Source organism: Salvia splendens, chromosome 17 (genome assembly GCF_004379255.2).
Source record: "Salvia splendens isolate huo1 chromosome 17, SspV2, whole genome shotgun sequence".
Lineage (NCBI taxonomy): Eukaryota > Viridiplantae > Streptophyta > Magnoliopsida > Lamiales > Lamiaceae > Salvia > Salvia splendens.
In genome coordinates this window covers 5,402,630-5,474,718 of record NC_056048.1, presented here as the reverse complement: position 1 = coordinate 5,474,718, position 72,089 = coordinate 5,402,630, and the positions used below count along the sequence as shown (strand labels likewise).

The 72,089-nt window shown below is 36.8% G+C and overlaps 3 protein-coding genes, 1 non-coding gene and 1 pseudogene across 4 annotated transcripts; 2 read left to right on the top strand and 3 right to left on the bottom strand.

Moving 5' to 3' along the window:
* Positions 1-2,035: 2,035 nt before the first annotated feature.
* LOC121775594 (myb-related protein 340-like) lies at positions 2,036-4,958 on the bottom strand. The gene is made up of 3 exons (XM_042172698.1): positions 4,725-4,958; positions 4,490-4,619; positions 2,036-2,602 (listed from the first exon to the last, which is right to left on the bottom strand). Exons 1-3 carry the CDS (start codon positions 4,858-4,860, stop codon positions 2,311-2,313), a joined length of 558 nt encoding a protein of 185 aa, XP_042028632.1. The 5' UTR covers positions 4,861-4,958; the 3' UTR covers positions 2,036-2,310.
* A 42,199-nt stretch (positions 4,959-47,157) lies between these two features.
* Positions 47,158-48,685, bottom strand: LOC121774209 (secreted RxLR effector protein 161-like). The gene is made up of 3 exons (XM_042171121.1): positions 48,316-48,685; positions 47,702-47,764; positions 47,158-47,207 (listed from the first exon to the last, which is right to left on the bottom strand). Exons 1-3 carry the CDS (start codon positions 48,683-48,685, stop codon positions 47,158-47,160), a joined length of 483 nt encoding a protein of 160 aa, XP_042027055.1.
* Positions 48,686-56,675: 7,990 nt separating this feature from the next.
* On the bottom strand, positions 56,676-57,814 carry LOC121774208. Its single transcript, XM_042171120.1, has 2 exons — positions 57,643-57,814; positions 56,676-57,544 (listed from the first exon to the last, which is right to left on the bottom strand). Exons 1-2 carry the CDS (start codon positions 57,812-57,814, stop codon positions 56,676-56,678), a joined length of 1,041 nt encoding a protein of 346 aa, XP_042027054.1.
* Positions 57,815-58,421: 607 nt separating this feature from the next.
* LOC121775629 lies at positions 58,422-58,528 on the top strand. Its single transcript, XR_006045176.1, has one exon. It is a non-coding gene; the product is annotated as a small nucleolar RNA R71 (small nucleolar RNA).
* An 11,040-nt stretch (positions 58,529-69,568) lies between these two features.
* The window catches only part of LOC121775015, a 5,064-nt pseudogene continuing 2,543 nt past the window's right edge, over positions 69,569-72,089 (top strand).

The window sequence follows — 72,089 nt, the reverse complement described above, 5'->3', positions numbered from 1 at the left end:
GCTGGCAAATTAAATGGTCTTTGTTACTCTATTTTAACTATATAGTATCATGCATAAAATGGACATTCAATACCTCCAAGTTGGATTATAGGAGTACTTTGATATGGCATTTTTAGGGGAAAATGGGTGGAAAAATCATTAATTTTGGTCAAGTTCTGTTTAGTTGTAAAATTACTATATTTTGCTAAGTTTTTTTCGTGATAAAATATTCTAATTTCCTATATGTTATATTGTTGATTTGGTATACGTGGGTTTTTAAATTGATGACATGATTGAATTATTTATTAAATTTGTTAAAACAAATGATAAAATTTATGGGCGTTCTCGACCTTGTAAAAATGAAAAAGTTAAAATTTATGTATTTTAAGGCTGATTTTCCAAATTGTGGATGAAATCAAAATTTGTTCAAAATTTTAGATTTTTCAAGTAAGTTTTCATTTTTATTAACGTACTATATTCTCGTAAAACTTCATACATATTCTCCTCTCGTACACCTTTTTCATCTTTTCATACAAATCATCATTCAACTACCAACATAAGAGTTCAGCACGTATTTTAATTTGAATCTCTCTTTTTTTAATAAACAAACGAATAGAAATTTAAAAACTATGTCACAATTAATTCGAATCTAAAACCTTTGACAGGAGCCATAAATCACTCAACCCCTATGCCAAGTTACATGCATAATTTGATTCTCTTTATATTTAACATTGTATCACGCTTGTGTCTATATAACTTTCACCCATTTGTAGATTTATTCCCTTCGAAATATTCAATATGGTGACTACACTAATTGGTGAGTATAATTTTTTTTCCATGAAGTTATAGCCGATCCCCCATATGACAGTTACTTATCCTTCACGTGCTGCCTTAAACTTTCTTTCAATTTCACACTATAAACATGTGCGCTAAAAGAATGCTAGTGGCTCAAATTTCATTTCTTATTTACTCTATTTTTTATTGAGAATATTAAATACTTCGGAAAATAAGAATCACATTGCATTTCATCATACCAAACATGACTTCAAGATTAAATCCGGAGGTCTTTAAAAGTTCAACTTTCAGCAAATCTCGTGGGTGAGAGGAGCAACCGACTTCTCCAAGTCGCAAAAAGACCCTAATTTTTCCTCGTAGGCGAAAACGCTATGGACGAGCCCTTAAATTTTCATTAAAACTGGTGAAGGGGAAATCATGTGCGTGGTAATGGTGACTTGCTTAGAGAGAAAAAGAATTAAGAGAGAAAGATGCATGCAAGTAAGGATAAATCCTAGAGATTAAGCTCATTTCTTTATTTTATATTTGGGCCGCCTGGAAATTGGAACTTTATAAATTAAATTATTGGACTTGGTGTTATATTATAAACAATGACTATGGGTTTGTATTTAATATAACTATGGCTCTAGATTAAATTCAAAATTGACGATTTAATTTAATTTCATAAATTGAACCTATATAATTTTTTTATTTGATTCTATAAAATAAATTGCCAAATTATAATTATAGTAAAAAGGGGGGACCACATTCCGAAAATGAGGTAGAGAATTGGGTAGCAGTCATATTTCGAAGTGGGATGGCAATGAACAAATATAGACATATATAGAAAGTAGATATTCAATTTTGCCATATATAGCTTCATTACCTTTCCACGTGGCTATTTCTCCTCATTTCAGTTTGGTATTTGTTTCCCGCATGATTCATTTCAACCATAATTTCACAAATGCATTTCATTAGCATTCCACTTTATGAAGGATAAGATCGACAACAAAAGGTCAGCTTTCAAATTTGATTAAGACAGCACGTTAAGATGGGGGAGTTCATAATTAAAGTATATTCTTAAGTGTAAAGCTAATTCCAAAAGAGACATACTACATAGTTACAAAGAATTAAACCAAAGAAAGAAACAATCAGCCCTCAATCATTATAATAGTAGGATTAATCATTGTTTGAAGAAGACTAAGTAGTACCAAAAGTACTAATTGTCCTAATCTCAACACTTGTTTATAATAGTATGTGTATATTTAAATGTGAGAAAAAATTAAAAAGAAAAGGAAAACCCTTTACTCATCAAAGCTCATCATACTTTAATGTACAATATATGTAACCGTTCCTCATCCTTTAGTATATTATATTTATATAGTATTATTATAAATGCGCCTAACTTCATATTTCATCACATCATATTTAAATTACACGTCGCCCCTTAATTCAAGAACTATATAAAATGGAAGAAGGAAGTAGTACTAGGGAGGAAATTTAACTACTTTATATACGAAGGTGATAGCGGGGCCCATTGAGTCAACGAGGTCTGACTCAGTACCCGTTGAGTAACTGCAAGGACCATAGATCTTCCACACTCCAGAGGTTTTCGTTTTGTTCGGTCGGAAAATGACCTTGTGGTGGTTCCACATTATTGCCATTAAAAGAAGGTGGCGAGTAGGATTCAACTGTATGGTCCGGAGGGCATGAGCTCGAGACATGGCTAGTGCTAGCTTGATCGTTGGAGTTCTCCGCTTGCTTGATATGCTTCTGAATCCGAGTCCTCCAATAATTCTTTATCTCGTTGTCTGTTCTTCCGGGTAAATGCTTTGCAATCTTTGACCACCTATATTCACAAAAATATTTAATCACTACCCAAATTAGCTACCACTTGATAATATTTCATCGTTTTCAAGTATTGTATAATGGAGTATATAAAGTACAAAGCCACGTGAAATATCACAAATTTCTTACCGTGAAACTAGAGTAGTAAATAAGTATTAAGATTGGTCAAATTGATATCAATCGTGGGCCACTTTTGGTCTTTTTTTTCTACTTGCAATTTTCTTTTCTAAGATCACGCATATGTATGTGTATAGATATAGCTATATAGCCATAGAATCATGCACAAAAATATAGTTTTTCTTGTTATATCTTATGATATATGGTTTTTATAAAGTTGATGGGACAGCTACCACTTCCATAGATTACACCTTTGAACATTTTATTGTATGAAAACATAGTAACACGTGTAAAACGAGATAAAATAGTTTCCACCATGGGCCACTATATTAATAGGAAATATTTCAAAAAAAATGCATCAACACATGAATTTTTTTTATCGGCAAGCCATGTTCTACGGCTGAAATCGAAGTTTGTTGGCATCCCTATTTATTTAAAGTAATTGTTGAAGGGAAGTCTCTCCAAATTGAAAAACATTTGTAAGAAAAAACTAATACTACTACCAAGTATTACGAGTGCATGTGTATCAACACCCCTCGAAAATATTCCTTTTCTTTCTTTTCTTTTTTAAAAATGTGTTTTATTTTTTCAATCAAACAAAAAACGTAGAAAGTGTGGCATCTCATCTTTGATTCTCTCCTCACAGGTTAGTAAATCTTTGCATTCACTCACCATCTCTAAATTGGAAACTTTTTACATAAAAAACTACAATTATTTAAAGCGGCTCGAAAATTCTTTTTTCCCTCAATGAAAACACTTTAAGAAATTCCCATTTTCAAATATTACAAACCTTCTCAAAAAGCTTCCTTTATGGAAAATATTGCAAAACTTCTCATTGAGGGCTAAATAACCCCTCTCTCTCTCTCTCTCTCTCTCTCTCTCTCTCTCTCTCTCTCTCTCTCTCTCTCTCTCTCTCTCTCTCTCTCTCTCTCTCTCTCTCTCTCTCTCTCTCTCTCTCTCTCTCTCTCTCTCTCTCGGTTCACCTTATTATCAAATGGATATTAAAAAGTAGGAAGTACCCGTTTCACCTAAGATGCAATTTTTACAATAAAAAAGGTTAAAATGAAAATTAATGTTAAAATTTTTGAGGGGGGCTTTTGTTGAAAAAGGGCAAAACATTATGTGCAGATGTCAATTTCAAGATAATAAAGAAGCAAATGGGAGCATCTCATCCAATTGGTTGAAGGTGTAAACATGTGATTTATTAAAAATGGTTCTCCTATAAATGAAAAAACTTCCATACCCCAATCTCTTTCGCTTCTCCTCTCACAACCTTCCTTTTCAGCACTAACTTACCAAATATTATCTTCTTCTTTTTTCAAATTAAGGCACTATATAAAAATTAAAATAAAAAAGAATGATAACCAAGAAAATGAATTGCTAAAAATAACTAAAATAAATCATATTTTAACCTCTATAATTATCGGACTAACAAGGCTATTCAAACCTATTGGACAATAATTGTTCAAGAAAGGTATGGGTTGGATTGCCATAAACTACAAATTAAATCGCATGTTTCTTAAAAAAAAATTTGCGGCCGAGTACTTAAATTCCTCACGTTTAGAACTTGGTGATTTCGTCCTCTCTCTCTAAAATCTAATTATAATAAGCCCAAATTGTAACACAATAAAGTGATAAAAAAAAGTAGACGGTTGATGATCAAATTCGTAGACGAAAAAACTACTAACAACCTACCATTTTTTTTCCATTTCAAATTTAAACACTGCCATTTTAAAATAAAAACCCTACCGAAAAAATAAATAGGACATACCTATTTCCCCACTTAGCATGCAGCTCCATAATCAGAAGCTGCTCCTCCGGTGTGATGTTTCCACGTCGAACATCCGGCCTGAGGTAGTTAAGCCACCGGAGACGACAGCTTTTTCCAGTCCGCTTTAGCCCTTCAAATATAAAACACCAAAAAAAACCATTAGGGTTTTGTTTGTATAAAAATATTTGCAACTCTTGAAAAATACACATTATATACATATATGTGTTTAATTTACCTGCGGATCGAGCTAGAGAGTTCCAAACGCCTTCGCCGTGATTCGCAATGTAGTTCATGAGAATGAGATCCTCTTCCATAGTCCATGGCCCTTTCCTCACTTCAACATCTATAGATTTGCATGCTTTCTTATCCATCTTTAGAGAGATATAGTGAGAAAAGGAGAGAAGAAGGTATGGAGAGAGAGAGAAGGATTATGAATTGTAGATATGGCTGGATAAAATTAATAATGGAGGCGGTGCTCAATTTATAGATGGTGTTTAAGAAAAAAATTTCCAGTTAAATGAGCTATTAATTGACAACATAGTGGACATCTTTTAACCTAACTTTGTTTCGCCATTCGTACTGCTAATTAGGGTCTAAAACGTATTATAAAAATGTATATTAATAGTAGATTAATTTTTTAAAAAATTTCTCATAATTCGCACTTCTATTTTTAAATTTTTAACCTTTTCTTTCATATTAAATATGTTTCCATGTGTACGTTGAAAAGTTCCTTTATTTATTATTTTCTTTCCAAATAGTAGTTAGTAGCAACTGTGACAAGAAATGTACTCCATTAATTATAGTATACTATTTTGGTGACCATCATGAGAAATATTACTGTTTTAGTTTTGTTTGTGTTATAAAAAATAAGGCTCTCACATATATACATATGACTATATTGAGATGGTATTTAATATAATTTAATCCCTATAACATAATTGAGTGGTCGATTAAACTATGAGATCATTCATTATAGTGTGTGAGGTCGGATTCCATTTAAGGATTCAATATTCATAATAACACATGATTGCATATTATGAAATTTTGATATTGTATGGTGTGATTTACATCATTGGTGAAATCTCATTTCTATATTAAAAAGTGAACACTACCCTCTCCAAAACTTATTTACATGGTGCAATCAATTAAATGGTACGAGGATACGTTCTCGCATATGCACGTGTGACAATTGACATATACAAATCAAATAATTTATTATATGCAAGTTAATAGGTTGAAGTCTAGCTACCAAGTAAAATATCTCGAGCGTTCAATCATAGAACTAATGTAGCCCTTTCGAAAATACTATAAATACCCTTTCATTTCTAAATTTATGTTTATATCTTGTTTTATATATCGGAATAATTGAGTGAACAATTACATAAAGCTCTCTATGATGATTAACCAAGAACGACGAAGAAGAAGCATAAACTGTTAAGCGGAAGCGTACCTTGATCCATAACGAATTGAACAGCGGAATTGTTTTGCAGCGGCTATGGATCTTCCAAACGATCAGAGACGTCCTTCACAATAGTCTGCCGAGAGAATACATAGATATTGAACGTTCTTCTTACGTCTGGGGACCATAACTGTAATATCCGAAAATGTTGTTTTTTTTAAGGAATGAAATTTTTGTGTATATCTTGTTTAAGATATGGTGTGGTATGTTTTATTTGTTTTATATTATTTATGGGTGTGAATATTTAGTTTTATGGTTATTTGAAAAGCAAATTAATATCTTAATTAATAAATTAAACCCCCCCCTCTCTCTCGGTTTTTCTCTCCCTCTCCCTCTCTCTTTTTCGAAAACCCTCCCTCTCTCCCCACTAATTTCTCAACCTCCCCCACTCCCTCTTAACCGATTCATTCCCCTTTTTCCAATCTTTTTCTCTCTTCGGTCTCTCTCAATCTCTCATCTCTCTCTTTCGCGAAGTTGCTCTCTCACCGGTAAGTTCTCTCGCCCTCCTCCCTCTTGGTTTACCTTTCCCCTTTCACTCCCTCTCATCATCGTCTTGGATTCCTCAAGGTGATACCCCCCTTCGTCGTGAATCGGAGTCGTAAGAGGAAGTAAAGCTTTTTCACTACGTTGAACTATCCGGGAAAGGTAACACAAGGCCTCAACTCTCGTTTAATTCGAATTCATGCATGTAGGACGTTTTGGAGGGGTTAGATGCTGAATAAGTTGTGGGATTATGTGTTTGTGTGAAGCATGTTTTTTATGGTAACTGACAGTGGGTTCCGACCCCTTTTTGACTGATCAAACGATCTCCTTTTGGTACGAAATTTTAACTGTATGAACTTGGATGTGTCTTCGGTGTGGCGTGTAAATTTCAGCTGCATTGGATGTCGTATGATTTTATTATGATTTTTGCAAGTAAACTGCGCAGATTCACGAATTGTATGTTTTTGGGTGATGTTTTCATGTGCAATGGTTGGGTTTCTGAGTGTTGTGCTTTTGTGATGTATGTGGGTGTGTTTGGCCAAGAGATGGCTCGGAGGAATCAGTGTTTGGTTCGAGAGTTTTCGTGTGTGTTGGCCGAGAGTTGTAGGGTTCAGCCTAGGGCAGATTTGTGGAGAGTCTGGAAGGGATGATCCTAGGTGTTTGGGTGTGTTTTGGGATGTAGAATGCGTGGTGTGTTTGTCGTATAGGGTTTGAGAATCGGGGGTCAGAGGAAAAGGGGTGTAAACTAGGTGCCGAGCAGACGGCCGAGATGGTCGGCCGAGGTGCCGAGCAGGCGGCCGAGATGGTCGGCCGAGGTGCCGAGCAGGCGGCCGAGATGGTCGGCCGAGGTGCCGAGCAGGCGGCCGAGACGGTCGGTCGAGGTGCCGAGCCGGACGGCCGAGATGGTCGGCCGAGGTGCCGAGACGGCCGAGACGGTCGGCCGAGGTGCCGAGCAGGCGGCCGAGATGGTCGGCCGAGGTGCCGAGACACAGGCGGCCGAGACAGCCGGCCGAGGTACCGAGCCAGGCCGAGACGCCGAGCCTTTTTCCCGAACCTGTTCCGAGCCAGGTGAGCCGTTTGTGCAGTGTGGGTGTTCCGGGAGTTTGAGTGTTGTGTTTGTGTCGTGTGCGCGTCTTGGGTACGTGGTATGCGTGTCGGGTGCGTGCGTGGTGTGTTTCGGACGTGTTTTTTTTTGTGTGTTGTTATAACATGTTGTTAAGTGTGTGTACGTGTAACGTGCTAGATGTTGAAGTCGTCCACGTAGGAATCATGCATTGTCGTTTAAACATCGTCTACCCTGACTCTAATCATGATTTATTTATCTGTCAAAAGGGTGACTGTTTCGAGGGAAGTGTGGTTGAAGGGAACTGTTTTAAAAGCTAAGCAATCGAGGTGGGCTTTTCTACCCTACTTTTATGTGGGTTATCTTTAAATACGGACTTTGTTCCGGAAATGTTTATGGAGGTGAACTGTTTGTCTTGCCAATTGTTTTGATTTGAAACCTATCTGAAGTGGTTTACCACATATGTTTAATCGAATTCGGGTCTGTTGGGCTGCGAACCCTCAGGCTAGTGTACACGAGACTGGGAGCCATCTGAGAGCAAGTTGGCCGGTCTAGTTGACCTGGGGTGTGGCCACGCCCCTTGTCACCGTTGGATCAGATAGTGTATGATGGTGGGAATAAGGGTGGCAATATCTGAAAATGACTGCGCAGTCGAATTTATGAAATATATTTTGTGTACTTGGGTTATTTTCTTACACTTAAAACCCCAAGGTTACACTGATGTGGCATGACAAACTATGATTTTGGCGTGTGTCCACTGAGTGCAACAAGTACTCAGCCCTGCATGTTGTTTTCTTAATGTGCAGGTTGAGCGGCGATGGGGATGACGGATGTTGAGCAGTGGAAGCCAAATGAGTGTTTTACTTGGTCTTTTGGATGGTGTCGTGTCGTCATACCCGGCATCATCTGTCTTTTGGTCTTTTCCGCTGCTTTGTAATCCGATACATTGTTTTTATTTAACTCTGTTTACATTAACTTTAGTAATGTCTTCTTAGTACAATGTTTGAAGTGAACTTCTTTTTAATAAATGTTTTTGGGTCAAATATTCCTGTTCTCCCCTTTCTTCCCCGCTTCTTTATTCCTCCCCTAGTCGCGGTCCACCGTACTTCCTATCCTTAGGAAATGCGGGCGTGACAATAACCCTAGCTTATATTTATATCAAATATAAACCCCTTTATTTTCTATTCGGTCCCTCATCAAATAGAAAATCCCATATGGTATCTACACTTATTTCCATAATAAATAAATACACTTTAGCCCAAACTTTAATCTTTAATAGATCACTTTAATTGGGCAACTGTAAGATAACCATACACATTAAATTAGTCATGTGGAAGCCCAAAATTCTAACAATCTCCCACTTGGGAAACACATGCCACCAAATAAATGTGTACTAACCGAATGAGCACTCAAAAGTGCTATCACATAGTGTATTTCCGAACAATCTTATTATCAACCATACCGGCATAGGACTAAAGAGGCAGTCACCATATTTTTTCATGATTAAACCCATCAATAATCACATATGCAAATATAATCAACAACAGATCAATTATGGAGTGTAGCATGGAAATTTCATGCAAGGTGATCATACATGTCTATTTCCAACTGGTCCTCCCAAATCCTTAGTGAGATCAAACTAAAACCAAATTACAAAAGTAATGGACAATACACGATACTTTATTTCTGCAGAGAATAACATGAGTTTATAACTTCATGTTCAGAACACAATATAGAGCAATAACCAAAATTACTCCCACTGAACGGAAGTACCCTTAAACAACATAACACCTATTTGGGCTACATGCCCATGAATGACCTTGAGTGTTAGTCCTTTAGTGAACGAATTTTCTATCAAATGCGTTCCCTTATGCTCTATAGGTATTTGTCCATTCTGAACTTTAATTTACAACCAAGAAACTATGACATAGCAGAGCTCTTGTCGTTTGGAATTCAATACTGCAAGGTTATTGTCACAACATAACTTTAGTGGTCTTTCAATACCTTTAACAATATGCAGCTTAGTGACAAAATTTCACAGTCATATTCAATAATTAGATGCCCAAAACAAGTTACGAATTCTGTTGTCATGGCAGAAGTAGCTACAAGTGTTTGCTCAGCACTTCTCCACGAAATGGCTCCACAGCCAACAGACACACGTAACCTAAAATGGATCATTTACTGTATTGGAATCTAACAAAATCAGAATCAAAATGCCTAAAGATCTCTCCAAATGATCTGATTTTCTGTATGCGAGCATGTAATGCTTAGTTCTCTGTAAATATCTCATAACCCGTTTTGTTGCTTCCTAATGATTCATGTCGGGTTATTGAGATATCTGCCCAACATATAAACAATTAAAACCAAATTAGGTCTAATACATACTTGAGCACACATTAGGCTCCCAATCGCCGAAGCATATGGAACCTTCTGCATTTTCTAAGTCTCAAGATTTATCTTATGGCATTGAATGAGACTAGGTTTGTCTCCCTTAGTCATAGAGGTATTTCTTTACTTGCGATTATGCATCTCAAATACTTTAGGCACTTTTCAATATATCCCTTTTTGTGACAACCGAAGAATATCTCGAGAGCTATCTCAATTTATTTCGATTCTAAATACAAAAGAGGTTCTCCCAAGATCTTTCACCTCAAATTTCTTCGAGAGTGATTCTTGGTGTTGTGCAATATTCCCCAAGAAGATGCATTTGCTCCCACTGAACTTGTGATACACACAACCATCCATAGCATTCTTTCTGAATCCAAATGAAAGAACTACTTTATAGAATTTGTGGTACCATTTATGAGAATCTTAATTGAGGTTGTTGAGATTGACTTTAAATGACATCATCCACATGAGATTGAATGTTTACAACATTATCATCTTGAGGTTCTTAATCTGTTTCTTCTTCAATGATAGTAATTGATACCTGAACAATGCCAGAAGCAGTAGTAAGTGTCTATACAGACTCCTCCTCAAAAGTAATGTTCCTTAATACATTCTTCCCCCCAAACTCAACATCCTCAAAGAATACTATATATCTCGTCCCAAATTAGTTCCTTTTGTGGGATCATAAAATTTAAAAAATCCCTAATTTTTTCTGGATGACCAAATGAGAATATATATGTTATAGTCTTTAATGCCTCTTCCCAAAGCGAATGTGACAAAGAAGAATGATAAATCACACTCCTTCACATATCTTTAAAAGCTCAATTTCGTCTTTCAGCTACAATACTCATTCTGTGTGATCCCGACATGGTGTACTAAGGGACGATCACTCTTCCGAATAGAGGACAAAAGGTCTTTGACATTGTTCACCTGAGCAGTCATTTCTATAGTAGTATTCGCCACCACGGGCCAGATTTGACTCTCTTAATGCCTTTGTCGAGTTGGAGCTCAACATCAGCCCTGAATATTTTGAACTTGTCTAGAACCTCAAACTTTTCATTGGTTAAATATATGTACCCATAATAAGAACAGTCGTCTATACTTGATATAAAATATTGTTGACCATTCCATGAAACCAAAGGGAATGAACCACAAATGTCCGTATATATCAATTCTTGGACGTCTGTACCTCTGTCGGCACCTAATTTCTTATGTTTGGTATGTTTTTGACTCAACATGTAAAGCTTCTTAATATGAAGTAACATAATTGAGCATACAAAGATTGTTATATGCACTTCAGGAAACAGTGCCCACAATATTAAAATTATTTGAAGGAAGAACTTTACTATTTCTGAATGAACAAGAGAAACCAAATTTGTCCAAAGCAGAAATAGAAACCAAATTATGTCTAAAGACAGTACAATAGAGTCCTTCAAAAACCAGAAAAAAATTCCAGTCTTTAATAACAATCTACAATGCCCAATAGTCTATACTTCCACCGATTTGTCATATCACACATAGATGTATCTTTCGCCATCAATTGACTTTCGGTAGCTCAGATAGTCTTACATTGATAACCTTATGTGAGCAGTAGCACCAGAATCTACCCACTAAATATCATTAGGGATTAAATCCAAATTAACTTCAAAACAGACCAAAACAAGAATTGTAACTTCCTTTGCATGCCATGCGTGATATTTACAATTCTTCTTTATATATCCTTGTTTACCACAAACGAAACAACTATCAGTATCCTTATTTTGTTTCTTTTGTGATGAACCTTTATCCCTAGCAGCATTCTCAATAAACTTTTCTTAATGCCCTTTACTTTATTTCTTGAGATACTGACCAGATGTGCAACACCAAATGCACAAGCAAGTCTTTAGAATTCAAGCTTAAGTAAAGAAACATAAGACATTTTCATAATGTGCTCCCTTATGTTGCCCTTGCTCTTATACTTTATTGAGATCAAGCACGCTTGTCTCAGCCTTAATGTTTTTCGCAAAACGTTCCTTAATTTTGGGAAGGTATTCACTGACCTTAGTAATATTCTCAGATGTAGTGCCTCGAAAGGCTTCTAGGATGCTATACTTAATGATCATTAGACTTACGCGATTCAAGCATTTTCATTTCTCATAGTTTCTCCTTTGATCAAGAGTACTATTATCCATACGAGAAACAAATTGCTCGGTCCTTAGCACGTAATCCAGATCCATGCAACCCAGAGTAATTAGAATATTATCTTTCCAATCCTTAAAATTTGACCCATTCAACACTAACATATTATTCATGTTGGAAGAAACCGCAGAAGCAGACATCATAAATGAACAGAGAACAAAACCGAAATAATTGTCATGCTCATATAATAAAATTCAAATAAGAATGTAACATCTCGAGGTACCGGCACAACATCCATATCAAGTCTTTTGAGAGTAATATGAATTTGTAATTGATAACCTCATCGTAGTGATCAAACACTGACAATAAGATCGGTCAAGAAGTGTCCACCTTTTGGCATCACACTACTCACATGAACACTGAATAATTATCACGTATTTATCACCACAGGTATGTATGTATTCCGTGCCAAACATTAATCTTCCTTTTGGCCGACTAACATCCGCATTAAAATACAAACACAGATACCGTCCTAACATTCGCAATAAAGAAGTCTAGACAAGATAGGTTACTTTTGCAACGTCTAGCTTCGACTAATCTACTTTGAACATTAGTAAAACATTACGAGGTTCCGAGCACAACATCCACATCAAGTCTTTTGAAAGTAATATGAACTTGTAAATGGCAACCTCCTTACAGTGGTTAAACACTGACAATAAGATCCTGTTAAGTAGCGTCCACCTTTTAGCATCACACCACTCACAAGAAAACTGAATAATTGTCACGTATTTATTACCACAAGTATATGTGTATTTCGTGCCAGGTATTAATCTTCCTTTTGGTCGACTAATATCCGCATTAAAATACACACTCATTAGTAGAAAATAAGGAACATGAGATGTACCCAAAAAAATTTAAATTTATTATTTTAAAACTGAATACAAACGCTTGCAAGCAAGTCCTTGATAACTTTCTAGAATACAGTGGCTAGCCAACGAGTCACTGGGTTCGCATATCTCACGAACTCAGAAAGTCGTTGAATCCTGACGGCCAGTCCAATGAATCCCCAGCAAATCGCAAATTGCCCTAATGGGATTCCGTATAATTTTTCCAAATTCAATTTTCATTAAAATCGATAAAATCCAAATTTTGATGTTCCCCAAGATCATAACCAACTAACCTAACAACCAAAAATAACATCAAAATCAACCAAATAAATCCATTAATCATAACACCAGATTCTCAATCACAAGATTTCACGCATGCATCACACATACGAATTGAATAATCAATTCCTAAACCAAAGAAATCCATACTCAACAACAAAAAATCACAACATGCGTATAAATCATTCGACATGCTTGATAAATATAAAACCAAACAGAATTCAATATCTAGTCAGTAGATTTAAATTTTGCAAATCCAAACAACAATTTGGAATCCACGGCATCTCCTCAATCAATTTGGAAACAAATATCTTTCAATTAGGAACCCATCAACACATCCATGATCAATTCCAATATTCAAGCTCAATTCAAATTTCCTTAAGCAAAAACAACGGCGGCCATATATGCAAATACTTTTTCCAAAACTCAAATTTGGGAATTGATTCCGAAACGGCAGTCATATATGCATAATAAACGACAGTCATATATGCATAATTATAAAATGAATCGCAAAACCCTAATATCAAGAAATTTAATTTCTTGATCCAAAAAAAAAAAGAAACGCAAACATAAAACCTTAATTCTCCTTTTCTAATTCTCAGAGAATCATCAATAGAGTGGCTCTGATACAACTTGTTGGAATAATTGAGTGAACAATTACATAAAGCTCTCTATGATGATTAACCAAGAACGACGAATAAGGAGCATAAACTGTAAAGCGGAAGCGTACCTTGATCCATAACGAATTAAACAGCGGAATTGCTTTGCAGCGACTATGGATCTTCCAAACGATCAGAGACGTCCTTCATAATAGTCTGCCGAAAGAATACAGAGATATTGAACGTTCTTCTGACATCTGGGGACCATAACCCTAGCTTATATTTATATTAAATATAAACCCCTTTATTTTCTATTCGGTCCCTCATCAAATAGAAAATCTCATATGGTATCTACACTTATTTCCATAATAAATAAATACACTTTAGCTCAAACTTTAATCTTTAATAGATCACTTTAATTGGGTAACTGTAAGATAGTCATACACATTAAATTAGTCACGTGGAAGCCTAAAATTCTAACATTCAATATTCATAATAACACATGATTGCATATTATGAAATTTTGATATTGTATGGTGTGATTTACATCATTGGTGAAATCTCATTTCTATATTAGAAAGTGAACACTACCCTCTCCAAAACTTATTTACATGGTGCAATCAATTAAATGGTACGAGGATACGTTCTCGCATATGCACGTGTGACAATTGACATATACAAATCAAATAATTTATTATATGCAAGTTAATAGGTTGAAGTCTAGCTACCAAGTAAAATATCTCGAGCGTCCAATCATAGAACTAATGTAGCCCTTTCGAAAATACTATAAATACCCTTTCATTTCTAAATTTATGTTTATGTCTTGTTTTATATATCATCCCTATTTTCTATTTTTTAAAATTTTAAATACCATTGCAATTTATTGCAAACCTGTGGCAATGGCGGCAATGGCACGTACACTAGTTTTGGCAGTATTGAAGAAGTCAATAATATTCTGGATAAGTTCAACTACTTCTTAGTAAAATTTTAACACTGGGTTAATTTAGACTTATTAATTGTGTTATGTGTTTTGTCATTGCTTGCGCGCGCACCACCGGTATAAATTCCCTTACTCCATCCACACACATACACATAAGAAATGATCAAATTTAATTTTGGAGGGACAGAGTTGTAAAAAGAAATGATCAAATAAGATTTTCTCTCTTTTAAAAGTTAGAAGAAAAACTCTTCTCCGAATAGCGGCTAAAAGAAAGTATTCTGCGTTGTAGGATAAATGATGATCGTGTCACGACTGTAGTATTTCTTACCCAATTTCTTACAGAAATAAAATAGTACTCCCTCCGTCCCCTTGTAGTAGGGGCATTAGTTTTCGGCACGGAGATTAAGAAATGAGTATTTAGTAGTTAAGTGGGATTAGTAATAAAGTAGATAAAGTGATGTGATGTTGTTCTTTTTCTCTTCTTGTAATAATTTGATTCCAATTAACTGTCATTTATTTAACTTGATTTCTTTAGGACTTAATTAAATTATTAATACGATCTAATTCATGTTTTTTTATATATTCTGGTAAAGTCTATGTAATAAAGGAATAATTACAATCTGATTTAACACAACAAAATTAAAAAATCCGAAAAGAGTAACTGAAATTAAATGCAATAAATTTAATGGACAATCTATAAAATTTAACATGTTGTATTCAACTAAAATTAATTGCAATAAATACAGTGGAGAACTCTTGTTTAGTTACATTACCATCTACCGCTAGAAATTTAAAGTGACGCCTGCCGCTAAAAATATAAAGTGGCGGCAAATGAAATTCTACCAAAAGATATATCTGCCGCCAATACAAAATGCATTAACTAAGTCTATAAATATCGATTCATAGTCTCATTTCTTCAACTCCAGTCCAGCATTAAAAATATGGGAAAACATATTGAATATCCACCAGAGAAGAAAAACTTGATAGTTCAATTCATCCTCCAAGAGTGCGTGAATGGGAAACCTACTCATGGCTAGACGTGCCCACGGTTCGAAACCGCCGGTTCCGGTTTTGGGAAATACGGAACCGGAACCGAACCGTGAGGCTATTTCACGGTTTCGGTTTCGGTTTCGCAGTTTCACGATTTTTTTCCTTGTTTTTTTTGCATGTAGTTTGAAATTATAAAATAAATTGGAACAAGGAAATGGATAATTTAAATTGAATAAAGATGAGTAAGGTGATAATGATATCAAATTTACAATTTACATATACAAATTATAATATGATAAAATTTACAAACAAATTACAATATGATATAATTTACAAACAAATTACAAAGTGATGTAAATAGGGGGAAATGGGTACAATTTGAATTTAAAATTAGCATTTAAAAAAATAAAGATAAATGAATAAATAAAAATAAAAGAAATGGTGTTTTGTGCAATCAATTTTGAATAGTGCAGCCATCACCCACCGCCACCCAATCTGTTTTGAAGACTCAACTAATCAATTTTGAAGAATACAAATTCATTAACCAATGTTAATTAGAGTATTATGCTTTATTTAAAGTAATCAATTCTTCTAAGTTTTATTAAATAATGTTCGATAAATATTTATTAATAATGATCCATGCTCCATAGACTCCATGCATAAAAGACTGTGTTAATTAATAAAATCGAAAATAGTATTATAAAGTTATTACCATAATCAATGGTCCATACTCCAAGACTCCATCTTGTAATTTAGTTTATTTTTATTTTATTATCTTTTCTCTTGTGTTTTCTAAATTACCATCCAATTTTACCAAATAGTATTATAAAGTTATTTTTGCTGCAAAATTTTGTCCCACATTATTGTTTCCATGGATATTACCAAATCCAAAAATGAAAGTTACTTATAAAAGTATAAAACTCAAAAATCGGATCATTCAACAATGTTTTATTTAATGGAGTATAGTTTTAATATAAGGATTAACTATGTTTAAATTTATCATTGAATTGACGGTTCGGAACAGTGAAACTGTCGGTTAACCGACAGTTCGGTCGTTGTTTCGGTTCGAAAAGTTTGGAACCTGAACCGAACCACGGTTCTAAAATTCATGATTTCAGTTTGAGATATTTCTCGCGGTTTCGGTTCGGAACCGTAACCGCCGGTTACGGTTTCGGTTTTAACCGCAGGTTCGGTAAATCTTGGGCAGCTGTACTCGTGGCACTCTCAAAGAAGCTCAACAGAAATTCGGCGTGTCGAGACAAACAACAAAAAGGTGAATCCATAAGGTTAGTAAATTCTAAAAAGTCTAGATACCACAAAAAAATTATTCAGCTAGATATGACTGTTCTTCTAGGTTTGCATTTCTCTCAAAGATGCAATATTAGAAGTTTAGTTGTTGCATTAGGATGTGCCACAGTTTGGAGATGGGTGAATGTTGGGCTAATTAGGTCACATACTTCAGCAATACGGCCTGACTTAACAGACCCGAATAAGCTTCTACGCTTGACATTCACTCTACAAGCCATAGAACTAGACAGAATCTTAAACAAGATTTTGTTTAAGAATAGGCACAATACCATCCACATAGATGAGAAGTGGTTCTACATCACTCAAGGTTCCCAACGTGTATATTTGGCACCAGGAGAAAGTGAGCCACATCGAACATGTAAAAACAAAAAATACATCTCCAAGATCATGTTTATGTGTGCAGTTAAAAGGCCAATATTTGGGGACAATGGGCAGGTTTGGTTTGATGGAAAAATTGGAATTTTCCCCTTCACAAAACAGGTCCCAGCTCAAAGAAACACCAAAAATAGACCGGCAGTTACAAGGCCAATATTTGGGGACAATGCATGTGTTTTCAATGTATACATTTAATAACTGCATTATGTTTATGCACAATTTATATGCTTTCAATTATTCAATAATTTGATGAATCACTAAAAAAGTTTGCATATTTGTGCAATAAATTCTGGAATGTATGCAATATACATGCATTTTATATATGCACAAACTTGTATGCATTTCAATATTCCAACATTTTATGAAACACTGAAAACACATGCATATTAGTACAAGTATTGTTTTAATGCATATTTTTGTATATTTTCAGATCATTCCTGCCATAATAGAAAAATGGCCTGAGGGGGCAAGTAAGTTTATCAACATTCAACAAGATAATGCAAAGCCATCAACATTCAACAAGATAATGCAAAGCCTCACTTAGCAAATCATGACGCGGTTTTAGGGCCGCTGCCACTCAAAATGGTTTCAATATTAAGTTAGTGCAGTAACCAGTAAACTCGCCTGATACTAATGTGAACGATTTAGGTTGGTTTAGAGCAATACAATCATTGCAGTTTCAGACTCCATGCAAAACCTTAGATGAGTTAGTTAAGACAGTGGAGAAGTCTTTCAATGACTTAAGTCCTGTTACTTTAGACAATGTATTTCACACATTACAAGGATGTATGGTAGAGATAATGAAGATGAAGGGACATAATCGCTACAAAATTCCCCACATAGGGAAAGCAGCATTAAGAAGAAGTGCACAACTTGCGGACAGCTTAGAAATCCCACAAGAGCTGGTCAATGAATGCATTTCTTATCTGGTGGAAGAAGGTTGTGGTGAAGGAATGGATAGGATTGTTCGTGGTATAGGTATTTGAAGACAGGAGTTGATGTATGCATTGTGTTTTTGTAAATGGTTTTTGTAAAGTATAAGTTAGCTGCAAAATCAGTTTTTGTACTGCATAAGTAGATGCAAAAGCTGCATATGCAAATGGTTTTTGTAATGCATAGGTAAATGCTATAACAACTTTTGTACTAATGCATAAGTAGATGCAATCAACCTTTAGTAATGCATAAATATATGCAATATCAGCCTTTTTAATGCATAAGTAGATGCAAAAACATTTTTTGTTAATGGTTTTTGTAATGCACAAAATTAGTCTAAACAATGAACAAAATTAGCAACAAACATTGAACAAAATCAGCCATAAACATATGCTAGATCCACACAACAAATCAAGTCATCCATATATGCAAAATCATTTTTTTAAAGGTTTTGGTAACACACAATCTTAGTCACAAATAATGCACAAAACCAGCAACAAACATTGCACAAAATCAGACATAAACATATGCTAGATCCACACAACAGATAAAGTCACTCACATATGCAAAATCATTTTTTGTAATGCGCAAAATCATTTTTTGTAATGCACAAAATCAGCCTCAAACAATGCATAAATTCAACCAACAACATCTGCTAGGTCCACACAACAACAGATCAAGTCACACATTCATTATCCACATAACCCATCTGTCAGACAACTTGTCACCTTCCTCTCCAAGCTTTACAGCACGGATGCCTCCAATTTACCCACCGCTCCTCTTTGTCATCGCGGTGGGGGTGAAATCGCCGGAAGTGTGAGATCGGGGTGGGGGTGGTGTTGCGGTAAGCTCCGGGTTGGCTTGGCGTAACGGTATTTTTAGCGACATCTTATGGGTCAGATCAGGGTGGGGTGGCGTCGGTGTGAGGAGGCGGCGAGGCTCAACCCGACTTTCCTCATTAAGGTCGTTCTCGAGCCAATTAAAAACAGAGCGTTGCGTTGTGAGAATCAATACATAAGATGAACCAAAGTGGAAGGAGAGAAGGGGTAAACGTTGGGGGCAGAGGAGATGGAGAGGCGGCGGAAGATTGAAAGTGAGAACTAGGGATTTTCAATTCTCCTTCAATGCCGAGAAAAGCGATAGAGAGACATGGTAAAGATGAGAGAGAAAGACGTTTAGTTGAAATGATTTGTTTTTGGATGGGGTAGGTGGGCGGTTGACTCATTTAATTAAAATGGGATTAATTAGATTTAAATGGTAATAAGGGGATCATTAATTAAGTAGTTAAAATCCCTAATTTTTATCCTAAATGGAAATGACTCAGCTATAGTGGGACAATAAAAAAGGAATACGACTCAGCTACAGAGGGACAGATTGAGTAGTATTCACTTTCACTGACACTAGTTTGGTTACGACATTGAGATAAATCTTTATTGCTAATTACTTAGAGATGGGATCTAAGAAATTATTATTTCTAATTAATATATAATATAACATTGAGAATACATATTTGTTTATTTTGTCAATGAGTTCCATTATTCACAAATCCTCTCTTAAAGACCGAACCACCGAACCATACCAAATTAGGGTTTTTAGATCTAGTTTTTTATGGATGAGAGACACAAATTTATCAATTATTTTTGCCTTCATCACGAGCCTATTTTAATTCATCCGAAGGTAAATAAGTCATACTAACATGTTACGAAGATTTAACTTCATTCCAGTAGGTTTTTACTTCATTCAAGTAGGTTTTTACTTCATTCCAGTAGGATTATTACTTCATTCTAGTACGTAAATGCGGTTTCGCCGTCGCGTGCCGTTCTTTCTCTCTACAATTTCTATCACCTCCGCCACAACGCTGATATGGTGTAATAAACACATGGGATGATGTAATAAATTATTGGAATGAAGTATGTGTAGAAGCATTGAAAGTCCTACTGGAATGAAGTAAAAACCTTATCCAATGAAGTAATAACGTTTCTGAATGAAGTAATCAACGCACTTGAATAAATTACATTTTTTAATGTAAATAAAGTAAAAACTCAGATCAATGAATTCAAATGAAACATATGTTGAATCATTTCAAAACCTACTGGAAGAAAGTAAAAACATGTTGTAGTGTCAAGGTATTACGTACGGAATGAAGTAATAAACCTATACAATGAAGTAAAATGCGCTTGTAATGAAGACCGAAAAATTTACACAGCAGCACATCTTATCAAAAAAACTAGATCTAATGGCCCAGATTTGGTCTCTAGTTCGGTCTTTAAAATTGGTTCGACATTGATCACAACTCTTTTGTCAATAGTTCAATTACCGCATATTATTAATTTAATTCCTATATATTAATAGGAAATATTTCAATATGCGCATCAACATAAGGATTTTTTATTAGTATTAGTCTAAGTTTCAATTAGTTTAATGACTGTATATTATTAATTTAATGACGATAACCTTGAGATAATAAATGATAGTTTAGGATAGCACTAAAAGGGCTACATCGAGATTAATCTTTATTGCTAATTAGAAAGATGAGATCTACAAAATTGTTCTTTCTAAATAGGGGATCTAAGAAATTATTATTTCTAATTAATATATAATATAACATTGAGAATACATATTTGTTTATTTTGTCAATATTTCAATTACCGCATATTATTAATTTAATTCCTATATATTAATAGGCAATATTTCAATATGTGCATCAACATAAGGATTTTTTATTAGTATTATTCTAAGTTTCAATTAGTTTAATGACTGTATATTATTAATTTAATGACGATAACCTTGAGATAATAAATGATAGTTTAGCATAGCACTAAAAGGGCTACATCGAGATTAATCTTTATTGCTAATTAGAAAGATGAGATCTACAAAATTGTTCTTTCTAAATACGGGATCTAAGAAATTATTATTTCTAATTAATATATAATATAACATTGAGAATACATATTTGTTTATTTTGTCAATAGTTCAATTACCGCATATTATTAATTTAATTCCTATATATTAATAGGAAATATTTCAATATGCGCATCAACATAAGGATTTTTTATTAGTATTAGTCTAAGTTTCAATTAGTTTAATGACTGTATATTATTAATTTAATGACGATAACCTTGAGATAATAAATGATAGTTTAGCATAGCACTAAAAGGGCTACATCGAGATTAATCTTTATTGCTAATTAGAAAGATGAGATCTACAAAATTGTTCTTTCTAAATTACTCATGTATAAAATTCGTATTGTTCCAAATATTTCTACTTTTATCGAACGGAGCTAGGGAGTATAATGGACTAGACACACACATGACACACCACATGTCCCTAGCTACTCCTAGTAGCTAAATTATGCAATGAAATATTTAAGCTCTAAACCGCCATTTATGATAACTAGACAAGAAAGAGATAGTAAAAAAATAGAGTATTTAATTAATATATTAAAGTTAATTAAGTGTTTCTCTATTAATTGACTTCTCATTATATTTTAAATATTAATTTAATTATATTAAAAAAATTAACTACCTAAAAAGTATGAGTAACATGGGATGGAGCCAATAACCAAAAATTATTAATTACTTGTATAAGAAATTTGGAAGGCTAAATTATGGATGTCAAATCGAGTGATTTGACTAACTTATATGTATAATTATAGCAACCTATCTTACCTTAATCCCACTTGCGACGCCATTCATATATAGTGATTTTCCAAACATATTAAGAAATTAAATAGTACTACTAGTAATTAATATAGTGGTCACGAGAGGCTTTCCATTCACCTAGTATATTTATTTTACTATGTATATCAATATTAATTCAAGATGCATGATACAAGTATACAACGATTGGTAGCCCTATTAAAAGTTTTTATTTAAATGTTATATATATATAGGGATGTATTCATTTCCTTTTTGCATATTTCCTTCTTTTTCCTTCTTGATCTCAGCCCCACGATTTTGTCATCCGACAGTTAGATTAGTGCCACGTGTCATTTAATAATGCAGATTTTCCGTTGAATAATGCACACCGACTAATAATGCAGATTTTCAGTTGAATAATGCACACCGACTAATAATGCACCATTATAGTGTAATAATGCAGATCATCTGGATCGTTGATGAATGAGATCTAACGGCTCATATTAAGAAGAATAAAGGATCTAAGGGATGAATAGGAGAATAACACTCTCATATATATATATATATATATATATATATATATATATATATATATATATAGGCATTTGATCAAAACAAAAATGGCCTTAAACTAAGAATTGCAGACGGTTTTATGTCCGTTGGATTAGACAATCTAATCTTTAGATTAGATTAATTAACCGCCAGATTTTAATGGGAACATATTATTATTTTAATTATTTATAATCTAAAAAGGTTAATTAAGTAAATTGTAGTATGTCGTTAGTTATAGTATTTCCTATAATTTTGCTCTGTCATCTCTCCACTAACTGCTCTTTATCGTAGTTTATTAGCCCATAATTTCTTCTCCTTCAATCTTTCGTCGAATTTGCATACCCTATTCCAATTAATGTAGTTCTGCTTAGTTTGGTCATACTAAGCATTTAATACGTCATATGATTATAATATAATCATTTAAATGAACACTTCAGGGTCAAAATATGCGCTAATCAAAGTCATAATAACATATACATAAGTTTGGTCATAATAAGCATTTAATTCGTCTTACGCTTATAATATAAATATTTAATTGATCACTGTTGGGTCATAATACTGCTACAACCGAAGTCATAATAACATATAGCTAAGTTTGGTCATAACAAGCATTTAATTAGTAATACGTTTATAATATACATAATTTAACCATTAAATACATACCAACTATACGCTAATCAACGTTATAATAACATATAGATATGTTTGGTCATAATAAGTATTTAATACGTCATATGTTTATAATATAAATATTTATATGCACAATTCAGGGTCAAAATATGCGCTAATCTAAGTCATAATAACATATAGATAAGTTTGGTCATAATAAGCATTTAATTCGTCTTACGCGTATAATATAAATATTTAAATGATCATTGTTGGGTCATAATATGCGCCAACCGAAGTCATAATAACATAGGTGAAGTATCTGACGAATCTTCGCTCGAACAAAGAGTGGTTGGAGTTTTTAATTGTTGTGCCTATTCAGAATTTCCAGAAGAGTTGTGTGATTTAGTGATTAGGATTTTTTGGGGTGAGGTAGATATGTTGGGGGAGAGACGAATTGAATAGGCGGGAACCGAACAATCAGGCTACTGGCGTGTGGAGTAATGCTCCCATGATTTCCGCGAAGAAAAAACGAAACGTTTGTTTTTATTTTTTTGGTGCCCATTTTACCCTTTTATGCCTCAATTCATTCTTATTATGACCTAACAATATGGTTGTCAAGACTAAATCGTGGCCGCCCATAATCAGATCCTACGTTTCAGATTTGGTCTGTATTTTTGTACTTAAGGGCGTTTTTTGATAGATGAATACCCTATATAGTATATAAAGATAGAACCATTCTTAAACGTAGAACCTAGAACTCTACATATTTTATTCATTGGATGAGGAAAAAATGACGGTCAAGATTAAAAATCATACATATTAGACTATGTTTTCACGACATTCCGGACTCAACATGTGAAAAAACTCACATGTTGATGGAAGAATGAATTAAACGAAGAAGAGTCCATGCATGCTTTATTTTTTCACTTCTCTGCATTCACCCATTAATAATAGTTTTGGTTGTAATGGGAAGTTACTGTGCAAATCAACACCATTGGATTAAAAGATCTAACGACCTTCGTTTGGCATTTGTTCTACGTTTAAGAATGGTTCTACGTTTAAGAATGGTTCTATCTTGATCACAATCCTATATATATATATATATATATATATATATATATATATAGGGTTGCGTTAAAGATAGAACCATTCTTAAGTGTAGAACCTAGAACTCTACATATTTTATTCATTGGATGAGGAAAAAATGACGGTCAAGATTAAAAATCATACATATTAGACTATGTTTTCACGACATTCCGGACTCAACATGTGAAAAAACTCACATGTTGATGGAAGAATGAATGAAACGAAGAAGAGTCCATGCATGCTTTATTTTTTCACTTCTCTGCATTCACCCATTAATAATAGTTTTGGTTGTAATGGGAAGTTGCTGTGCAAATCAACACCATTGGATTAAAAGATCTAACGACCTCCGTTTGGCATTTGTTCTACGTTTAAGAATGGTTCTACGTTTAAGAATGGTTCTATCTTGATCACAATCCTTATATATAGGGTAAATTACTTCTACAAATTAAGAGGAAAACTGTTAAGAAATTAAATTAGTAAATGATCACATTAAAGCATACCTAATATAATTATATACACGCTTTCTCACTCTGACCATATTTGGAATCGAAAGATTAATGCAAAACCGCGTGACGAAAAAGCCACATAATAACTTAGAAATACAAGGAAAAAAGATTGAATTGAGTGCACGCTAGAAAGACTTGACAATAAGAATAACATAATTATCTTTCGAAAACCACTTTAATTATCCCTAATAATCAGTTACTATGCCCTATTCGTTTAAATCAATCATCAATCCAGTTCAATTGCTACAAATAATACAACGGTTATCTTAAATTGCATTTTCACACTATTTTTACAATTAAAAAGTAAAAGATTAAGTTAATTTATTCTTAACTGAGGAGCACTCTCTTTTGCGTCTTAAATTATTATTATTTTTAGAAATTACCAACGCAAGTATTTGCGTCTCGATTTTTTTGTCCCAAAAAGATAAGTTTTTATAGTGATATTACTAACTGAATTGTATTTCGTTCTCATAAATATGTCTTTCAGAATTTACAATGCATTAACATTATATTTATAATATACAATTAGCATAATATATATAATCTAAATCATATAGAGATACACTCTTTCTTTCCCGTTAAAAGTAAAAAGTTTTCTTTTTTGAATTGTCCCATCAAAAATGAAACATTTTAAAAAATGGAAACAATATAATCTCTACTTTTTCATCTCTTACATTATTCTCTCCTCATTAACTCACAAAACAATACTATACAAAATCTTGTGCCGAAAAGCAAATGTTTTATTTTTTATACGACGAAGGGACTACTACAAAAAGGAAATTGTTTTATTTTTCATTAAATATCTCTATTACAAGTTAATTAAGTCACAAATTATTATTTTGTGATTAATTCGTGCATTGCATAGGTGTAACATTATGAATAAGTTTTCCCTATATACCGTATCTTCTAATTAGGTAGATATTCTCTGAGTAGTGGATTAGCGCGATGGACTAGCGGCTCGCTAGTCGCTAATCTGCGCGCTAGTCCACTATTGTGGATGCGTGTGGATGCTCTGCATTTGTTGTTTGAACTCAACTTAATTTATGTTTTATGTTTAGATACAGCGTATTTTGACTAAATAAAACAATTTAGTGATATAATTAATTTCAAACTAGATTTAATTTTCAGTAATACTAAAGAAAGTTAAGAGGTTTGACTCCAGGACAAACAAGTTGGCAAATTAATTTTACTCGAACTCGACAAATTGGTGGGCAAAGAGAGTTTTGACAACTGATCAGTATCTGTACAGGGAAAGTGATAGCCAGTTAAATATTTTATTTTTGTGACGTGGATATGTCTTTTTTTTAAAAATTAACTTCATATATCTATATGAAGGAGGAAATTATAAATAAACTTTTATAGTAAGGAGTAAATTACAACTGATGTCAAGAGGTTTCGAACTCAGCACCTCATACAATAATGTCTATGCTCCTTGCCGTTAGAACAAAGGCTAAGGACTTCGTGACGTGGATATGTCAACTAGTCGACAAATGCTGAGTCGTGTGTTTCCATATTTATAAAGTGGAAGCCAGTTAAATTAATGCGATGGGCCCACTGTACGGATATGTATACAAAATTTCAGTATCTAAGTTCCAAAAATTGTTTTATTATAGTATAAATGTACACATATTCTAAAACCATCTAGTATGCTAATTAATAATAGTCTCATGTAGTTTAAATTATGATAATTGATTTTAATGCTTGCATTGATACATATGTCGATTTTATATAATAATATAATATCCAGTATTTTTTAGAAGTTACTCCCTCCGTTCACCAATAAACTTCGTATTTTGTAATTTTACAATTTTTTGTATTTAATCACACATTTCACCAATAAACGTCCTTATAAAATTAATATATAAAAATAGGATTCACTTTCCACTAACTTTTAATTTTAGCCAACTATCTACTACTTCATCTGTTCCAACTAAGTTGAGTCAAAACTTTTGGATGTGAGGATTAAAAAATATTGTGATGAAAAATAGGATAGATAAATAAAGTAGGAAAGATAAAGAGAGAGTAAAGTAGGTTATTGAATAAAGTAAGAGTAATTGGATGTTTTGTTTTTTTATCAAAAAACGAAATGACTGAACTTAGCTGGGACATCCCAAAAAGGAATACGACTCAACTTAGTTAAGACAGAGGGAGTATATTTCTAAAAATTCGTGTCTGATTAAATGTGTTCTTATCACTACTAGAAAAATGAGCTATTCTTACACTTACAATATGGCACTTCATAAAAGATGTCAACATATATATCCAATAATCACATCAATGTTTCATGGCATTTATAATATCTATTATTGTTGCATTTTAAATAAATGTCAAAAGAGGATTCACTTAGGCCACCCGCAACGCGTTACGCGGGTGGCCCGTATTTCGTTCCTCCGTGATGGAACGGTGGCGGGACGCTTTGCAGCGTCTCATCCCGTCACCATCCAGCCAGATCGCCCGTCCCTTCGAGACCCGTTGCGAGACGTCTCGCCATGCGCTCCCACGACGTGGCGAGCTCCCAGGCCATGCGTGAAGCCCACTCGCCGGCCCGCGAGTGGGATTCGTTACGCTGACGCAATAAATCATTTTTTTAAAATTCGAATTTAAAAAAAAATTAATTAAAAATTGGCAAACGGTAATATTACCGTTTTATAGCCGTTTTCCTTTTTTTACTCTATAAATACTCCTAATTCATCCTTATTTCACACACAACTACACATCTATTCTTCCCAAATCATCTCCATTTCCTCTCCAGTTTTCATCTCAAATCATCTCTCTTTTATTCTTCCCCCAAATTTAATCGATCTCTTGGATCTGTATGATCAAATGCGTCGAATAATGGAAGAATCACTTGAAGAAGATCGACGCCGGGAGGCGGAGGAAGCCGCGCCGCCCCAAAGACGCTCCTAGACTTACATCCATCGTAACCGGGAGGAAGCCGCCGCAATGTTAGTCCGCGACTACTTCTACGATAACCCGGTGTGGGAAGATACCTACTTCCGTCGCCGTTTTCGCATGCGGGACCGCTATTTCTCCACATCGCAAATACATTAAGAGTTCTTCCAAGAAAGTTTCGACGCCGTCGGCCGTCCCAGCCACACGACGCTGCAGAAATGTACTGCAGCAATCCGTCAGCTTGCGACTGGACAAACGGCGGATGTGTTCGACGAATACCTCCACATTGGAGACAACACTGGGAGAATGTGCCTGATCCAATTCTGTAAAGGCGCCCGGGCAGCCTTCACCTACGAATTTCTCCGGAAGCCAAGCACGATAGATTGCCATTTCCTGCTCCGCCTTCACGATGAAGTGCACGGATTCCCCGGGATGCTTGGCAGCGTCGATTGCATGCACTGGCAATGGAAGAATTGCCCGGTGGCGTGGAGGAGGTCGTACACGAGCGGCCACAAAGGCACCCACCCCACCGTTATACTCGAGGCCGTCTCCGACTACCAGTTATGGATCTGGCATGCGTACTTCGGGGTCCCCGGCTCGAACAACGACATAAACGTGCTCCACCAATCCGACCTCTTCGTCGAAGTTTTGGATGGTAAAGCGTTGGCCATCAACTTCACCGCTAACAACCGGTGCTATAAAATGGGGTACTATCTTGCCGACGGCATCTACCCGATGTGGCCAAACTTCGTGAAGACGTGCACTAGGCCTGTGAACGCAAAGCAGGCACTTTTTTCGCAGAAGTAGGAGGCTGCTCGGAAGGATGTGGAGCGGGCGTTCGGGTTCTCCAAGCGCGCTTCAACATTATCAAAGCCCCGGCTCGTACGTGGTTCATGGAGAGCATGGTCGACATCATGTATATGTGCATAATCTTGCACAACATGATTGTCTATGACAAAGGACCCGAGGCGGGAAATTGGTTCGATCCTGAAGCCCCCGGAAGCTCAACCGCAACTAGTCCGCCTCGAAGTGGTGTGCATCCGTCTATACAAGAACGGTTGTCTATTCGGGCAAGGACACGTGACTCTACCGCCCACGCCCAACTCCAAGATGATCTAATGGAGCACATTTGGGCAAACTTTGGCGGAGAAAATTAAATTATGTATTTTTAATTTTTTTTAGATTTTTAATTATGTTTTTTAAATTTTTTTCGAATTTTATGTTGTAATGTTATTTTATTTTTAATGAAGTGCGTTTTTTATTAATTTAATATGTTGGAAAAAAAAATAAAAAAATGAAATTGAATGAATAGTAATTTAAGGGACGGATAAGTGACGGAGGGTTGTAGGTTCCGTCCCTTAGTTAAGGGATGGAGTAAGAAAGTACAGTGGGGCCCACGAATAGTAATTTAAGGGACGATTTAGTGACAACGTTGTGGATGGCCTTAATAGCATTTCCTTTACGTGTCTTATGCTAAATATTAAACCTAAATTTAGATATAAATTTAAATAGAAAATGTTAATCAGTATTGAGAATAAATATGCTCTTTTTTAGATTAAATAGAATATATTAAAAATATATTCTATTAATGATTAAATTTTGTTTAAAATTACTTTATTCATTATTAAAATATTAGAAGCACGTTCATATATTAGGATAAGATTGCCCTTTTCAATAAATAAACAAATCATACATGTATTGTTTTTACTTTTGTTTTAATACGAATTGCAAATAAAAATATAAAATCAATTAACCAAGCTAGGATATGAGTTTCACGGATCCAATATATCAACAATTCGTGAAGCAAAAAAAAAAAAGAACAATATTTTGGAATGAAGTGAAAGAGGGCAAGCTAGCGTACAAATCACCTTCCTCTTCTCCTCAAATGGTGAGTGGTGGTTAATGACGACCCAAAAAATATCCAATCAGTTACTTCTTCACTTATTGTACACGAATATTAATCTAAGTTTTAGCACATTAATCTATTAATGTATAATTATAAATTTGCAATTTACTCCTTTTCTTCTCCTGTACTCCACTTGTATTTAAAGTAAATATAATGGGCTTCATTGCAAACATTATTCTATTATTTTATCATTATTACAAACTGATGGGGTGCGTACTAAACAAGCCCAACAGCAATGACGGCCCATCAGCCCAAAGCCCAAGGAAGAGTATGAGTTCGGCATTACCAAAGAGTTCGGCCTCAGCCTACAGCTCGGTAAAAGCCAACCTATCAAGCTCTGCTCTCAGGTCGGCATCAAGCTCTACTCTCAGATCGGCAACCAAAGCAGGAGTATGAGTTCGGCATTACCAAAGAGTTCGGCCTCAGCCTACAGCTCGGTAAAAGCCAACCAATCAAGCTCTGCTCTCAGGTCGGCATCAAGCTCTACTCTCAGATCGGCAACCAAAGCAGTTCGGTCTCAGTATTCGACCGAACAAGGAGTTAGTGGACCCATACAGGATGTCCAACACACCCACTACCACGTGGTGTCAACTCAGGCCACGATCGTAGGCCATGACCTACGCTACATCCACGATCTTAGGCCATGACCTACACGACATCCACGACTTAGGGTGGTGATGCAAGCCACGATCTTAGTCCAAGATATAAATGGAACTTAGATCTGATATGAGGGGGTTAAGCTCTCTAGAGATAAAACACCATATAGCAAATAGCAAGTTTGTATTTGTAAGCTGTAGAAAACAGATCAAGCAATACAATCTTGCCCTCCCTTTTTCCCGTGGACGTAGATTTACTTCAGTAAATCGAACCACGTAAATTCTTTGTGTCTGTATTTTCATTCTCTACCAGCATTTGCTAACATCAAAAATTCGCGGATCCATCACTGGCGCCGTCTGTGGGAAGCAGAGAACAAAATTTGTGATAAAGCGAATTTTTGATCCATTTTTTTCCACCCAAAAAATGCATACCAGATCGCAGAGTACCCGTATTCCTGCCCGTGAGAACCAGGAGGAAGCCAATCCATCCCATAGGTCTGGAAAACAGCCTAGGGATAAATCCACCACCAGTTCTCATGGCGAAGGAACAGGCCGCTCCAAAAATCGTCCCACTGAGTCTTCCCAGCAGCCTGATTTGAATGAGGCTGTCAAGCTGTTCTTGGCTGAGAAGCAGGATGAGTTCTTAGCCTTCCTGCAAAAGAGCCAAGAGCCGAAGACGAAAGCGGAGGATTCTCCTTCCTCATCCAGACATGAAAGTCACTACCGCAGTAGTGCCGTGTCTTCCAGGAAGAAGAATCCTCAACCCCGACATATTCCTGCTCTTCCTCGGTACCGGAATCACAGGAGAACTCAATCTCCTCCATACCGACGAGATATCGGATTCGCCGTGTACGGAGCACTGAAGACTCCGTTCTCGGACGACATCACCCGAACTCCCCTACCGCAGAACTACCGAACTCCGTCGATGACTTACGACGGGCTCGTGGACCCTCACGATTTCTTGGGGCGCTATCAGTATAACATGGCGAACCAGGGTCTCAACGAGGTCCACATGTGCAAGCTGTTTCCCGAGCTGCTCATCGGGAACGCGAGAAGGTGGTTCGATAGCCTCCCCCAGGGCAGCATCAGATCTTACCGAGATCTAATGGATGCCTTCCACAGGAGGTTCTTTCAGAAAGCGGAAGCCCGAATCACTTCGGCTCAGCTGCTTTCCATTCGTCAAGGTCGCGACGAAAAAATCAGCGACTTTATGACAAGATTCCACAAGGAATGCCTGCAAGTAGACGATCTCAACGATCTGCTTGTCATCTCGGCATTCCAAAATGGAATCCTGCCCGGAGCTCTCTACAGGAAGCTCGTTGAGTGCGGTCCGCAGACAGCTCAGGAAATGTGGGACATTGCGGACCAGTACTCCCGGGCCGATGAGGCAGACCGTCGCAAACGGTCGTTAGACAGCTCATCGTCCCGAGGAGACAGGAGGAAGCCCGATCATAGCGATCAGGGACATCCTCGCCGAACTCCTTTTGGCGATCAGGGACATCCTCGCCGAACTCCTTTTGAAAGGATTCAAAGGACTCCGGTGCAAGACAGATTGGGACCCCGTCTCAATCCCGAGAAGCCGCCCGCTCAGTTCGTACCGCTGAACAAGCCGAGAGCGGAAATTTTCGAACTACACTCCGACCTGTTCGAAAAGCCAAAGCGGATGACGAAATCTGCCGCGCGCCGACCCCAGGATAACTACTGCTCCTACCATCAAGACCACGGTCACGATACCGAGGAGTGCAGAAACTTGGCTGCAGGTATCGATGTTCTTGTGAGGGCAGGGACATTGAAAAAATACCAAAGCAAGCAGTCAAAGAAGAATAAGAAGCAGAGAGGTGCGAACTGCGCTCCTCAGGATCCGAAAAGGCAGCCGGATCCCGAAGACGATGACGAGCCGCAATATGATGGAGTAATCCTGACTATTGACGCTCTCCCTGCCGGGAAGACCAAGTCGTCCCTGAAGTCAGAGCGCAGGGGCTCCAATCGAGAGGAGCCAACGCATAAAAGGCTGAAGCAGGACGAAGTGATTACGTTCTCGGATGCTGATCCCGTCCCGGCCATCTCTCCTCACCAAGACGCCATTGTCATCTAAGCCGGAGTGGCAAACAAACTGATCCACAGGGTGTTTGTGGATACAGGAGCGTCAGTCAGCATTCTTTTTAAAGAGTGCTTCGACAAACTAGAAGTGGACCCAGCTCGGCTCAGCCCGGCTCCGCTTCCCCTGAAGAGCTTCGCCCAGGAGGACACCCGCCCTGAAGGTATTATCAGCCTTCCGATCACGGTGGGGAAAGCGCCTACTAGCTCCAGTACGATGATTGAGTTTTTCGTGGTAAAAGCTCGGTCCCCGTACAACGTCATCCTGGGAAGAGACTGGCTCAACACAGTTCGGGCCGTTTGCTCCACCTATCACCTCACCATCAAGATCCCTACTAAAGGAGGGATAGCGGTCATCCGAGGTGACCAAAAAAGAGCAAAGGAATGCCTGCAAATTGCGCTTAGAAGTGCCGAGCAGTCAGATCGGCACCACCAAGCATAGCAATCACAGCAGCCGGAGTCAGAGGCGATGACCGAAGTCATACCGGAGCCGAACTCGATGACAGTTCAGCTGTACGAAGACGATCCATCCAGAACGGTTAAGATCGGCTTCGCGGGAACGCCTCTACTTCGGGAAAAAACCATCCAGCTCCTCAAGGAGTACAAAGACGTCTTTGCATGGTCTCCGTTGGACATGACCGGAGTGCCCCCCGAGGTAATCACTCATCGTTTAAATATTGATCCTTCGGTCCGGCCGATAAAACAGAAGCAAAGACTCTTTGCGGCAGAACGAAGTCAAGTCATCCATGACGAAGTCCGTCAATTATTGAAGGCGGATGTGTTATTCGAAGTGAAGTATCCTTCGTGGGTGGCCAATCCTGTCATGATCAAGAAAAAGGAAGGAGGATGGCGGATGTGCATAGATTTCACCGATCTAAATAAGCACTGTCCCAAAGATTGCTATCCCCTTCCGAACATAGATAAAAAAGTAGAAGCTCTGATAGGCTTTGAAATTTTTTGTTTTCTTGATCTATACAAAGGATACCATCAGGTTTTAATGGATGAGATTGACGCTTCAAAAACGGCCTTCATTACTGATTTCGGCATTTTCGCTTATAAAAAGATGCCATTCGGTTTAAAGAATGCCGGAGCCACTTATCAAAGGATGGTAGACAAGCTTTTTCGGCACCTGATTGGAAAGGAAGTCGAAGTATATGTTGACGATATAGTCGTCAAGAGCAAAAGCACCTCGGAGTACGAGCACAACCTCAAGTCCACTCTCAACGTGCTCAAGAAAGCCAACCTCAAACTTAATCCCCAAAAGTGTACCTTTTTGGTAGATTCGGGAAAGTTTCTGGGTTGTTGGGTTTCAAAAGACGGACTCAAGGCAAACCCCTCAAAAGTTCAAGTCGTTCAGAACATGGCAATGCCGAAGTCCATACATGACGTGCAAAGGCTAACCGGATGTCTAGCCGCACTGAGTCGATTCCTTTCCCAAGCAGCCGAAAAGCAACTGCCGTTCTTCAAGGTGTTGAAAAAGGCACCAAAGTTCGAGTGGGGAGCCGAGCAGAAAAAGGCCTTTGACGAGCTCAAAAGTTATCTAGCCGAGCTTCCTATTCTCTCTGCTCCAGCCGAAGCCGAAGTACTATTCTTATACTTAGCGGCATCGGATCAAACCATCAGCGCGGTGCTTGTACGAGAAGAAGGCCTAAAGCAGTTTCCCATCTACTTTACAAGCCGAGCATTAAGAGGTCCAGAAACAAGGTATCAACCTCTGGAAAAAATTGCTCTGGCGTTAGTAAATGCAGCAAGGAGACTGCGGCCATACTTCTATGCTCACAAGGTATGCGTCTTAACCGATCTACCTCTTCGGCAAGTTTTGACCAAGCCAGAAGCATCGGGCAGAATCGCCAAGTGGGCTATAGAGTTGGGAGAGCACACAATTGAATATCTACCTCGGAAAGCCATCAAGGGACAAGCCTTGGCAGATTTTCTTGCAGAAGCGAAGTTCGATCAAGCAATTCCTATTATTGCCGAACAGAAGAATTCTGCCAATGCCGAACTAGCACAACCCTTGGAATCCGAAGTAGAGCCGCCGGACTGCTGGAGCGGATTCGTAGATGGAGCTTCAAACAAGATGGGAAGTGGAGCTGGTATTTTACTTGTCGCTCCCGACGGACACGAGGTAACCTACTCACTTCGTTTCCTATTCCCCACTACTAATAATGAAGCCGAGTACGAAGCCCTCCTGGCCGGACTCCAGTTAGCGCAAAGTCTACTCGTCAAATCTCTCAAAGTCCATTGTGATTCACAAGTCATAGTAAATCACATGTTGGGTACAAGTGAAGCCCGTGACGAGAGAATGAAGAAGTATTTGGACAAAGCGCAAAGCATCAGCCGAAGTTTCTCCTATTTTCGGATAATCCGCATTCCCAGAGCGGAAAATAGCCGAGCAGATACCTTAAGTAAGTTGGCCTCAGATCCGAGCTCAAAGGCGGAAGAATTAATGCATCGAAGCATTGATGAAGCCGAGGTACATTCTGTATCCAGCTCGCCGAACTGGATGACGCCGATCTTGCAGTATCTGGATCAAGGACAATTGCCCGAGGATAAGAGAGAAGCTCGGAAGATCACGTGCCGAGCTCTTCGGTACGAACTTCATGAAGGAGTCCTCTTTAGAAAGTCTTACCTCCAGCCGTTATTGCGGTGCGTAGGACCAGAAGAGACGGACTACATCCTCAGAGAAGTTCATGAAGGATCGTGCGGTAGCCACATCGGAGCCAGAGCTTTAGCTAAAAAAGTTCTGAGATGGGGATATTATTGGCCAACCATGGTACAAGAGGCAGTGCAGCTCGTCAAGAAGTGTACGAAGTGCCAAATTCATGCAAATGTCCCAAGGATGCCGCAGACCGATCTATACACTATGCAAAGCCCTTGGCCTTTCATGCAATGGGGCATAGACATAGTGGGACCACTTCCTCAAGCTCCTCGGCAAATGAAATTCCTTATCGTTGCCGTGGACTACTTCACGAAGTGGGTGGAGGCTGAACCATTAGCTACGATAACGAGCTCAAAGGCATTGGACTTCGTCTGGAAGAACATAGTGTGCCGATTTGGCATACCCCACATCCTCATCTCGGATAATGGGACTCAGTTCACCGACAAGACGTTCAAGAATTGGTGCCAAGAGCTGAACATACAACAGCGGTTCACTTCGGTCTCCCATCCCCAAGCAAACGGACAAACGGAAGTAACGAACCGGATTCTGGTGAAAGGGTTAAAAGCTCGGTTAGAACAAGCCAAAGGACAATGGGTAGAAAATCTCCCTCAAGTCCTATGGTCCTACCGAACTACACCCAAAACCTCCAACGGTGAAACTCCGTATAGCCTGGTGTACGGCACTGAAGCCGTAATTCCGGTGGAGATCGGCGTACCCAGTCCCCGAACCCTAAATTTCTCCTCAGAAATGAATGACGACGGACTGAGAGCAGAACTAGATCTCGCCGAAGAAAGAAGAGAATTGGCGTGCATAAAAGCCTCCAAGTATAAGGAGCAAGTAGCCCGGTATTATAACCAAAGGGTGAAAAAGCTTCAATTTCAAGTGGGAGATCTCGTCTTGAGAAACAACGAAGTAAGCCGAGCAGAAAAGCTGGGCAAACTCGAACCCACATGGGAGGGTCCATATCGGGTGTCCGAAGTCCTCGGCAAAGGGTCTTATAAATTGACTCACATGTCAGGAGAACAAGTACCCCGAACATGGCACGTCTCCAACCTCAAGAAGTTCCACTTGTAAGAGACAAAGTCCGGTCAGTCCGTCTCGTGTCTAGTTCGGTCATAGGGGTATGTGTTTTTATTTGTTTGTTTTTTACTTGTACCTTTTACTTGTCGTTTTAAAAAAAAAAAAGGTTTAAAGTTTTTTTCCTTCGTCTTTTTCATTTTTTCCCTATGTGTTTTGTCTCTATGTGCTTGTCGTCTCTTACAAATGGTACCAAGGTATATCGTTCTTTAAAGACTGATCCCCTTTTTAGATCGATTATTAAAGACTATTGTGAGTCCAAGCTTCTAAGGAGGATATAAGACCACAATTCAGCTTAACAAGCAGTCCGTCTGAAACGAACTGCAATAAGCCAACGATTGTGAGTCCAAGCTTCCAAGGAGGATACAAGACCGCAATTCAGCTTAATAAGCACTTCGTCTGAAACGAACTGCAATTAGGGAAAGTCCGATCCACGCGATAAACCTCGCCGAATTAGGACGACCAAGTTCGGTCAAAGAAGTTTACCTCATAAGACCGGGGACGACCATGTCTAGTCAAAGAGGTTTACTGCATAAGACCACTTCGGTTAACTGGGAAAGTCCGATCCACGCGATAAAACTCGCCGAATTAGGACAAGGGAAAGTTCGATCCCGGCGACAAAAATCGCCAAATTAGAACACAAACCAAGTCCGGTCAAAGATGTTTATTTCATCAGACCAAAGACGAGTCCGGTCGAAGATGTTTATTTCATCAGACCAAAGACGAGTCCGGCCAAAGATGTTTATTTCATCAGACCAAGGACCAAGTCCGGTCAAAGAAATTTACTTCATAAGACCGAGGACAAGTACGATGAAATTTTTTCGCTAAGCTGTAAATACAGTGTTAGAAGCGAAAACAAAATTTCATTTATCAAATCTTGTTCAGCATACAACTCCGCTACCCTACAAAATGGCGTTACGCTATTACAAAGGACTATTCTACTGTCCAGGGTTGCTGAAGTTAAGCCACCTATCTGCAAAATCCTCTGGAAGCCGAGTTCGGTTGTTCCGAGCAGATGAAGAATAAGCAGGTCGACGAGATGCTATCCTCGACCCAACGCCTCTTCCCCGAGCCCGAGAAGTCCTAACACCTCGGCGATGAAGAGTCTCTGCAATAAGCATCTGCTGATCTTGCTCGCTCATAGTCACAACTCCTCGGCGAATTTCAGTCCGTCCCCGTCTTGACGATTCCGGTTGCTCCTGAGCCCGTTCTCGTCTTGACGTTTCCGGCTGTTCCGGAGTTCGTTGTTGGCTGGGAGTAGGATTTTGAACAAGGGAACCAGAGGTTTGATCTGGAGTGCGAGCATCTGTTGGCGCGATATGCCGGAGGAATCTCTCAATTGAGGGACGCCGGGCAAGAACAATGTCGTACCGAGAAGCCCAGCGCCGCAATGATTTCACGACTTGTTGGCAAGCCGAGCTCTCCAGCGCATTGTTCCTCCGGAGTACATTATACTCCTCCCACAGTTCGTCAACTCGTTCCTGAACTTCTGATATGGTCATTCCCCCGCGCACACGGATGTAATCCTCATACGCAGTCCTCTCAGCAATGGCCGTATTCAGCTCGGCCTCCAGATCTTTCTTATCGGACTCTAAGTCCTTGATATCGGCCTCCAGCTTCACTAAACGAGCCAGAAGCTCGTCATTCTTCGTCTGATCGGCTATAGCTCTTCTCTCAGCTTCGTCCAAAGCCGAAGAGTACAGCCGTTTCCAGTGAAGTATCTCCATCTCCTTGGGTACAAAGCAGCTATATTAGTTCGGCAGCTATACCGAGCAGATAGTAAAATACAACAGGAATAAAGGCGAGTACGAAAAGCTATACGAAGACAAATGTAGAGAATTTTTCATTCACAAGGAAAATTTTTTACACTAGGGCTTCAAGGCCATTTTACAAGGAAGAAACTAGACTAAGAGAAGGGAGACGAAATCATACTCCGCCTGCTTCGTCTCCGGCTCCTCGGTCTGGTACAGCTTCCTTCTCCTGGGCTACCTCAGCCTCGGCCTCGCCTCCTGCCGGCCTCGCCTCCGCCTCCTGATCGGCCTCCTTCTCCGGATGCCCGGCCTGATCGACTTCGGCCTCCCGCTCCAGCGGCTCGGCCTCACCCTCTCCGTTGTAAGTCGAAGCGGGTGAAACGGGTCCCACGGAGGCAAAGATAGCCTCCAGGTTCTCGTCCCGATCAGCTCGACAACTCCGGACTCGGTCTGCAGAAAGCAGGACCGAAGATGAAGCGAGCTCCTCAAGGAGCGGCAGATTCTGAAGCCGAGCTGCTATCTCTCGGCTGTACAGAGGCAGCACGACGTCGGCCCCCTGCTCGCCCTTATCGGCAATTAGCCTTACCAGGCTACCGACAAAGGCCGAGAACTGGCTGCTCAAAAAGAGTCTCTCCGTGTAAACACGGAGAGCCTCCCCTTGGGCAACCACGGCAGCAGCATCGCTCCGCTTCGCCTGCTCTCGCTGGATGACGAGCTGGTTTTTGGCAAACTGAGCTTCATCCTGGGCCGAAATCCTAGCAGCTCTGGCCTTCTCAAAGTTAGCCTCAGCCTGTTCGGCCCGATGACAAGCAGCTGCCAACTTCCTCTGCATCTCGGCATAGTCATTGGACGCTTTGGAGAGTTCGACGGCGACGAGCTTGGAGAGCATATCGTTCCTCTGAAAATGAATAAAGAAAAAAGTCAACAAAGGGACCACAAAAAATACAGAAAAAAAAAAAAAGCAAGGCCAGAAAATCAAGAAGAGAATTCACCTCGGCGAAGTCCGTGGGCCATAAAAACGGCTCACAGATATGTTCCGAAGGAGGCGCCAAGACCACGTCTTTCTCTAGCGCTCTCGGGGGCTTCTGGGCCTTCCCCCTCCCCTTTGCCGAAGTTGACTCCGGCTTCTTCGGATCCGAAGAGGTTTTTTGCCTTTTCGGAGTCCTCTCGGCATCAGACGCCGAGCTGGTGGTTTTCGGCCTCTCCGGCTCCTTGGACTCCGAAGATTTTCGGGTAGCCTTGTTCAGCATGTACACTGCCAAAAAGCAAGAAAGCAAGGTTAGTTTTCTTCGTTAAAGCAGTAGAACATAAAGGTAAAGAGAAATCCTCACCCTCGGCCTCTTCGTCCGAAGACGAGATGTCGAACACGACGTCGCCCTTGACGAGCTCAGACTCCGTGTATTGTTTCCTAACTATGGGAATCTTGTTGAGCTCGTCATCGAGCTCGGCCAATGGTTCTAACCGAGGGTGAGGAATCACGGACTTCGGCCCTCTCCAGGGGAAGCCCGGAGCCGCTGTCCTATTATAAAAAAAGAAGCGGTTTTGCCATTTCGGCCACTTGGTTTTGCAGAATGCCCTAAAAGGCTGTAAGGGGATCAAGTAAAACCAAGATCCCTTCCTTTTAAATTGGAAAAAATTAAGGATTGCCCGCAGAGACAGATCCTTATCTAACCTACGGAGTTCGGCAGCAAAAGCCGACAAGTGCCTCCAAGAATTCGGAGTCACCTGACCTAAAGGGAGTTGAAAAAAATCAAGAAACTCTACAAAAGGTGGGGGAAGAGGGAAACGAAGCCCGCATTCTAAGCAGGCTTCGTAAACGGTGGCATAACCCTCCGGCGGATCGTTAGCCCTATGATCATCGTCGGGAACCACCGCCTTCCCCCCAGGAAAAGAGTATTTTTCGTAAAGGGATATCACAGTATCCTTACTCAAGATACTGTGAAAATACTCTACGGTCTTCTCCCCGGATTCTTTCCGGCTAGAAGACCCCTTACCCCCTTTTCTACCGCTACCAGACTCAGACGAAGAAGAAGCAGACATGGTTCTTACTCTTTGAAAGTTTGAAGAAATCCTGAGGAAATTTTTGAAAGCGGAAGGAAATTTTTCACGCAAAAGATAGAGAGTGCAGAAGAAGCCAATAGCAAAGGTGTTCAAATGATGAAGAAAGGCGGTATTTATCAGATTTGGAAAAGATTTCAAATCATCGCACCGTTTCATATCCCACCTTTTCAGGATTCGACGGCCAGATTTTACTGTCGCATTTAATGCCGCATTTAATGCAGTCACGCGCAGGGCACGTCCCCCGACTTCAGCCTCCCCCCGTATTCCAGAATGCCGAAGTGACTCGCTTCGCCGAAGTGATTCACTTCGCTTTTCGGGGGGGGGTAGTGATGGAGTACGTACTAAACAAGCCCAACAGCAATGACGGCCCATCAGCCCAAAGCCCAAGGAAGAGTATGAGTTCGGCATTACCAAAGAGTTCGGCCTCAGCCTACAGCTCGGTAAAAGCCAACCTATCAAGCTCTGCTCTCAGGTCGGCATCAAGCTCTACTCTCAGATCGGCAACCAAAGCAGGAGTATGAGTTCGGCATTACCAAAGAGTTCGGCCTCAGCCTACAGCTCGGTAAAAGCCAACCAATCAAGCTCTGCTCTCAGGTCGGCATCAAGCTCTACTCTCAGATCGGCAACCAAAGCAGTTCGGTCTCAGTATTCGACCGAACAAGGAGTTAGTGGACCCATACAGGATGTCCAACACACCCACTACCACGTGGTGTCAACTCAGGCCACGATCGTAGGCCATGACCTACGCTACATCCACGATCTTAGGCCATGACCTACACGACATCCACGACTTAGGGTGGTGATGCAAGCCACGATCTTAGTCCAAGATATAAATGGAACTTAGATCTGATATGAGGGGGTTAAGCTCTCTAGAGATAAAACACCATATAGCAAATAGCAAGTTTGTATTTGTAAGCTGTAGAAAACAGATCAAGCAATACAATCTTGCCCTCCCTTTTTCCCGTGGACGTAGATTTACTTCAGTAAATCGAACCACGTAAATTCTTTGTGTCTGTATTTTCATTCTCTACCAGCATTTGCTAACATCAAAAATTCGCGGATCCATCACAAACATATCTATATCGATATGTACCATATCTAATGCCTTTTTAAAATATTTATCCAATTTATGCCTAAATGCCTGATATCGATAACTATAGCTTTAAAAAGCAACTAGTATTAACACCCGAGCTATGCACGGGACATAAGAGTTTCAAATAATGAATATAAAATATAATAAATATATAGAAAATAAGAATTGAAAGAAATATGGAGATTTAAAAAAACAGAATTGTACTTATTTTGTCTCACTCAAAATGAAGAATTTACTACTCCCCAGTGAATGAAACATTTATGCAATTTTAATTTATAATCTAAGTGAAGTAAAAACAATAAAATTAATGACAAAAATAAGATGTGTGACTAATGATCAAATAGTATGAATTAATTAGAATAAGATATACAAATAAAGAAAATATGTGTGAGTAATGATGTTTATTGAAAGTGCTATGCAAGTCATTAATCCAAATAAAAGGTAAATTAATATATAAATTTAATAGCTTAATTTATAAAAAATTAATTTGAAAAAAATATATGGAATATTAAACATATCCACATTAAATATATGAATAATTTAAATCATATAAATTTAAAACTTCTTTGAGAAGTCAAGTTAGAAAATTTATATTATCCAATAATCACATTTTAGTTGAATGTTTATTTCTTTCTTTTAATTTCAGACCATAACATAACTTGATATACATTTCCAAAGACTAAATGAATTTTTTATATTGTAAAGAATAAATTTCTTACTTCCCGCCACATATACATATAAAAAGTAAATTACTACTATCACTTAAAATAACGATAATATTTTATGCATCTTGTTTGTTTTGAATAATGTGAGGATTTACACTACTCTTTATATTAAAAAGTATTGCAATAAATGATTAAATCTCCATTTAAACCTAAATAAATGGAAGGCAAACTAAACTCTCTAGCACAATTCCAATTTAACTCAAATATAAGGCTAATTAATATATAAATTTAATAACTTAATTATAAAAAAAATTAATGGTAGTGCACTATTTAAATGTGTTTTAACACTTCTTCAAGAAGTTAGCATTTTATTGGACTATTATTTGTTCAATTGTTTTTGCCTTAAAAAATTATTTTTGAATAGAAGACACCCCATCTTTCCATTTTCCCTCCAAAAAGGGTATTAAAGACTTTTCATCAAACTTGCACATTAGATTAGTATAGATTCAATCACTCCATTCGGCAGTTTCTGTTTCATAAATTAGAATAATAAATTAGGAACCCTAGATTAGGGATTGAGCGGGAGAAACGTTGAGCGCCAAATTAAACATGGATCTTACAATCGTCCACTCCTCCCACAACTCCAAGCAAATTCAGGAACTCACAATTATCTATAGTTTAGCAAAGAGAACAAGAATGAGAAGGAAATCAAGTTGAGACCTTCCTTTGATTCTTGCAAGGTGAATTTTTTCAATGAAATTATTTTTAGAACGAACGATGTAATATATTCACGGGAATGATAATCTACTGTTGCTAACATAGATTATATGTTTTAATTACATACTATAGGTTTCAATTGAATTTTATTATGCGATGTGATCAAGTTTAAAGTAATTTTTGTTTTACCCCCAAGTGTTTGATGAAATGATCTCAAGTTTCACTGTATATTTTACCCGCTATTGTCTTTACTTACTTTCATTCCAATGTATGTAGTTACATATGGCTTCTAAAGGAGGGAAGCAGATTAAAAAAAGTAGTCCTTTACAGGAGAAAAGGAATATGTCAGCTCAAAGGTTTACTTCTAGTTAAGGTAAAAAAAATTGCTTGGCTTCTAGGTGATAGTAGGGAAGGAAAATCATTTTATGTTTCGATTAAATAGTGAAACTAAATAGAATCTGATGGATTTTTTAAAACAATCTACTACTTATAATTTCTCGATCCACATTTAGATGACAGGTACTCTAAATTTGATTACTAATTATACTGTTTGAACTACTTGTCTTGATTTATACTACTACTTTTTAGTGGACATTTGCATTCTCTTTATGTGTGGACTTACTACTATTGCATTCAATTTCAGTTAGACATCTGTATTTTAATTCACTAGATAGAGCTCTACATGTATTGTTTTTGTCTGGCCTTTGTATGCGGATATTACAGTATACTATTTTCTGTAGTTATTTTATAGATTTGCATTAATATATGATTAGTTTTAAGTTGTTAGAATACATGTTCTAATGGATGGTGACACAACAGTGAAAAAAGTGAGAACAAATGCACTGTTTATTTGGTCAAATAACCCTCTTTAAATCTTCGATTTAGTCACATCTATGAAACTTTGATAATTCTGATTCTTTGCCTTATGTTATTCACCTGATGGATCTTTTATTATCTACACTATAATTTTCTCTGTTCTTTATTTAAAAACCAATGTGATCTATACTTTGTGCATTCACTGTAGCTACTTGGAGAGACATACTTGTAACTGCAAGCTAGTTTTAGTCTTTTTACAAGTACTTGTAGCCTTGTTCTCATTTTCTTATCTTGGATATGACATTCTCCTTCTCCATATTTCAACTTTCGGATATAGCTATGAAATTCATTGGACATTGGTCATTGTCTAAATCTTGAGGAAACTTATGTACATAAAGTTATGAGTAGGAACCAGCATAGGTGCTTTTTCTTATTATTATATAGTTGAATCCTTGCCAAAGTCACTTTCATCCTCAACTTTCATTCACAATTTGAGCTTTGTGTAATATATATGAGTATCTCCAACCTTTGTTATTTTCTCAAAGTACATGTATATTGTTGTTATTTATTGTATTACCTTGGAATTTTGTACTTAATTATTTTAGGTCGAATGGCGTTAGATTGGTACTTTGCTCTTTTGACAGGCATAAGAGGCACACATTTTAAAGAAACAAGCAATGTCCCTACAAGCACTTTTGGAATAGATTAGGACTTTATAATTTTTACTTTTTTAGTACTAATTTTGTCTGTAGTTTAAGTAAAGATGACCAACGCTTATGTTTAATCCTTGTGTTTAAACACATTAGATAACATCTTTGATACTTTGGATATTATTGAAAATTACCATTTTATTTGAATTAATTATTTATTAAATTTTGTTGAATGATTAATAATAATATAATGAATTTTGTACATTAAACTAAAATGTAATTGAAGGATTAAAACATAATTTATGAATATTTGAAGGACAATAATATAAATTCTACAAATATGTAGGTGAAAAAAATAAATAAAATAAAATGTTGGGTAAATTGTAATAATAAAAATTTATGGGGGTATTTTGTAAATTTTCGTCCAAAAGTTAGTGTAGTTTAAGAAATTATATTGTGGCATTTTCAAGCCATTACACCTAAAGTGTCAAGATAATAGTTTTCTAATTGCATTTATACATGTCATAATATGTGAATTTTCTAGTAGTGTATATTGGTGGACGAGGAGGGAGTATAATTTTAATTAACTATTTACATACATACATTAATTACTAAATTCATAATGTGTATATACATGTCTCTAGTAATATTCAGCTCTTGCTTAAAAATGAATTATGCATTTTCTATTGTCTCCTATGGACCTTTGTTATCTTCTTTGGTCTGCAATATTCCTAAATTAAGCATTATTGTATATATACGAGCATTATGTTTTTATTACTACTTTTTATATGTGTGAAGTAATGCTTCTTTAAAATAATATAATGGAGTGATGCTTCATTCTTAGTTTGTACATAAGGAAATGTTAGTATATGATGCATTTCCTTATACATATATTTGTCATAGTCAAGTTAAGTTAGGCGTTTAAATCGTAAAATCAAAACTATCTACGCTTTCGACAATTTTTGTTTGTTCCGATTCCATCAATAATGTCCAAGTAAAATTAAATCAATCTGTGGATAAGAGGGAAAGTATCTTATAAATTCTTAGATGTTTATTCAAAGATCTATAATAGAAAGTGAGAGAGTGTAGACAAGATTTCATGAATAGCATGTAGAAATTAGGTATTGAGAGCCACTTCTTATCCACACAAAAAAAAAGTCTATGGAATGGAAAGACAGGAAGGGACAAATTCAAATGCTATAGATTATGATCTCTTGTCTACACATAAGCTATTAAGAAATTAATAAATCAAGGGCTTGGAATGATTGATTCCTAACATGCCATGGTCCCTCTTTAAATAATTCGCCAACCCTCTATATATTAATTAGTGTAGGCATGTATTAGTTACGTAGGATTATAAAACAAATTAAATAGGATTAATTATATGTATTAATTGTGTGAAAGCAAACTCACTCTATATGAAAGTTTGCTAGAAATGTTTCACGGTAAAAACCCTATTTTGAGAAAATTGAAAAGTTGATGATATTAGTGTGGATCGTACTGGCCACTAGATTTAATCTTGTACTTTTGTGCACTAACTCAAGGTGATTATATCTAGTTTAAGCATGTAAATGGATTTGTTGTGTTTCTATAGAAGTGAGGTTGATAGGTTTTTTTTAAGTGGGTTTCATATCTAGCATAATTGTTCTACTATAATGATTTGTTATTACAAATGAAATGATGAACTTGTGATATAAGTAATACCTATTTAAGTTTCATCTATTATTACAAGGAGTATAACTTAGGAACACAAAAATAGATACTCAGTTATTTGCGTGAATATTTTTTAAAAATACTCATAATTTAGAACCCAAAGTAGGCGTCCCTAAGTTGAAGATAAATTATCTTAATATTTTACTTTTCTAAATCGGTATTATTTGTGTCCCCTAATTTTAATTGAGACACAAAAAAATAAGGACGTTTCTTAAAGCGTTTGTAGTATATTTAAAAATGTTTTTAGCCATTTTCTAGTGAAATACTCCCTCCATCCCACAATAGGAGTCACACTCTTATTGTGGGCACGAGTTTTAAAAAATATAAAGAATAGTGGGTTGGAAAAGTTAGTCAAATATGAGACTCAATTTTTTATATTGGTTTTATAATAAAATGTGAGTGAAGTGAGTTAGTGGAATGTGAAATCTACTTACTATTTATGGTAACAATGAAACGTGACTCTTATTGTGGAACGTACTAAAATGACAAAGTGTGACTCTTATTATGGGACGTACTAAAATGATAAATTGTGACTCTTATTATGGGATGGAGGGAGTATGATTTAATTTCCTCTTTGTCAATGTCACATAAAAAAGGATCCAAATAATAATTAATAGACTTCGAAATTAAAGGCATTAAAGTTTGCCATAAAACAATGGAAAAAATCAAGCTTCAACAATGGTTTCCTAGACGTCGAAGTGTCAACAACAAGAACCACTTAATAATAATCAACTTAATCAATAAAGCTTTTGTCCATAATTCATAACTTTCCCAATAGAGGAAACCACTTTGATGACTAATCCATTCACAAATTTCTCAAAATGAAGAAAAAATCAAAAGAGATTATTAAATGGGCTTTTAGCATTTTCAATAAATCGAAAAGTGAAGATATAAAGAGGCCCCAATAAGCAAAAGTATTTTTATTTCTTAATTTAATTCCTGACCACAAGTCATTTTTATGGCCAATAGGATTACGTGTGCCTTGATTATGACAGGTAAATCACAGCCACAACTCTTTGGAAAACAAAAATAATTAATTATGGTTTTATGGAAGTTGTTTAACATTTAACTAATTGTCACTATTTTGGTAAAGATCTTCACGAGGCTTTCGTTTCTAAATAAGATTCTTGTTAGCTTATTAATGGGGTTTTGAGTGTGACCGATAACTGTTTTTTTTTTTGGATTAATTCGTCTTCTTGTTTTTTGTCTAATATCAGTGCTCATAATTAAGCTAATACGACAATAATCTCCAGCATTATCCACTCATTTCTTGTACACAAATATTTATTTCGGACCATCTAAGTATGGGTTAGTATTCATTGGTTCATATTTAGTTATAAATCCATATAATTCAAAAAGGAATTTATAACTAAAGAGGATGTGGTTGATAGTTAGTTTATTACTTATTGGAAATTCATCAACATTTACATAATTCATTAATTTGCTTATTTGGCTTGCTAAGAATTTTAATAGTGAATTTTTGCATTTGCATATTGTACTTGTAGGGATCAGACCATTCGAAATTCACTAATTATCAAGATCTCTTTTACATAATTCATTAATATGCTTATTTGGCTTGCTAAGAATTTTAATAGTGAATTTTTGCATTTGCATATTGTATTTGTAGGGATCAGACCATTCGGAATTCACTAATTACCGGGACCTCTTTTATTGATATTGATCTAAGATGGCTAATCTCAGAGATACAAGCCAAGATACAAAGGGAAATACAACAGGCTATACAAATCAGAAGCCCTAGCTACTAATCAGTCCTCAACTTAGACTGATTCTCAAGCTCCATCCGATTGTAACCTGCACACCATGTAAAGCCGTTAGTAATCAACACAAGATCCCTTAGGATCTAAATCAGAACAGAAAGAGACTAAGGTAACGCAAATCAGAGTATGGCTCAGGTCGCAACAGCAACTACACCAGGCCATGAACCGGCTGTAACCATTGTGGGAGTAGTGAGAGAAAGTAGAGAGAAGGAAGAGAGAATCACACTTCAGAATGAGAGAGAGAAAGAGTATTAAATCGAATGAGAGAGATGAGGAGTCGACTCCTCACTTATCTCACAAACAAACACAACCACAGATCCAACGATTGTGGCTTGTGATCCGAGTGAGATGGGACACGTGGCGACCATCGGTGAGATAGGTAAGTAACGGGCCGGAGTAAGCATTGTTCTGCATACACAAAATTGTTGGGCCTCACATTTAATTAATTGGATCAACCCAACTTAATTAAATATATCGGTCCAGAACAATTAGTCCACAAATAATTCAACATTCTCCACCTTGGACTACATTGGGAGCACATAGGGAGAGCCTTAGTCTGTTGTTGCTTCATCACAGCCCACAAGGTATTCCCTATCACCAAAGAACACAAAGTTCATTAGATAAGAAATACCAGGTTGCCTTAACAAAACTCCAGATGGTAAACCAATTAGCTTTGTAGGACTTTAGGTGCCTTGTGACTTCAAAGAGTCAGCAAGGTCTTTCCTCGGGACATGCACATGCTCAACCAAAATTAAAATGCAACTTTTTGATGCATGAGAGCAATTTATCCACAGAAAGACATATAGTACCCATATTATCAGGGTTATTATCAGTATGCACCTTTTGTAAGAGAACTTCACATTTTTCCACAACATCTCTAATGAAATGGAACCTAACATCTATATGCTTAGTTCTATCATGAAAAACAGGATTTTTACATAGTTGTATGGCAGACCGACTATCAGAATATAACACAAGAATAGATTTAATAAACTTGAGTTCAGACAGAACTCCCTTTAACCAGATTGCCTCCTTCATAGCTTCAGTGATAGCTATATATTCTGACTCTGTTGTAGACATGGCTACAATATGTTGGAGTTGGGATTTCTATCTAACACAAGACCTGCAAACTTGAAACACACAGGAAGTGGTTGACTTCCTCTTATCCTTGTCATTAGCATAGTTAGAATCCACAAAACCACATAACTTAACACCTTGATCATGCTTAGAAAAACAAAGACCATACTTGGAAGTATTTTTCAAATATCTAAGCAACCATTTAAGAGCTTCCCAATGCACAGGACCTGGGTTAGCCATGTATCTACTCAAGCAAGAAACAACATAGGCAATGTCAGGTCTAGTACTAATCATAAGATACATCACAGAGCCAATAGCATTAGAATAAGGGACCTTGTGCATAGCTTTAATTTCAGACTCAATCTTAGGACAAAGGTCCTTACTCAGCATGAAATGGGCAGCTAAAGGAACAGAAGCAATTTTAGCACCAAGCATATTAAAATTTTCAAGAATTTTTTTGCACATAAGGTTCCTAGTGAAGAACCAGAGTAGAGGACTTCCTATCCCTAAGGATATTGATCCCCAAAATCTTTTTTGCATCACCAAGATCTTTCATGTCAAAATTATCACATAAAGCATATTGCACATGTTTAATAGACTTAATGCAAGGACCCATGATGAGCATATCATCCACATAAAGCAGCAAGAAAATAAGCACATTATCAAGATTTTTCACATACAAACAAGCATCAAAGGTACTCCTAACAAAGCCTAACTTCTCCATGCATGCATTAAACTTGATATTCCACTGCCTGGGGGATTGTTTTAAATCATACAAAGCCTTTTTAGCAAACAAACATGATTGGGAAAATTTGGATCCACAAAATCCTCGGGCTGTTTCATATAGATAGGTTTATCCAAATCACCATGAAGGAAAGCGGTTTTGACATCCATTTATTTCAATTCTCAATTAAAATGAGCACATAAGGCAAGCATCACTCTCAAAGTATTAAACTTAACCACATGAGCAAAAATTTCAGTATAATTTATCCCCTCTTGCTAAGTAAAATCTTTTGCAACCAACCTTGCCTTGTACCTAAGCCCCTCAATCTCATCTTACAATTTAAACAGCCACCTGCAATCAACCACAGAGGCACCAGGAGGCAAAGACACAAGGATCCAGGTTTTACTAACAAACAGAGATTGGATCTCTTCTTTCATAGCTTTGAACCACATATCCTAGAACTTGGACTTTTGAGTCTGCTTATAAGACTGAGGCTCATTTCCATCATATTCATACACATTAAAAGCTAAGGCAATTAAATTCACAAATTGACCATATCTGTCAGGGGGATTTACCACCCTTCTACCTCAATCCCTAGTCAATTGATAGTTGTGTAAATCTGGATTACTATTGGATTGTGGCTCATTGTCAAAAACATTTTCAGGATCAGGGTCTCGGTTCACCTGAGGCTCAAGGGGATAGGATCAGGGTTTATAGGGGAAGAATTCCACACCTACTCCACCTCAATGGAAGCATCACTGCCTTGGAATCCACCTCACTTGAGGACCTCTCCTTAGATTGCTCTACCTCAGTAAGAGGTTCACCATCTGAGGATGTCAACACAATGCTTTGAGAATGTTAACACAAAGCTTTGAGAATGTTAACACATTGCTTATATTGACATTCTACATGTATTATATTGACATATTTTATATACTATATTGACATTTGTTGCTGTACGAAAAAATTGAAAATTTTCAAAAAAAATTTATAATTTTGACATCGGAACATATGCAAGTGTGATCTCATTAGAATATATATGAAATTATCTTTAATTTGATATATGTTGTGCGAAAACATAATTTAAATCGAGAAAGTTATATGCGTTTTAAAGTAAGTTATAGGATATTTTTCAAAAGTTAGTTATAACTAATTTGTTGTAAATTGACCTTAATACTCTTATTGACATTTTTTATTGATCGTATTGACATTCCGGGACTGATGATCTAGGACCTTGATTTGGATATCTAATGACTATTATTTAATTGTAGTTAACAATTAAGTATGGAGTTAGCAATATAACACTCCAATAGCAATATGCAGTATTTAATTTTGGAGGATGATAATGGAGAGACATTTATTTGGCTTTTCATTTCTTGTAACCTTCATTGCTTTAACTCTGTGGTTTAAGGCGACTTAATTACATAACCTCTGGCATTCTTATTTTGTACCTATAAAAAGCATTGATTTGTAGATGGATTACACATCAACAATAGCATTCTTCCTCATTTTTAAAGTTTTCTACTATATTTTGGTGTGCATTTTAGGAGCATTATATTGTTTGATTCCCGTAGCTTCATCAAATTCATCAGTGTCTAACAGTTTGAGGTGTTTCTACATATTAGGAGGATGTTCTTTTATCTATGATAACAATATGTCAATCCGAGAGAAGATAGCTGGAAGTAATTTGTCTTGCGGGCCGGAAAGAGGGTTTTCCTCGACTCAACTTATAGTTTGATTTGTTTTATTATTTTCATTGTAATTTTTATTCTACTTATTATTGTTCATTTTTTTATTGTAAATTTGTACTATAGTTAGAATACTACCTACTACGATTCAGGAATTTTATTCCAGTATTTCTAATTGTGATAGTAATCTAATTTTAAATATTTAAATGAATACTCCTACATAATTATCAATTCGATAATCTCAGTATATTATTGTAGTCAATAGACAATTGAACTATAATTTGGGAGTTTTAGTATAACTATTTTATGAAAAGGATGTAAATGCAATAAACAAAAATATTAAATTGGTTAATTGATTACCATCATGATCATATATATAATTGGACGGTTATAAATGGTGATGGGAATTGATGAGAAAAAATAAAATAAAAAGAGAGATTTCTTATGAGAATAATGGCTCGAGTAGTGGAGGATGATAATGGAGAGACATTTATTTGGCTTTTCATTTCTTGTAACCTTCATTGCTTTAACTTTGTGGTTTAAGGCGACTTAATTACATAACCTCTCGCATTCTTATTTTGTACTTATAAAAAGCATTGATTTGTAGATGGATTACACATCAACAATAGCATTCTTCCTCCTTTCTAAAGTTTTCTACTATATTTTGGTGTGCATTTTAGGAGCATTATATTGCTTGATTCATGTAGTTTCATCAAGTTCATCAGTGTCTAACAGTTTGAGGTGTTTCTACATATTAGGAGGAAATTCTTTTATCTATGATAACAATATGTCAATCCGATAGCAAATAGCTGGAAGTGATTTGTCTTGCGGGCCGGAAAGAGGGTTTTCCTCGACTCAACTTATAGTTCGATTTGTTTTATTATTTTCATTGTAATTTCAATTCTACTTATTATTGTTTATTTTTTTATTGTAAATTTGTACTATAGTTAGAATACTACCTACTACGGTTCAAGAATTTTATTCCAGTATTTCTAATTGTGATAGTAACATAATTTTAAATATTTTAAATGAACACTCCTACAAAATTATCAATTTGATAATCTCAGTTTATTATTGTAGTACAATATATATTATTATAGTACAATAGACAATTGAACTATAATTTATAGTATTTTAAATTGTCATTATAGTTCAATTGTCTACTCACTTTTACATGCTCATGTGAATGTTATATTTATTATAAACATTTCTAATATTTATATAAATACTTTAATTTTAATTTTAATTTTAATTTTAGATTTATCTACACAAATAGTAGTGTATGGTAATATTTGTGAATTTGTTCAATTTTTAAATTATTTTGTACAATGCTAAAATTTTGAACTAGGACGAAGGGAGAATTTTATTGATATTTGGCTCATTTGTTGGCCATGATGAGTATATTTTAAAGTTTTTTTTTTTAAGGGTTTAGGATTTATGTTTCAATGTTTGGGTTTTTAGCGTATAGGGTCACTATATTGTAACAAATGAAGCTCGACTAGGAAGTGTCTCACCAGTGCAATCTTAAATTATAGTTTTTGATAAACAATATCTTAAATCTCATTAGGAGAAGTGGTAATTATACATTCTTTTGTTTATTTTGGTTTGTGTGATGTAAATTTGCTTTATTTTTTAGTCTCACGGTTAGAGTCATTTTTCCATTTCACAAAATTAATGTACAGTATTATTTTCCACGTATTTATATTTTAGTTGAATCCTAACTTACTTCGTTTGTTTTATAGAGAGAGTTTAAATGATTCATTTTTTAATTTTAAATGTAAAATGATTAATTCATATTTTCATAGAATTAAATGTATCAGTTTCAAATTCGTTATTGTGTATCAGTTTCAAATTGGTTATTGTTTGTGATGTCTCTATGCTGAATTAATTGCTTAGTTTTGCTTGTGTTGTGTGCTAGGTTTGATATACTGAAAAGCATGTTTCGAGCAAGTTCGCGCGAATAGAATTTTGCTTGTATACGAAAAACTCTACAATACACTTTTAATCCGATTCAGTATTAGTCAAGCAGTTACGCACGAATAGAATCAGTATATTATTACATTGTGTTTGCTTATGCATTTATAAGATGTTTTATAAACATTTAAATGCTTAAGAAGCAAACAAAGCCTAAGTCTTTTGCTTAGTAGACTGGTTGTGGGCGTCGTCCACTTTAAGGTAACTACAGTCGGTTCTAGTTTGCAAAAGAGAAAGAAGAATTTCACAACCTAGATAGGCTTTGGCTACCTATCGCGAAAGGTTGCAATGTAAGTCCGATTATTTCTAAGCCTTATTGAAATAAGATGGCGTTGGTGTGGTATAGCACTGAATGGATCTAACAGCAAGACGTGTCTTTGTGCTATCTACTGAAAGACTAGGTCTTGATAAATAACTATTTCTTAATGTACATACGTTAGCATTGGGCATACGGTATTGGTTATTCACTACTTTGACTTATCAAATGGTGCGGGTTTTTCGCAACCCAATAATCCTGATATCTTGGGTAGTGGTGATTAATATCTAGCGGTGCTAGGATTGCTATTATGTTGAATCGTGCGCGAGGTGAGTCTCGTTTGATAATGTCTTCAAGACAAGCTTGAACAAGGTTTTATTATTCGGAAACTGGCCAGTTGGAATTTAATTATTCCATGAATAATAAATAAGTGTTTCTTGCTAAGTTCACTCTTAGAATTAATAAGATGTTAATTAATTAAGTCCATAGCAGATTTCAATTAATTAATGGACATTTGTATCTTAAGCGCGGGAAATAAACATTTAAATAAAATGGAAACCCGGATTACTTGTAATTTCGGATTTGGATGGGCAGTGCAATATTATTACTGTAGTGGCTGATAATGATATTCCAATATAAGCTTGTATTAAATTGTGGGTTCTGTTTAATTAGTAAAGCTAATTGGGTGAGGCCACATCCAAACCTCCATAGATTCCTGACTAGGCCCAAATATGAACTTAATATAAATAGGAGACTAAAGGAGAGACAGAATCAATTAATTTCTCTACTGAAAATTTCTTCCTCTCTAATTAGAGAAGGGGATGAAAATTTCATGTTTTTCTCCTCCGTGAGTTTTTCAGCTTTCTGATGTGATATTTTAGAGTTCTTAATCAATGTATAAAGATTATCAAGTTCAATTATTTTAACTCTAATAATACTACACTACTGCAAGAATACAGTATCGTAGTAGTATTTCAAGTGTCGATCCACAGGGAGGCGAGATTGCTTACACTTAATATGACTACACAAAGTATAAAAAGATTTTGTTTTGATTTTGAGATGGTTAACTAACTTAAGCTACTGAAATGAGATTTTTGACACGAGAAAGACAGGTCACTCCAAGTTGCTCACTAAGCTTGCGTTGTTTTACACCATTTACAACGAAACATACGACGGGATTATAATTATCAACCTAATCGCGTGCACTGAACATGTCTACGACGTATAGTTCACAGTCAGCTGAACACTTGTTCCATGAACCAACTTTCAACGACATTTAATTCCTGCGGATGCGCGGGAATAAATGTCGTCTACTATAATCACTTACCTAATCCACTATCAATTTATCCCCTGAACAGTTCTAAATCGAAAGCATACCAACAAACGATCAATCCTAAGCTATGTTAAAGAGACAATAGTTAAGATTTAACAACACTACATCATTAGCCAAAAACGTAGCATTTTAATTATCAAACACATTGTTGGTATCAAACATACGATTCAAGGTGTTAAAACAAATACACAAGCCTAGATTACAACTCGGAGCAACAAAGAGAGCCTAGCCTATACACATGGTAGAATGTAGAAATAAAACCATAGGTGTGATGCTCTCGTCGAGTGGAGTCGGGATTCGGGAATGGATGGTCGGAATAATGGCCGGAATGCCTTCCTTCTCTTCTTCCTCTCCTCCTTTCTCTCCCTCTGTCTTTTTCTCTGTCTCGTTCCCCCCCTCCAATTCATTTTCCCAGCCTTTTTAATCCTTCAACCGCTGGGTCAACTGCAAAATCGCAGTTACGCGACTAAAACGCCCGACCGGGCCAATTCAAAGGAGGTAATCGCCCGACCGGGCGAAAGGCTACTGCATGGCCTCGCGGGAAACGCCCGACCGGGCGTTTAGTTGAAATCAGAACGCCCGACCGGGCGAACTTTCTGGACTCCGCATGCACAATATGGAAACGCCCGACCGGGCGTTTAGCGACATCAAAACGCCCGACCGGGCGAACTCTCTGGAATCTCAGCTATGCATTTCCGACGAACTTCCAGCTTCTAACACCCGAAACTACACTCAAAGCACGACTTGGTGAGTTATAATTAACATGAAATCCGGGGTAAAGAATAGGAAATAAGCTTCGCATCAAATACCCCCAAACTTAAGCTCTTGCTCGCCCCGAGCAAGGTACATTTTTTAGCACAAAAACTCAACGCAAGTCTACCCCGCAGAGAAATTTTCATCACAAAGAATCATGTAGGGACGTGAGTGACAAAATCTAAACCCCCAACATTTCCAATCGAGATTTCCCACTCTCAAGAACAATCACTCATCCCCCTAGAACGTCAAGTTAAGGTGCACTTCAAAATAAGTCCAAGCATGCGATCAAACAACTCAAACCATCATCATTGACTCATTAAGCAATACTAACCACATAGACTCACAGATTTCAAATCGAACCTCTTTAACTCTACCAAGTTCTTTACACAACATCCACAAGCATCAACGATAAGGTCCAAGGTCTTATTTCAAGGTTGTAATGGGGCTAGGGACGAGGTAGGATAAGTATGGATAGTGAGCTCAAAGGCTACACATTTGAGTGCCAAAATCTTCCCTCCTACAACTTCCTTCCAAAGATTAACCAACGAAAAATTACAACCAAACCCACACTCCCCCAAACTTGAGATCTATTCCAGACGAGATTACACAAACAAACATAGAAGCTCTATCTTTATTTCATCAACTTATTTCTTTTTTTTTATTTTTGTAAAGACCTCGACTTTTGTGAATTTGGAGGTCGTCTTTTTCTTTTTCTTGCTTTTTTTTTTCTTAGAACTTCATTCTTTTCACCTTCTATCAAGTCTAGAAATGTCTACTCTTTACAATTCACCACCCACACTCAAACTCAAACCACAAAGCTCAACTTGTATTTAGCACCCAAATAGTAGCAAGGTCTATCGATGAGGCTAAAATTAGGCTTATTTCAGTGGCTAAGTGTTTGGCTAAGTGTTTACACAAAGAATAAGAAATTAAGCTCAAGGTGGCTTCTAGGGGATCATTTGATGGACTAGGCATGTGATCATTTGGCCATGGAGTTCATCCTAGTGCCTTATCCTCCCAAATCGTTAACACAAACGAACGCAAGCACTTCACTCGATAAAGCAAATCAATCCAAAATAATTTCCACAAGTCATGCGATTTTCATACTCTCCTCAACTTAAGAAATCGGATGTAATCACAACATGCTCTTTCAAATAAATTCATGCACCCATTCTATTCATCCTAAGCTTCAAAGATCAAGTAAGATCAAGTAAGATTTCCTAACCAGAAAGCCGAAGATAAAGCATGCACCCGTCAACTACATAGATTCAAAACATCTTTATCACGCAAAACACCCAAAAAACATACATCACAAATCATTCATAACCCCCTCAAACTTGAATGCATCATTGTCCTCAATGCATGCAAAGAAGACAAATAAAGTAAAGGGAAAGGAAACTCCCCCAAACTTGGCATGACGTCCATAGTGCATTCGGGTGGGAGGGTGGGTGTAAAAATCCTTTGCAGGTGTGCTTCCTCCTAAGCTCCAATCCTAACTCCCAGTTGCTCCTACAAAAAAAACAAAAACTACAAAAAGAAACACTCAATTCAAAATAAATGTTGGAGGAAAGAATTGAGCAAACAAAACCTCCAACATATGAAATCAAAAATAAAAACAAAAAAACTTGGGTTGCCTCCCAATCAGCGCCTTTGTTTATAGTCGTTGGCTCGACCTTCTTCATCCTTGTCTACCTCTATCCAGACTCCAATAGGCGCTTCCCCGCCTTTTCTTGCTTGATCACCACATTCTCTCCATCTACTCGAAACATGACCGTATTTGTCTTGGTCTCTATCACAACATCACCGGTTGCTAAAAATGGCCTACCAAATAGGATAGGCATATCCTTGTCCTCTTCCATCTCTAGGACAATGAAGTCAACCGGGAGTACAAATCTATCAACCTTCACCAAGACATCCTCGATGATACCTTTTGGTTTCACAATTGAATGATCCGCCAATTGTAGGTCAATGTCGATTGGTTCAATCCTCGCTTCTAGACCGATTGACCGTGCGGTTTTCAGAGCCATCAATGATATTCCCGAGCCTTGATCAAGTAGGCACTTTGGGAACTCCTTATCTCCCATCTCACATGGGATCACACAGCTTCCAGGGTCTCTTCTCTTTGCCGGCATCTTTCCCTTCACAAATTGTGAGCAAAATGCGCTCAATATCACCACACCATCGTCTTGTATCTTCTCCTTTTTCGCAATAAGATCCTTAAAAAACTTGGAGAATTTAGGAAAGTGTAGGAACAAATCCACCAGGGACACATCTACATTAACTTTCCTGATAATGTTCATCATCCAATCGAGTCCTTTCTCTTGAATTATTTTCCTACCCTTCTTCTTATTCTCGACTGGGAAAGGTGGTGGCGGGATAAAATCTGGAAAATTAAATGGACACTTCGGGTCCATTGCCGGACTTAGTGGATTCTTCTTGTGGATATCACTCATGGTTGACTCTTCTTTTTCTTGTTGACATTCCCTAGCTTCAGTAGTAGCCCACTCAATCCCCTCGTCCACCCCTGCGTGCGAGGTTTGTGAGCCACACAACTTGTCCGCCCCTGCGTGCAAGATGTTGAGCCATTTTGTGCATCTAGCATGATTGGAGACTCAAGATCCTTTCCACTTCTTAACTTAACTGCCTTGCACTGTTCAAAACCTTTAGGATTGGGCACCGTATCACTCGGGATAGCATTAGGAATTCTTGTGTGAGATGTTGTAGCAATCTGCCCAATTTGAGTCTCGAGATTCCTCAATGTAGCCTCCATCTGACCAAACTTCTCTACCGTCCTTTCTTTGAAGCTCTCATTCTCCTTTTGACTCTTGGTCATGAAGGAGAGTATCTGTCCCAATTGATCTTCTACCGATGGCTTCTTCTCATAACCCGGGGGTTGAGTGTTTGTCCTCCATTGGTTCCCCGAGTTGTTGCTAGGACCACTTTGATTCTAGTTCGATTGCTGAGGCCTCCAATTCTGCTGATTGCTGTATTGGTTGCCTTGGTTAAACCCTTGGCCATTGTTGCCAATGTAGTTCACATCCTCGATTGGTGGTCCTTGAAGACTAGAACATTGATCAGTATGATGCCCTCCTTGACACAATCCACATCTCATCACTGCCACTGCTTGGGGTTGAGGAGTCAGTTGCAGCGATTTCACTGCCTTTGTCATCGACGACATCTGGGTGCTTATATCTGCCAATTGAGCTTCAATTGCAGATACTCTCTCTGCATCCTTTGTAGCACCGAATGTGTCTCCTCCTTTCTCCGCTGCTCTCCTTGGGTTGTGCCAGTTCCGTTGATTGTTAGCCAACCTTTGGAATAAGGCTCTCACCTCCTCATGCGTTAAGTCATCCAGGTTTCCATTAGAGCCTGCAGTAACTAGTCACGTGCCTTCATTGTTGAGTCCCTTGTAGAATTTCAAAAGGTCATGCCCCGGAGCTAGACCATGGCTCGGGCATTTCCTTATCAAGTCTGTGAATCTCTTCCAAGCTTCTGCAAAGGACTCATCATACTTTTGTTGGAAAGAAGTGATCTCTTCTCTCAATTTCTCGATCTTCATCGGGGAATTATATTCTAAGAGGAACAACGTCTTCAACTCTTGGAATGTTTCAATGTTGTAGCCCGGTATAGAGTCATACCAAGCTCTTGCTTTCTCCCTCAGAGAGAATGGGAATAAAACCCTCTTGATCAGATTGTGTTCCACATTCGGGGGTCTGTGAGAGTTCGTCAACTCGTAGAAGGCATTGAGGTGGCTCATCGGGTCTTCATCATCCCGTCCATGGAAAAGATTCCCCCCATTCACCAAACTAATGTAGTGAGGTGGAATGTTGATGTTGTTGTTCGCATAAGCAAACTCTCCGGGGTACTCAATTCCCGATCTAAGAGTGTCGCCAAACCTCACAACGGGTGGTGGGACAGCGTTGTTGTTATTATTGTCGGCCATCGACTCAGCTTCCAGATCACTGTCACTATTCTCAAACAATGGGTTATCTCTGATTGGACTCGGCGAATCCTGTTGAATTTCAAACCCGGCTGAACTTCCTGACCCTTTCCTTCTTTGATAACAGAGTAATCCGAAAGGCGGTGTACCCTGAGATCTCGTGTGCATTCACGACTTTCTTTTTTTTTTTTTTTTATCTACACAACAGAAAATACACCAAGCACAAGCACAATATATTTCCTAATTACCGAAAGCGAGACCTCTCGACAACTTCGGGGTAAGTACTATAAAAAGTGTGTGCTTAAGTGAAAAACTAAACTACCTAAAAACTAAACTAAGAGTTAGCTAAAAATTACCTAAAAAAAAACACTCCTTCGTCTTCAAGTCCGGACGTGGTAGATGGCTATCACACCGTAGAACACGAACAAAGTACCTAAAAAACTCAAAAAGAAAAAAATCAAACAAAATAAAATAAAAACTAAAACAATTAAGCATAAACAAGCTATTGCCTCCCCGGCAACGGCGCCAAAACTTGATGTGATATTTTAGAGTTCTTAATCAATGTATAAAGATTATCAAGTTCAATTATTTTAACTCTAATAATACTACACTACTGCAAGAATACAGTATCGTAGTAGTATTTCAAGTGTCGATCCACAGGGAGGCGAGATTGCTTACACTTAATATGACTACACAAAGTATAAAAAGATTTTGTTTTGATTTTGAGATGGTTAACTAACTTAAGCTACTGAAATGAGATTTTTGACACGAGAAAGACAGGTCACTCCAAGTTGCTCACTAAGCTTGCGTTGTTTTACACCATTTACAACGAAACATACGACGGGATTATAATTATCAACCTAATCGCGTGCACTGAACATGTCTACGACGTATAGTTCACAGTCAGCTGAACACTTGTTCCATGAACCAACTTTCAACGACATTTAATTCCTGCGGATGCGCGGGAATAAATGTCGTCTACTATAATCACTTACCTAATCCACTATCAATTTATCCCCTGAACAGTTCTAAATCGAAAGCATACCAACAAACGATCAATCCTAAGCTATGTTAAAGAGACAATAGTTAAGATTTAACAACACTACATCATTAGCCAAAAACGTAGCATTTTAATTATCAAACACATTGTTGGTATCAAACATACGATTCAAGGTGTTAAAACAAATACACAAGCCTAGATTACAACTCGGAGCAACAAAGAGAGCCTAGCCTATACACATGGTAGAATGTAAAAATAAAACCATAGGTGTGATGCTCTCGTCGAGTGGAGTCGGGATTCGGGAATGGATGGTCGGAATAATGGCCGGAATGTCTTCCTTCTCTTCTTCCTCTCCTCCTTTCTCTCCCTCTGTCTTTTTCTCTGTCTCGTTCCCCCCCTCCAATTCATTTTCCCAGCCTTTTTAATCCTTCAACCGCTGGGTCAACTGCAAAATCGCAGTTACGCGACTAAAACGCCCGACCGGGCGAATTCAAAGGAGGTAATCGCCCGACCGGGCGAAAGGCTACTGCATGGCCTCGCGGGAAACGCCCAACCGGGCGTTTAGTTGAAATCAGAACGCCCGACCGGGCGAACTTTCTGGACTCCGCATGCACAATATGGAAACGCCCGACCGGGCGTTTAGCGACATCAAAACGCCCGACCGGGCGAACTCTCTGGAATCTCAGCTATGCATTTCCGACGAACTTCCAGCTTCTAACACCCGAAACTACACTCAAAGCACGACTTGGTGAGTTATAATTAACATGAAATCCGGGGTAAAGAATAGGAAATAAGCTTCGCATCACTTTCCTATGTGCGAAAGTTTTTGTCTTCTTTATTCAAGTCCTAGTATTTTGATAAGATCAGCCCACACTGATGTCGGAATACAGTTCGGGAACCAGTTCGAAGATTTGTGGTCTAGTATTGAAGATCATCGTGGAGAAGGCGCAAGCAATCAATGATTCTTTGGAGGATCAAATCGGTAACTCTAAACCGTAGTATTCATGTTTTAGGATTTATATTTTCTAAGCATGAATTATTTGCGCTCTATCATGCAATTCTGTGTTAACATGTGAATTGATTGATCTCATAATCTGTCAAATAGATCCTACGTCTGATTTATTTATTTTGTATAAGTCTTCTGCTGTGCAAGGGGCTCTAAACCTTAGCATTGTGTGCATTCATCTTGGTGATAATTAAAATTGTGATTTACTAATGAATTTGAATCTTTTACAAGAAAATAATAAATGTACACATCCGTTTAGAATTCTTTTACTACAATTGATTGCATATTAATTAGAGGAAACAAGTTTCCATCATTACGGTGCAATTGTACACAAACCGGCGGCAGCAATACAAAATCAATTGATTCAAATTCTTTTTTATTACTAATAGATTATAACGAGATGGTCAAACAATTTGTAACTCATTTGTTATTAATTTAATTTATAACAATTAATATTGTATTAAATTCACTAAGAATACGAAAAGCTACCGGTTTTCTATAAATTTGACTTGTACAAGGATGATTTACTATAACGGAAATACGAAATTTGATTCGACTTTGTTCTACAAAATAATTGAGTTCTACCAAGCAAAGAAGCTTGAAGAATTGATGGAAATTCATTCTTGGTAGGGGCAACTTCAACAATACTTCAACTCATTGTTGAGATTGAATTAGCTCCAACCTTTCTGCAAAAGGTATCATATTTCATTTTTTTTTTGCTATTTTTGTACAATATCTATGTTTATTATGTTGAACTATAGCACTAATGTTGGGTATGTTTTTTTTCTAATTGAGTTTTTTTTCTAATGTTGCAAATTTCATTTACTCTATTGCTTCTTTGTTTGTTGAATAGAGAAAGGGAGAGAAGTACCTGATTGAGCTAGCCGACGAGTAAAACTTGGGTAGGAAGATGTTTGTTGTCCAGAAAAAAAAGTCACATAAATATTTGGGGAAAAAGATGAGAATGGAAGCTTTTTTTGCTAGGTTATATCGGCTAATAAAGTTATCAAATGTTAAACCCTAAAAATTTACATGAAAAATATTTGTGCATCAAATAATAAATCAATTGATGATATACTTTGCATTATACAAAGTAATAAAACATCTAATAATAAGTTAATTGAATGTATCATGCAAAATATTGTCAAATGATTTAAATATTTACATGAAAAATATTTGTGCATCAAATAATAAATCAATTGATGATATACATTTCAAAATTAATCTTATCACATTTTAAATATTCAGATCCTAAGAGGACTCACCTCACCTCACCTCACCTCACCTCACCTCACCTCATCTCATCACATCCCATCCTTTATATTTTGTACTAATAGTATTAGTAAATAAGGAGTATAAAATTAATTAAAATACATATTCAAAATGTAATCAAATAAAATATATATAATTAAATAAATATATAAGAAAAATTTTCCTAAAATCTGCCAAACTTACAATTTTCTATGTAATCATTCAATTCCAAAATTTAACAGATTGAGAGTATAATTAATGTTTTTAAATTTATGACGGTTTTAATTAGTTTGTAATGTCAGTTTACGTGTGTGTGTTTATATACAAAGTATATTATTCAACATTCAATAATTTTCATTATAAGTTTTTAATTGTTTTTTTCATTTATTGGTAATAGTGTTTCATTATTGAATTATATATATTTTTAATTATTATTGTTGATGTGTGTTTGCAGTTTTGTTTTTGTAGTATTAGATATGTAAAAGATTTTCATTACTAATATTTATGGATTAATTATAATAAATGATATTTCATTTAATATTTGTGCTACATAATTATTTGGAATTATATAAATTTTGGATGAAAATATAATGTGCCGTGCATAGCACGGGTAAGATACTAGTGGTATTATAATAAAGAGGATTGTCATATTAATACATCCATTCTTAACACTAAATAATAAGCAAAATATGTTTTGCATTATATTAAAATTGAAAAATTCAACCAAACAATTTTGTTTTAAACAAGATTCAATCTTAGCTTATCCCATAACTTATCCACGCCACCTTCACCATGAATGAGAATTTTATTCAATTAAACAATGAGCTCACCCCTCTTGCCACAAAATTCAAATAATTATCAAGCCCACAGCAAGATGGATCCAACTGCTGGCCTTTTCATATCCCATTTTCTCTCTCTTTCTCTCCTGAAAATATATCCATAAGCAACCCACAATTCTTAACCCAACAACCTTTGCCTAGCACCAAGTGGAAAGCCCACCTCTCCAAAGCTACTGAAATTCATCCCACTCAGCCTCTGAATTCAACCCACCAGAAGAAAATGATGGGGCTCTTTAAAAATTGATTTAGTGGTTCGAAAGTAAAAACAAAATAAACCATACTCAGGGCCTGTTCAAGAAACATGATATGAGTAGAAATGGGGTTATTTCTTGGACTTATTGGTTGTTCAAGGTGGAAGGTTGAATTAGCTGAAGCCCGCAGATAACTAGACGGCCCGTACTGTTCATATGGGAAATATGCCAAAATCAATTCTTTCGAAGGAGGTGGTAATTGATTTATGCATAGAAATTCGGATCCAGAAATGGAGGGGAGCTTACCATTTTGCCCTCTGAAATTTGGATAATCAGCCTTGCTAGCAGGTTCGTTAATCCATATTCTCCCATCAACGGCGTTGAATTTATGCTTGGGTGTCCTTGCGAATTGGTTTCAGTGGTGAAAATCCTTCAATTTGCAGTATTATTGTTCTGTAGTGAAAGCCTTCGACGGAGCCAATGAGGAGGATGACGGAGGTGGGGAGGCGGTCGGAGGCGAGGCCGGCGAAGATGCCGAATGCTTTTCCGACGTCTTTGGCGACGGAGAGGCTGTTGAGCTGGAGCTGGAACTAAGTGAGTCCCATGAGCGTTTTGAGGGCATCGACAGTGACGAGGGTAGAATAGGAATTACACGTTTTTAAATAAAAAAAATGCAAAAATACACCGCCTATATCCGCAGCCATTTCTGTAATCTTGAACACACGAATACTTTTCGAATACAATGGTGGAACAGTAGTCAATTAGGATCAGATTAGATTTGGGCATATATGATTTCGCCTAACTTGAACATGCCCTCAATCTATTGGGCTTACAATCTGGACCTTGAAAAACTTCGGATAATAGAGAAAAGAAAATTATTTGTTTTTTTTTGGTGAAAGAAGGCGGGCCATCGTCGCCTGATTAGAAAGATAAATTAGAAATACGAAGCCTATCGTGGGAATTCTAATATGAACTCCTTTAGGAAAATTATAAGTGTACTGACGTAGAAAACCCAAAGCAAAATGAATGTTTCCTTCCAAATAAAATGAATAAAAAAACTAATGATAATGATAATGATAATGATAATGATAATGATAATGATAGGCTGACCTAGCTAAAAAGTAAAATACTATATTTAGGGGGTGCTTGGTAGCATAGATGAAGGCCTTATATCAATGTTAGTCATGGTTATTCTGGTGTTTGGTAGGCATATTGATACATTTACATGGCCCGTATTAACTTGAAGGCCCGCTCAGGCCCGACGAAAACCGTCCAATTTTCCAGTTAAGTTATCCGGTGGGAGGGGCTACGACAGCTTATCTGGCTCGCTAAACACACCACGATTGAAGGGTAAATTCCAATTTTACCCTTGCCATTTTGCTCCTCAAACGCATCTATCTCTCTCTTCTGTTCCAGCGACGGTTGAAGAGGAATTTGATCTCCCGGATTAGCGTGGTGGTGAAACTTTGCAGCCTACACGCGGCATAGCCAGATCTCGCCGGTTATCGGCGGATGGTGGAGAGGAGCAAGTCGTTGCCGGAGAAATTGGAGAGGGTTAGCGAGTTGACTCAGAACTGGATGAATTGGGGGCGATGGCTCGATGAAGGTCACCGCCGCCAAGATGCGGCGGATGGAGTTTTCCATGAATTCGATTTTCGAAGTGATGCAATTTGCAAATAACATAATCGATTTTTACACGCAGTTGAATGTGTTTGTGCGTGTGGCAGTGGCAGTTAAATTGCTAGGCATAATTAAATATGCTAATTAATAAAATAAGATTTACAATAAATTAATTAGGTCTATGTTTATAATTATTTAAGCTTATTTTGTGAAGGAGCTAAATTATAACCATAATTTACTAAAATATGAAGGACACAAGAGTCATTTTATACACTATCTTGGATTCTATCTTTTGTACCAAACACAAAATTATTTATCATTAAATGTTTTATCTAGAATTTTATCCTAACTAGTGTCACACCCTGCGATGCACGGTCCAATTCATTTTCTTCTCCTTGTACTAATTTGAAACATGGGTCATTTTTAAAATGAGAAACAATATGATTATAAGTTCTAAAGTCACAAATGTATACTCATACAATTAAATAAGTTTCGAAACTAAAATTTGAACACAAAACACACGTGGCACGGACGCCATCCGCCGCTGCGCTCGCGCCGCTGGCACGGCGCTGCTCGATGTATCGAGCACGTCCGTGCCAGCGGACGCACACGTGGCGCGCTCCCATTCGTCAACGGCATAGCCGTTGTGTTTAAACATTTTTTATTATTATTTTTAAAAAAATCGGTATTTAATTATAAATAATGCTAAAAAATAAAAAAAAATATTTTCCAAATCCCAAAAATATGGCCGTTTTTTCCGTTTTTTCTGAATTTTTTTTATTTTTTTCCCAAAATCATCTATAAATACACACATTCATCACTCATTTATCACATCAATTCATCGCTCATTCATCTCTCATTCATAATTCTTATACAAACTATCAACACATACAAGAAGACCTAATCAACCACATGTGGGCGAAATTCGGCAACGAGTAGTGGTTTTTTTAATTTTTAGGATTTTAATTATGTAATTTTTAATTTTTAGGATTTTAATTATGTAATGTTTAATTTTATTTGTCATTTGTAATATTTATTGTGGTTTTTAAATGAATTTTAATATTATGGAAATGTTATTGTTTAATTGAATTTTAAATTAATTGTGCTCGTCCTTGCGGAAGAGCACAGTTGTGGGTGTTGTGCTCTTGCCAGAGAGCAGGCATGAATAGTACCGCTCGGGCCCACAACCGTGCCGCTGGCAAGAGCACGGTTGTGGATGCTCTAAGAATGCTTTCGATATGTACTACATGATCAACAACAAACAAATATTGATTACAATTTAATTTTTAATGAAAGAAAAATGGAGACATTATTAATGTACATGTCAGGGCATGATTGACTTAGTCATCTTCCAAAAACTCTTCAACAACGTCGATATTCCAACTCAGAGCCCATCTTCAACATTTGATAAATTCAGAAAACAAAGTCCAAGCCCAAATTAGAAAAACCACAAATTACACAGATAAACTATAAATTGGGTGTCCTAGATTTAGTTTAATAGCTATCCAAATTTCAAAAAATTAAGCAATGTTTACATGACATAAGGCAAATAATATAAATAAATATGTGGAGTATGAAATAACAATTTAATCTTTTACAAAATAATGACGAATGTAGTAAATTCATAAACAATACTACTATAAAACACTAACATTGTTTATGATAATAAACCCTAAAATTAAATAAAACTATACACATTAATTATAGTTAATAAAATAAATACACATTTATACGCCTCATACCAATACATTGGATAAGATATTCAGTAAAAAACAATTACTTCTATTTATTTAATTTATGCAATTTTAATATAATATTGATATTTAAAAGTAATTTGCCTCTCATAACTTCTAGCTTCTTATTTATCCAAAATAGGTCATTTATTTATATAAGCCAATTAATTTTAATATCCAAACTGATTTATCATAAAAGGAATCCCAAAACTCTATGATGGCTATTACTCAAAATCTAAATTAATATAGAAAATTATAGAAATCTAAAATCCCAAAATGGCTACCCCTACAATAATTTCTTAGGCAACTCTTCCATCATCGATAAACTCCATCTTTTGCAATTTTAGGCAACTCTTCCATCATCGATAAACTCCATCTTTTGCAATTTTAGGCAACTCTTCCATGGACCGTAAATACACTGTTAGAATCCTGTTAGTGTTAAGAAACAAACATATAAAAAGCACCTCACCTTCATTAGCACCCTTTTTGTGCTGCATGTAGTTGGCAGCTTCTTCAACTAAATTGAGAATTGTCATGGAAAACTGACGGATATGCTTTGGGTTTATGATGCGTTGTACGTTTTTATTCCCCTAACTTTACATGATTTATATAGTTTGATGCTTGCAAAAGTATGTTTTATGGTGTAGGAATGAAGCCCGGATGGTAAAAAAGTTGTGCAAAAATTCGCCAAACTGCCCAGAAAGCTCTCAAAGGGAGGCACCCGGTCGCGTGTATTTTTATGCCTGCTAATTCCACCCGGCCGGGTGCAATTTTTATTACACTCGGAGTCCAGAGGCATGCCGCCCGACCGGGTGAGTTGTGCGCTAAAAATTCACCCGGTCGGGTGAAATTCGCGAAGCATAGAGAGTCCAGAGGCATGCCACCCGACCGGGTGATATTTTCAGTTGCAAATACCCACCCGGCCGGGTGGATCAATTTAAACGGCATTTTGGCAGTTTTCTCTCGGTAGTTTGAGGAATAAAAGTAGGAAAAAGAGCACGGTTTTGGGGGGATGTTTTTTGGAGATGAAATTGGATAGAAAAGAAGGGAGAAGAGAAAGAAGAAGGGAGGAGGATCCGGCATCCAATCTTCATCATCTCGGAGACGGACTACCGCCGGCTATCGGAGAACAACATTAGTCTTACGGTTTTTCTTCTTTAGCATGTGTGGCTAGTTTTTCTTCATTGCTCCTAACACTAGTAGGATGAATTGATTGTATATATTCTATATTTAATCATTCGCTTTGGTTTTCATCTATGGTTCGGATTTTATCTATGCTATGTTTTGATGCATCAAATGTAGTATGTTAATTGCCTCTTTCCAACGTCTCTTTAACTTGGAAATTGGATGAAAACTTAGATGAAAAACTTGTTAATTTTATCTTGTTCAGAGATAAATGTACAAGTGAATATTGATATAAAAAAGTCTTCAAAGTTGAATTAATACTTACTATGCATCCGTTGGAGTTTAGTTTGATGAGAAGATGTTTATGTGTTAAGTGTTTAGCTAACCTAATATTTGTTGGCTTTGAGAAGTTAGTCTAGTATTTACTGCGCTTTCGCGGGAATAATAGTCTAATGAGTAGGTATTTTTAGCTATGTGTTCAGCTAGCATTAGTACTATAATTCTTTAAGGATGTTCAATACTTTTAGAGTGTAAAATTGATCATCGTTCTCAATAGCTTTTGAATTTGAATATAGAATCAATACGATAGTGATTCATCCGAATGTTGTTGGGAGCAATGTTCTTTATCTCTTGAGTTTCTCCATTTTCGTACTTTAGTTCTTTAATTTAGCTTATTAATCTTGTCAATTCTTGTTAAATAATCAAACGCCTCCATGTGGTTCGACGCTCGAAGTACTACATTCGACGCTGTATTCTTGCAGTATCGTTGTAATATTAGAGTTATTTTTATTAAACTTGTGTGATCTTACACTTGATATTTGAACTCGAAAATTACACATCAGTTTACTACTTCTGCAGACTACCACCAAACATATGCACAAACACACTCTGAGTTGAGCAAAGCATAATCCATAAAAAGCAGATAAAATGCTAGACTAATAAATTGGGTTAACATAAAGTATTAAAATCGAGGAACAAAAATTAAACAACGAACGAATTATACCATGGTGATGGTGGATAGCTCTCAAACATCAGGCATTGTGATTTGTGAGTGCCGAGGATTCAAGAGAAAAGAATTTTACAGGGACGAGTATTGTTCGTTTAAACGTATAATAATTGTGAGAATTAATGTGCCAACCACAATTTTCTAATTATTAGTCGTGCTGCTGTTTTTTTTAACCTTTGGGGTGATTTGCACATAAAAGCCATAATTATTATTTATAAAAATATAATGACAATTCAAATACTCCTAATTAAATGATATAGCTAGATATCAATATTCTAAGCGTTTTTTTTTTAAAAAACGGCCGGCTAATCTAACTATATAATAATGTCATTAAAGCCAATTAATTAATAATTGATTAAGAAAATGAAACTAATACAATTATCCTAATGATGCTTTGGAAACGCAATAATATATATAAATATATTATGACTGTAACTGCCTAAATTTAACACCTTTTATATTTATCTAAACCTTGATTATGACATATTTTATAAATAATCAATTTCAGCCCATAACTTATAAATATTTCAAAATAAAGCTAAAATTCACCTTTTATATATGCATGGATATATATTCTTATCTTAAAGCCCATCTTATTTATTTATCTTGTGTTATCTCAACATGTCTATCAAACACCCCCTTAATCGAGAATGTTAAACTATTAAGGGTTACTTTTTGGGACCAAACTAAGTACTCTATAGGCTAAATACTAAAAAAAAATTTATTCATATTTATATTTATGATAACAATATGGAGAATTTACAGATAGAGAGAAATAAAAAATGATTATTTGAAAAGTCAAAAATAAAAAAAAGCCGAAACAAGTATACCTATAAAGTAACTTCTCTCCTCCATTTCTCCACTCACCTACGCTTCTGGTTTATCGGAGGCGTAGATCCCTCTCTTTCACTCCCAATCCACGCGCACACACCTACCAGACACAGAGAGAGAAGATGTATACAGAGAGAAAGGTGCGGTGTGGAGCAGAAGAGCTTTTCTGCTTCGTTTATTCTGGAAAAAAAGCCCGTGGTAACGTTCTCTACTTTTGCCCTAAATTTAGCTGCTTGATTTTGATCATTTCAGCTGCGAATTTGCGTTTAATTAATATGTATAGGTCGGTGGTTTGTAATTGCTTGTTATTTTGGTGGTATTGTACTAGTAATTTGATTAGGGTTTCCTATCAAGATATCAGGGGTGAATTATGTGAATGTCTCGTTCCCACGCTGCGCCGTTTACCCCCTTGTTAATGCTAATTTGCTTTCGTAATGTTTGATGTTGCCTGTTGATAGCTGTTATGTCGTGAATAATGTTGAAAACGGAAGTTCCATGTTGGTTTATGCTTTACTAAAATATGTATTTGGAAATGGACAAGTTTGAGACATTTGGCATGGTTTCAACACAAATCATGTATGGATTAGATCCTTTTTTTGAGTACCCATAGTATGGAGTTTTGTTTTGGTAGTATCTTGCAGTTTTGGTTTAATAATGAATCCTAACTAACAAGTCTGATAAAGTTATTTTTTTTGTTTTTCTGATTTCTCTGCAATTTATGTTACAGATACTCCATAGGGTAGGTTTGTCATGGCAGCTGCTGCAGCTGGTATAAGATATGCACCTGAGGACCCCGGTCTACCAAAACCATGGATGGGTCTGGTTGATGACAAGACTGGATATGTTTACTATTGGAATCCAGAGACCAATATAACCCAATATGAAAAACCTGTTGCCCCTGGTCACACAAGCTATGCGCCAGCTCATAAATCTTTGATTTCATCAGTTCAGAAGTCCCCCCAAGGACATTATAATGCGAATGATAATGACGACAGATATTCCAAAGCTAGCAATGGATTGACAAAGGCTGTTATACCAGTATCTTATCAGGTAGCCCAAGTGGTGTTCTTATAGATATATGCAGTCTTGTTTATTCATGTGTATGGATTTGTTAAAACTTTGACTGGTCCTTTTATCTGTGTTTATTGGCATCTTAGCTATTTCGGTGATGAACAAACTAAGTTGTTAGTTGCTAGATGTACTCAATTGGTATTTTTTCACTACTTTGTACAGGCCACCAGAAGCAGACCTGATTATTCACACAGTGATGTAGAGGTGAAAGCCAGTGTTGGATATGGACCTCTTGCTCCCACTGGTGCAGAAAGTATTGTGTCCGCTGAAGCCTATCGCCGGCGTCATGAAATATCTGTGACAGTAAGTTTCTATTTCATTTGTGCAGCCATGCTATTCTTTGTCTGCATCAGTTATTTTCTCCAAATTCTTTAGAAGAAATAACATCATGCAGTTTACTTTTTTGTCTGTTTGCTAAAGTTAAGCATTCAATTTTGAGGACTAAAAGGAAGAATTGAAAAATTTGTAGAAAAGGAGTTTACAGTGATTAAGTCTGTGTCGTGTTAAAGTAAAAATTGAATGAGATATCTGAATCAAAATAAAAATTTGTACTCTAGTCTTTGATATTTCAAAATATTGTCAAAACATTTATGTCCCTGTTGTGGTATATTCAGTATTAATTGTTTTTTACCTGTTTTTTATTCCTTTGTTTGCTGTGTATGTGTGTCTGATCTTTTAGTTTCTATACTAATCCTTTGTTGATTCTAACTGGTTTCATTCTCTTCAAAATTTGTCTAGGGAGACAATGTCCCTCCACCATTCACCTCGTTTGAAGCCACTGGATTTGCTTCAGAGATTCTTAGGGAGGTATGCAATTAAATTTAGTGTGTTGAATATAAAAGTGTTAAAGATCACCGCAAGTCTAAAGTTTGAGTGAGTTAACTTTCTGCAACATTGAATTACTACTGGAGGCTCATTGTGGAGATTAAGAACCTTTTTTTCCGTCTCTGCTTTTGTCTCAGGTGCGATATTTGCTCCAGGAGGAGCCAAATGTCGTACGCTGTGCGCCCCTGGGCTTGCATGTATTTGGAGCACCCTTATTGATGGACCAATCTATGTGGGGCTTTCTGAATCATCCAAGCTTGGCTGGGACTTCTATTGGTCGCAAATCTGTCTGCCCCTTGGTCTGATTAAGAGAAGAGGTGTCCTAATTTACTTGCTTCTGCAAGCAGGCCTGACTCTTGGGCGGGATGATGCTTCTTATTTCCATGGCCACTTGCTTAATTTGAAAAGAAACCAATCTGAATCACCACATATGCTTATGAGGCTGCTGGTATTTTGTTTCATTTTACAGGTGCAGCATGCTGGTTTTTCTGCTCCTACTCCAATACAGGCACAGTCATGGCCTATTGCTGTAAAAGGTCTTGATATTGTAGCAATCGCCAAGACAGGATCCGGGAAGACCTTGGGTTACCTGGTTCCTGGATTTATTCATCTGAAACAATGGCGTAATAACCCAAAATTAGGTCCAACAGTTTTGGTGTTGTCACCAACA

Coding starts and splice junctions, on each gene's coding strand:
- LOC121774209 (XM_042171121.1), bottom strand. CDS start 48,685: ATGCTTGGTGCTAAAATTGCTTCTGTTCCTTTAGCTGCCCATTTCATG. Junction 47,765..48,315: donor GAGGAAGTCAACCACTTCCT/GTGTGTTTCAAG, acceptor CTTTGGTGATAG/GGAATACCTTGTGGGCTGTG. Junction 47,208..47,701: donor TCTCCCTATGTGCTCCCAAT/GTAGTCCAAGGT, acceptor CATGGTGTGCAG/GTTACAATCGGATGGAGCTT.
- LOC121774208 (XM_042171120.1), bottom strand. CDS start 57,814: ATGACCAAGAGTCAAAAGGAGAATGAGAGCTTCAAAGAAAGGACGGTA. Junction 57,545..57,642: donor TACGGTGCCCAATCCTAAAG/GTTTTGAACAGT, acceptor TCTTGCACGCAG/GGGCGGACAAGTTGTGTGGC.
- LOC121775594 (XM_042172698.1), bottom strand. CDS start 4,860: ATGGATAAGAAAGCATGCAAATCTATAGATGTTGAAGTGAGGAAAGGG. Junction 4,620..4,724: donor CTCTCTAGCTCGATCCGCAG/GTAAATTAAACA, acceptor TTATATTTGAAG/GGCTAAAGCGGACTGGAAAA. Junction 2,603..4,489: donor CATGCTAAGTGGGGAAATAG/GTATGTCCTATT, acceptor TTGTGAATATAG/GTGGTCAAAGATTGCAAAGC.